Source organism: Geotrypetes seraphini, chromosome 5, assembly GCF_902459505.1.
Source record: "Geotrypetes seraphini chromosome 5, aGeoSer1.1, whole genome shotgun sequence".
In the NCBI taxonomy this organism is placed as follows: Eukaryota; Metazoa; Chordata; class Amphibia; order Gymnophiona; family Dermophiidae; genus Geotrypetes; species Geotrypetes seraphini.
Genome location: NC_047088.1, coordinates 89,335,107 through 89,407,195, shown reverse-complemented (window position 1 = coordinate 89,407,195; position 72,089 = coordinate 89,335,107). Strand labels below are relative to the sequence as shown.

Here is a 72,089-nt window from a genome sequence, read left to right as displayed (position 1 = left end):
AAGTACCCACTTATAGTCAGGTTTTCAATATAGACACAATAAATATGCTTATATTAGGGCCCTCTTTTATTAAACCGTGATAGCAGTTTTTAGCGCCGGGAGTTGCGCTGAATGCTGCGCACGACTCCCGACACTCATAGAAACTCTATGAGCATCAGGAGATGCACGGAGCATTCAGTGCAGCTCCCGGTGCTATAAACTGCTAGCACAATTTAGTAAAAGGGGGTATTGATTTACATACACTGCCTCTATTATATACAAATTTCTTTTCGTGCATATTCATTGTGGCTATCCTGACAACCTATTTGGCAAGGGGGTACACCTGGACTGTGCACAGAAACACTGTTTTAGATCATGCTTTGTTTCCATTTCTAAAGAAGTAAGTAGGCTAAATTTTCCTTACAAAAATTTGTCCAGGAAAAACCATCTGCAGACATTTCTACTGATTTATATATTTTCCCCAAAAACCTATAACAGAACTAAAAAAACACAATCTTATTTTTCCTTATCTAGAGTGTCAGTTGGACTGTAGATAATTGAAGATTGTAGCTCTTTTTAAAAGTGCTAGTTTTCTGTAGAGCTTCAGATTGTCTGAAGCATATTTTAACTCTCTTTACAATGAGGGCTGCATTTAGGATAAGACATTTATAATTTTGGTCGATACCGCTTCTCATTAAAGAGTAGAAGTTTGTGTTATGTGTCAATTTAATTCAGAAATCCACACCATTGATTGTCAGCTTTCCATGAAAAGATAGATCACTTTGTAACTGTCCCAACAGTTCTGCCTTGTGACTAGATGTTGTAAAGTGGGTCTTTTCTGTAAAACCATCATTGCGAGCTCCTACATTTTTCACCTAATGTTGTCTGGCTTATCACAGCTTACTAAAAGGAGTTCTTAGGTTTGAAAATGATGAACTCATGTATTTTATCCCTCAATTTATGCCACCCATATGTAAAACTAAACATGTGTGTGCTTTTATCTGAATGCAGGGAGGGCAATTTTAAAATAGGATTTGGTGACAGAGACAAATGCAATGACAGAATTCAAAAGGAGGACAGTAAAGGGATGGGGATAGGACTTGTATACACTTCCCCCTCCCCATTCGCGGTTTCAGCAATCGCAATTTCACATATTCGTGATTTTTTGGGGAGGGGAAAAAAGAAAACCCCCCATAGTTTAGCCTCCCCCCCGGCGTCCCGGCCTTACCTGGTGGTCTAGCAGGCTTTCGGGGCAGGAGCGATTTTCCTACGCTCCTGCCCCATGTAGATCACCAATAGGAAATGGCTGTGGGGAGTTCCCGTCGTAGTCTCCATAGAGTTGGCGTTAGTATTTTCTGTGTAGCGCGGGATTAGTGTGCGCTAAAAACGCTAGAACAGCTTAGTAAAAGGAACTCTTAGACACGTCTTGAAGGAAAGTAGAAGGATTTTATAACTAATTCTGTGTTCGACTGGCAGCCAATGTGCATTGCACAAGAGGGGGGAAACATGGTAATATTTTTTAGCATTAAATATTAATTTTATTGCGGTGTTTTGCACAATTTGGAGGCACCTTAGTTATTTTTTATTATGCCTTTAAAGAGGGCGTTACAGTACTCGATACATGATATCACTAGAGAGTGAATTAGTGTGTTTAAAGAGGAAGTTTCAAGCAATTTGGCGAGAGATCTGATCATTCTTAGTCGATGAAAACAGTGCTGAACTATGGTACTGATGTGCATATGATAAGTAAATTTGCTGTCAATTGTGACCCCTAAACATTTTAAGGAGTCAACAATTTTAATGGGCAAGGTGTTAAATTTAAGAAAAGCCTGAATTGATAAGCCATCTTTGATAGGGAACATCATTAATTTGGACTTTTCCATATTAAGGGCCAACATATCTGAATCTAGCTAAGATTTGACTTTCTCTAGTTTCTGGTTTATGAGTGTTACTTCATCTGGGTTATTAAGATTAATTGGGTGAAGTAATTGAGCATTGTCCACGTATGCAAACATTGTAAAGCCGACGGATTGGCCTAGGGTTAAAAGGGGTGCCATGAAAAAGTTGAAAAGGAGGGGGGATAAGATGGAAACTTGAGGGATGCGTGTTTGTTTTAAAAGGGTTCTGAGGACGAATTGTTGAATACTACCTTGGATGATCTTTCAGTGAAGAAGGAGGAAAACCTGATCTGAGATTCCAATTTCTTGGAGGCTTGACAAAAAGCAGTTTATGGTCGACTGTATCAAAAGCAGAGGAGAGGTCCAGTGAGATGAACAAGACTGATTGGTGATGATCAAAGTGGTAAAGTATCTTTGAGGTCAGGTCTATAAGTGAAAGTTCTGTTGAATGAGGCTGGTGAAATCCTGTTTGGTTAGGGTGTAAAGCCTTGGTCTTGTCGATGAAGCTAGAAATTTGGTAGAAGATGATTTTTTCAAGTGAGTTTAGCTAAGAAAGGGATATTGACTATAGGCCGATAGTTAGAAATTTCTTGAGCAGTGGATTGACTGTGCAGGATTTATCTGTACTAGTCTGGCTTGTTTAGTTTAATAATGGGTGTATTGATGTTGTATGTAAGATGTACTGCAGTATGTAAGATGATGCCTTTTCCTAGGTACACTCTTGTGTGACGTGGATTGTTACTAAAAATCATGTTTTTCATACAGATAAGGGGGAGGGGGTGTCAAAAAATGATGGGCCCCGGGTGTCACGTATGCTAGGTACACCACTGGCTCTGAGCTCTATAATGTGATTGCATTACTTATTATAAAGAAATAATATGCACATTATTTGTTATAATTTTCTTTTTGTTTTCTCATTCTAATAGCTAGTCAGAAAAAGAATAATGGAAAAGAGAAATCACTCTGAAGTGACAGAATTCATCATTCTGGGGTTCTTTGAGTTTCCTGAGATACAGCTCCTCTTTTTTCTTATGTTTTTGATTATTTATCTGATGTCCTTGACAGGGAACCTTATTATTATAATCACAGTTTGCTCTGATCCCCATCTGCACAGTCCTATGTTCTTCTTCCTCATTAACTTGTCATTCCTTGAAATCTGTTATGTGACTGTCACAGTGCCTAAATTGTTGGCGGTGCTCATAGCACAGAATAAGACAATTTCTTTCATGCAGTGTATGATACAGATGTACCTGTTCTTAGTTTGCACAAATACAGAGATCAACCTACTCACTGCCATGGCCTATGATCGCTATGTTGCCATCTGCAAACCCTTGCATTACACCATCATCATGAACAAGAAAGTCTGCATAATTCTAGCCGTTGCTTCATGGACAATTGCATTTCTGAATCTAGTCCCTCATGTTACTATAATATCACAGTCATCTTTCTGTAGCTCCACTGAAATCAACCATTTCTTCTGTGACATCACAGCATTGATGATTCTGTCATGTTCAAAGACCAATGAAATTGAAACTATAAATTATATTGAAGGCCCACTTTTAAGTTTAACCCCACTCATATTAACAATTATATCATATGTGTACATTATTTCTGCTGTGTTAAAATTCCAGTCTGCTAAGGGACGACAAAAGGCCTTTTCTACCTGTTCCTCTCACCTCACAGTTGTTCTATTATTTTATGGGACCACTTTTGCTGTGTACGTGAGACTCAACAATGCTGACTCCATTCATCTTAATAAACTGCTTACTGTAGTGTATATAACTGCAATTCCACTGGTCAACCCCTTGATTTATAGTCTGAGAAATAAGGATCTTAAAGGAGCTTTATGCAAAGTAGCCAGAAGAGCTGAGAACTATTTTTCATCCAGAATTAATAAAACTCTGCACACTATTTGATCGCAATATCTCAACAATAAGTAAATAGTGTGGGAGGTGATTTTATAACATGGTACCTATATGAGATATCAAAAAGACTCATGCATGTGTATATTTACAAAGTTAACATAGGTGTTTATGGGGTTCATTTTCAAAAAAGAAAGGTGTCCCAAAAGTGACATAAAGATGTATGTGTTGATATTTTTCTCACCAAATCCTTCTACTTTGTTATTTTAAAAAGCTATTGTCTAGATGAATATCTATGCTGTTCACATTCAGTTTGTCTAAATCTCAAGAAGGCGAAATTTCCATGCAAATGCTTGGTCATATAAGAGAACAATAAATACATTTTTGTTGATCCATCGCAGTTGGAAATATTTTTGCAAGATAAATCTAAATCGGATAATTTACCCCAGATTAATTTAGAGGTTTGAAGAGAGGAGAGTTAAAAAGAAGTTGAACTAATATCCTGCCTGCAGATAAGGTGACTATGTACTTTATAAATTTTTCTTCTATATGTATTATTTACAGGTGCTCATCCACTGGGTAATAACAGTAGTCCTAATAATGTGGACTAGAAATAGTTAATGTATGATTTTATTGTTTTCTGGAACTGATTTGTATTTGCTTATAGTTTTTATTTGTTGTAATAAATGAATAATCTTATTTAAAAAATCACAAGAGTGAATATTAGAGGCATGGATGTGAGTGGTCTTATGATCTAGACATTTGTCTGGAAACAAAAAAATACTTGATCTAAAAGTTTTTAATAACAAACGTACTTTACCAATAAAAGAGATGCAATCAGTATAAGATCAATAATCTATGTAACACACGGCAAAACAAACAAACAAAAAAGTAGTGATGTGGATCAGACACAATCCGTTTTTCAGTTAGAAATAACCTTCTGGGGTCCAGTTCAAAGTATACCACTACATTTAAATATGCATTGAAGCATCCAAATATGTGTGTGTGTAATCATGAAGCACTGACAGCACACCATGACACAGTGAAAAACATTTTTCTGCCATAATGAAACAATTGGATGTGTGGGGCTAGATCTGTTTTAATAATGAATAAGTGTCAAAATTGTGCCCAAACTGACCAGATGATAACTAGATGGAAGTAGGCATGATCCCCCCTGCCCCACATTTACCCAGAAGTTTTGGGTAGTCCTTGTAGAACGTCAAGCAGATCTTTGGAATAGCCCAGTGATCAGTTCTTGGCAGTTAAGCTTTAATGTGAAGAAATGTAGGGTGACACATGTGGCGTGTAGAAATCCTAAGTTGCTGTGTGAGGTAGGAGATGAGTGGATAACATACATGGACCAGGAAATCCCTCACCCTATCTAATGAGTGAAGCAGCAATATGCAAAAAAGGAGTTATTCAGCTCACTGAGCAATAACTACAAAAATATCTTCAGTGTGCATTCCTTACTTTCTGTTACTGCATTTAACCTTTTCATTATCTTACAGATTCTACATTTGACAAACTATTTAATTGAATAGCGAGCTGATAACTAGCAATAATTGGGCCACCAACAGCCAATTTTTTGGAGTTAATTGGCTTCAATTAGTATTTGCATGTGATTTTGCTAAGAGTCATTCTTTAAAAATGCCTGCTCAAATCTTATAGCTAAGCGAATATTCAGTGCTAGCCAGTTAAGTTAACAGCGGACAAATAAGAACATAAGAACATAAGCAGTGCCACTGCCGGGTCAGACCAGAGGTCCATCCCGCCCAGCAGTCCGCCCCCGCGGCGGCCCAACAGGTCATGACCTGCCTTAATCACCAAATATAGGACTGCTATGTATGCGGGCCAATTTCCCCACAAAAATCATTCTAACTGGCCACCTTGGCAACCTTAACAACTATAGCAGCTTAAATGATAATCAATGCAAATTGCTTTATATACTGCTTTCACTTGCAATTAAAAATATACTACATTCCTAGAAAGACCACTCCAAGGTTGATTCAATCACTTGGTGGAATACCGTATGCTTAACGGCCAAATATGAAAAAATGATTGCAATTAGAAACAAGATGATTGTGAATTTTGACAAAATTTGGTTACCTTTACTCAATTATTGTACTTGATACTTTGATTGCTGCTTGCCTATATCTCCATTAGCATAGCTATACAGTACTTTATACCTTACTTACCGATCGCTTGACATTAATACCATTAGAATATTTCAATAGGGATATTGTTAATGTTTCACTAATGAATGTTTATCCTAACTAATATCCACAAAAACCTTCTTAGCAATATCTTATATCTTAGCAAAAACAAACCTATATTCTGATTTGATTACTTCATCGATTACTATATACCGTATTTTCACGCATATAACGTGCGCGTTATACATGATTTTACAAACCGTGCATAACCTTGCGCATTATACGTGTGAGCGCGTTTTACAACTTTTTTTTTCAATCCGATCGGCATCCCCCCTGCGAACCGACATCCTCCCCCCCCCGCTCGCGTCACCCCCCCCCTCCCCCGCAATCCTACATCTCCCCAGCACCAAACATCTCTTACCCGATTGGGCACCGGCACCAGCACCAATGCACAGGACGTGCCAGTGCCAGTGCCCGAAGATCCTCCCTCGTTGGTTTGGGCTGGGCTGGGCTGGGTGGTGCGGTGCAGGAGAGATCCTCCTTCTTCCTGCGCCGGGCTGGACTAGGCTTTGAGCATTTGCGCATGCTCAAAGCATCTCAGAGAGAGCGAGACCAGAAGGCTTTGAGCATGCACAAATGCTCAAAGCCTAGTCCAGCCCGGCGCAGGAAGAAGGAGGATCTCTCCTGCACCGCACCGCCCAGCCCAGCCCAAACCAATGAGGGAGGATCTTCGGGCATGGCACTGGCACGTCCTGTGCATTGGTGCTGGTGTCGGTGCCCAATCGGGTAAGAGATGTTTGGTTCTGGGGGGATGTAGGATCACGGGGAAGGGGGGGTGATGCGAGCGGGGGGGGGAGGATGCTGGTTCGCAGGGGGGATGCCGGATCGGATTGAAAAAAAAAGTTGTAAAACGCAGGTAAGCGAGCGGGGGGGGGGGGAAGGATGCCGGTTCGGAGTAGGCGGGAGGAGGTTTTAGTATGTGCGGTATACGCGTGTGCACGCTATATTAAATTTTTTTAATATAAATTTGTGTTCCCCGCGCGCTATATCTGTGTGCGCGTTTTACACGGGTGCGCGGTATATGGGTAAAAATATGGTACTTTGAGGGCTGAATGACTAGCTGACTATTTGGATATTAAATACGTCAATAAGTGTATACGTCAAATCTTATGAATAAGTGATACAGAACCAAGTTACTTGTTCTCTGTTATATTATTGTTTTTGGACTTATGTTTTATGTTGTATAAATGAAAACTTTTCAATAAAAATATTGAACACAAAAAACAAACAAACAAACAGACAGTTTCTACACTCAGGCCCTGATTCTGTATAGGACACCCGGGAGAGGTGTCCTATTCAGAATCGGGCCTACACTAAACCCCGATTCTGTAACCGGCGTCCATGTTACAGACGCTGGTTAGAGAATTGGGTTAGATTAGACACGGCCCGCTACACTTATCGCGGCAAGGGATCTCTCTGCCGCTATAAGTATAGCGGGCCGCGGCCCCCTGTCAGATTGCAGGCAGGAGGGTGCCCAAAACCTCATGCCAAAGATGCTCTTCCCTGACACTACCAACCGCCCCCCCCCCGACACTACTGATCTCCCTCCCACCCCGACACTACCGATCTGGCAGGAGGGTGCCCAAACCCTCCTGCCAGAAGATGCCCCCCCCCGACACTACCAATCGCTGGCAGGAGGGTGCCCAAACCCTCCTGCCAGAAGATGCCCCCCCGACACTACCGATCGCTGGCAGAAGGGTGCCCAAACCCTCCTGCCAGAAGATGCCCCCCCCGACAATATCGATCGCTGGCAGGAGGGTGCCCAATCCCTCCTGCCCGAAGACGCACCCTCCCCCCCCTGCGCTAACAGCCCCCAAACCTCCACCCCACCAAACTAACCTTTTCTTTTGGCCAGGCGGGTCTTGCCCGTCCAGCCGGCAGGCCCGCCTCGTCGAAATGAGGCGGGCCCGCCCCTTCCCGGCCCATCCCATCAAAGCCTAAGGCCTGATTGGCCCAGGCTCTAGAAGCCTGGACCAATCAGGCCTTAAGCAAAGCGGGTCCGCCCATCCCCACTTAATTTAAGGCCTGATTGGCCCAGGCTCTAGGTGCCTGGGCCAATCAGACCTTAGACTTAGTGGGGATGGGCGGACCCACTATGCCTAAGGCCTGATTGGTCCAGGCTTCTAGAGCCTGGGCCAATCAGGCCTTAGGCTTTGGCGGGATGGGCCGAGAAGGGGCGGGCCCGCCTCATTTCGACGAGGCGGGCCTGTCGGCTGGACGGGCAAGACCCGTCCGGCCAAAAGAAAAGGTTAGTTTGGTGGGGTGGAGGTTTAGGGCTGTTAGCGCGGGGGGGGAGGGTGCGTCTTCGGGCAGGAGGGATTGGGCACCCTCATGCCAGCGATCGATATTGTCGTGGGGGGGGCATCTTCTGGCAGGAGGGTTTGGGCACCCTCCTGTTAGCGATCGGTAGTGTCAGGAGGGAGGGGGGCATCTTCTGGCAGGAAGGTTTGGGCACCCTCCTGCCAATGATCAGACAGGCGGCCGTGGCCTGCTATACTTATAGCGGCAGAGAGATCCCTTGCCGCAATAAGTATAGCGGCCGCGTCTACTTACAATGTAGACCAGCATTTTGTTGGCCTACATTGTAAGCGTCTCTTCCTCTACTAGGGAGACGCGTAGGGCCGCCTAGGTTCGCCTAAGGCCCACCTAAGGCCCTTAAGCGAGCTTAGGCATCTTGCGGGCCTCCCTAGGCTCCCGGAGGTGCCTTCAATATAGGCGGCCTGCCTGGGGAGCATTTTTTAAAAAAACGTGCATCCCAATTGGCTGATTAGACAGCTGTAGGACGCCTACAGCTGCCTAAAATCGGGACGCACTTTGTAGAATCAGGGCCAGTATGTCTAACCTGGAAATGAATGCTGATTGTCTGATCCTTATCTTATTACAGCTGCCATCTACAGTTTCACATGTATGTATTGTGCCCATTATAATACTCGCCCTCAGGACATCCCCATCCCAACAGATAAAATACTGTATGCAAGAAAACCAGACATGGTGGTTAAAGAGAAAACTAAGAAAATGGCATTAATTATAGGATTGTCAGTCCCTGAGTAATCCTTCACTCATTTTGAGAGAGAAACCTTCAAGAACCATGAAATGTAGTCAGAGACAAAGCCAAAGTGGCAGAAAAATACAGAAATATATCCCATTGTCTTGGGAGCCATGGTTGATCTAAGAGAATTTCCAATCATACCTGGATATGTTGCTAATAGATTTTACATCTTTTGAACTCCAGAGTAAACTCATCTTTTGAACTCCAGAGGAAACTCTCTTTGGCAATATGCAAGTTTTATGATGTACAATAGCAGTAAATGTGAGACTGTGATCATATTCCACGTGACCTGACTTAGGGGTGAGGTTCATTTCTATCATAGTATGCACTAAAGTAACCCATTTGGAAAATTGCACCCAAGAGTAACCATGCATTCTGTCATCAAAAAATGCTGATATAATTCACTTTTCAGCTTGTTATACTTTTGTTCAAGATGTATACCTGGAAAATTCTTTTGGGATTTTATCTCATTGGCCCCAGAAATCTCTTAAATATCCCTGCCTGATCCAAGTCTTTACCATTAAGGAAGAAAGACTCTTTGTCACAAAATTAAGAGGCACAAGTAAGTATACCTTTCTGTGTCTATATTATGATTTGAAAATCATACAAACCAGCATTCAATTATATTGCGGAAATGTATGACCTAAAGCTCTATGCTCTTCAGTCATCCATTTCATTTCAAAATGCAGATGTATGGAGAGAAATAATTCAGCAATTTTAAGGAGATAATTGTATCTGTCTCAGAGTTGGTGCAAATTTGTGCAAGACTGTTTCAGGAGTATCTCAGGGAGTTTTATTTTGCCTTTATAAAGTAAGCATGAGATAGGTAAAGGTAAAGAGGATGGGACTTAATATTCTATCCTACTCTGGTTACAATCAAATTTTTTTTAGATATTTTGTACCTGGGGCAATGGAGGGCTTTAGTAACTTGTCTAGGCTCACAAGTCACTGCATTGACTACCAGGCTACTCCTCCAGTAGATATGATAATGTCCATGCATTTCAAGTGCTCTGGCTATATAGTCATTGAAAGTCATCCATAAAACTGCTATAGATACAGGACCATGTTGTTGTTTATGAAATGTATGAACCTTAGAATTACATTTAGAAATAGATTGTGCTGTGAGGGGCCTCTATAAAGTTCTCAGCTCAACTAATAAAGTGATTTTCCATTTTTTTTTGTTCTGTCAGAAAAATACAGAACAAAAATATGGAAAATTACTGGACTAAGTATATAGACCTCGATGGAGACTGACCCAACTTTGTTGGTAGTGTTGAAAACTTTTCGGTGGCAACTCATATTGTCCAATATTTTATCTATCTGGAAAGATTCAGATCATTATTCAGCTGAAATAGTAAAAAAAATTAAAAAAACACCAACTGCTATGGCTGAATTAAATGTAGATATTCAGTACTGCTACCTAGATAGTGACCACTCCTGAATAAGAGTATGAGTTCTCACAGAATGACCTCATCTATTTTTTTTAAAGTTCAAATATCCTGGCAGGAAAGATTCTGTAAATCTATTAACCCATGATATTCAGAAAATAGGTTGTATGGTGTATTGGTCAATGAATATATACCTAAGAGGGAAACTTTCAAAACTCTGTGGGCAGGTATTTTAGATCACTGTTTCTCAACTTGGTCCTGAAGTACCCACTTGCCAGTCAGGCTTTCAGGATATACACAATGAATATGCATACACTTGATTTGCATACACTGCTCTATTATATGCAAATTTCTTGCATGCGTATTCATTGTCGAAATCCTGAAAACCTCTCTGGCTAGGGGGTACTCCAGGACTGAGCTGAGAAACAGTTTTATATCATGCATTGTTTCCATTTTTTTTTTTTTTTTAAATTTAATATTTATTGATTTTTAATAATTGACAATAATTACAAGTCAATAAGCAAACATACACTGTAGTCTGAAATAGATCACATTCCAAAATTCTTAAAGAAAATCAAACTATACAAAGCATTGTTAGTCCACAATATATTTTGGAGGCGAAGTTAAGGAAAAAACTGAGATGAAACAATTAGGAAATTAATAAAAGACAATAATAAAGAGGCGATCTGACTGCTCTTGAACAATCTGCATTGAGCTAACTTGAAAACTAAGAAGCTCATGATGACTCTCTATCTGAGATAAACTTAGATAACTGTTGTGGTTCATAAAATACATATCTATTTCCTCCAAATATCATAACACACTTACAGGGATATCTTAGAACAAAGGTTGCCCCTAGTTGTACAGCCTGAGGTCTTAATACCAAAAATTGTTTTCTTCTTCTTCTCTGGGTTGGACGAGATACATCAGGATACATCCTAATTATGTTTGTCATAAACGGAACATCTTTATGCTTAAAAAACATCCTAAGCATCCAGTCCCTGTCCGAATCAATTGCAAACTGTACTATTAATGTGGCTGGGACCTGAATCTCAGTATCCGATCTCTCTAAAATCTGAGTCAAATCCAAACTATCAGCAGATAAATTCTGCTGATCTAAATTTGGATTTTGAGGTTTACTTCTCTTTAAAAGGTAATATATTTTTGAGAGAGGTGGATACGAGGTTTCTGGTACTTTCAAAATTTCTGACAGATATCTTTTAAACATAATAAGGGCAGTTGTAGATTGTACTTTTGGAAAATTAATAATCCGAAGATTATTCCTCCTAATAGAATTTTCCAGCATTTCTTGTTTAAAGTGCAAGCTAGCACTGTCCTTAACCCAAGTCAGGGCTTGTACTTCCAAAGTCTTTACTTTAATCTCAATGTCACTCATTTTGTTCTCCAGACTTGATACCTTATTTTTAAGTTCCAAATTTTCTGAGAGAACAGTAGTACAGCGTGAAGATAACTGTTGAATTTGACTCCCCAGAGAAGTTTGCATGTTTGATATGGCCTCCCATATGGATTCCATTGTAATTACCTTAGGCCTTTGCAAGGGGACAATCTCAGTTCCAATATGTCCTGTTGTGACCAAAGAATCAGTAACCACTTCAGAAATCTGAAAAAGTTCATGGGCTCCCAAAGTACCTGTAGCCTCCTGAGCAGTTGAAGAGAGTACATGAGCTTGCTGAGTTCTCTCAGCCGCTTCCTGGGATCCTAAGGGCTCCTCCTTCCCCCATACAGGGTTAGTCCTCCCACTCCGAGAGGACAGCAAGAGGGCATCCCGAGCCGGCACGTCGGCAAACGACTCCTCCGTTGCTGCGGGGCAGGAAGGCGGTCTACGCTCATCCGGAGAAAGAATGACTGCCTCAAAGGAGAGATCCCGCACCTCAGCTTGTGCAGTCTCTCCAGCCGAGGATACCTCCGGTTGTGGCGTTCGCGAGCCATGTTCCACGAAGGAATCCATCGGACCCAATGGTGTCGTTACTTCAACGGGAAAGACCCGAAGCTTAGATTTCCTTTTCACCATAGCTCACAGGAAAATTCCACCACGAGAACAACGGCGTCTCCGCAAACATTCAGATCGCCATCTTAGGTAAGCTCCTCGCCATCTTAGGTAAGCTCCTCGCCATCTTAGGTAAGCTCCTCATTGTTTCCATTTTTAAAGAAGTAAGTAGAGCTAAATTTTCCTTTAAAAAAATGCCCAGGAAAAAGCATCTGCAGACATTTGTACCTGCTTTTATATATTTTCCCCCAAAACCTATAATAAAGCAAAAAATCACAATCTTATTTTTCCTTAACTTGAGTGTCAGCTGGACTGTAGATAATTGAAGATTGGAGCCCTTTTTAATAGCGTTAGCTTTCAGTTAAGCTTCAGCATGCCTCAAGCACACTGTAACTGTTTATAATGAGGGCTGCATTTAGGATAAGGAGTTTTATAATTCTGATAGACACCGCTGCTCATTAAACAGTAGTAGTTTGTGTTATGAGTCAATTTAATTTTGATATCCACACTATTGATTGGCAGCTTTCCTTGAAAAAATAGATCACTGTGTAACTATCCCAACAGTTCCGCCTTGCGACTAGATGTTATAAAGTGGGCCTTTTATGTAAAACCATCATTGCGTGCTCCTATATCTCTCAACTAATGATGTCCAGCTTACTGCAGCTTGGTAAAAGGAGTTCTTAGGTTTGAAAATGATGAACTTATCTATTTTGTCGCTCAGTTTATGCCACCCATATGTAAAACTCCACATGAGCTATGTGTGTGCTTTTATCTGAATACAGGGAGGGCAATTTTAAAATAAGATTTGGTAGCAGAGAGAAAAGCAGTGACAGAATTCAAAAGGGGTCAGTAAAGGGATGGAGATGGGACTTGCCTACTATTATTTATGGTTACAAATTCAAGACGGTTTACATATATAGTTACTTATTTTTGCACCAAGGACAATGCAGAATTGGGTGACTTGACCAGGGTCACAGGGAACAGTGCTGGGATTGAACCTACAACCTCAGGGTACTGAGGCAGCAGCTCTATCACTAGGACCACAAAGGATCCCTATATAGCAAAAGGATGGCATAAAGCAAATCTTATTTTGCAATGGCACCTGGGCTCCCGGATTCCTTATGGAACATTAGTGTAACTTGGTATTGGCATGCATAGATCTAGTGTCATTATGTGCACTCAAATGCAGCAAAGTTATGCGTAACTTACAGTATTCTGTAAGTTCTATGCATAAAAAGGCAGCTCTGCCCATGCTAATCCTTTGTATCACCCGTGTGAATACCGCCATGACATTTACAAACTATGCCACATACCCATGACCTTACAGAGCAACACTTAGGTGTTTTGCTGTTACTTATTCACATAAATGTAATGTACACTTTTCCCAAAATGCAATTATTGGCGCTAGTTAGAATCAATTACCTCGCATGTAAATATACATTCAAGTTAAAATGGGGATGCAGAAATGAGCAGTCATGGGTAGGTCATGAATGAATCAGGGTGTTTCTTTAAGTTACACATGTAGTTATAGGTAGGTGTGAGCATTTGTGCCATGTTTTTGAGGGTGCATATGACTATGAGTAAATTTAGGCGTGATACCCGGTCATAAGCACTGTTTTAAGCTTGGTTTATAGAATAGCACTTTTCTCTGTGCCAATGTTTTAGTTGCCATATACGTATATAATTTACTCTCTATGCCAATCATTGGTCCAGAAAAACCTCCAATTTTAAATAAGAAATAACAGTTGAGGCATTCAACAATGGCAGCAAGGAAGAATCTGATGAAAAAAATACAATATCATGTTAAAAATCACAGTATCAAAAAACTCTAAATGCCAAAGATGGAGCTCTTAGCTGCACCCAGAGGACATTCTATGTCATATGAAATCTTCTATAGCTGAATATCCAGAAAATTAATTATTGCTCCTTTAAAGCAGAAACGCAGCAGTGTTTCATCCTTTAGTACTTGCTCAATCAAAATCTGTCAAACAAGCTTTCATTTCTGCTGGACTCTAAATTTCAATAAACATTAGGGTGTAGGGCCTAGTTATTAGCATGTGCTATTAGGAAGATGAGTTATTCATCACTATGGGGGGAATTTACCAATTTGAGCTACCATTTAAAAAGGTTATTTCACCACAAGCTGTGCTGTTTTAGCACAGGGTCTCATTGTATAAATGGCAACTGTGTAAAATAGTACGGATTAAGATGGAAGTTATCAAGGTGCAGTGAAAGGTGAGTATTTATGGCACTTTGGTGTAAGAGTCCCTCAGCCTGCCACTCCTATGGTAAATGAATATCCTGCTTTAAAGCCACCTCACAGGCAATGTCATTCAGTGGTCTGGGAGTTTGGCCCTAAACTCCACCGATCCAGGTTTCACCCACAAGCAAAGCCCCTCAATCCAACATCTCAGTCCAAGACCCTAACTCTGTTCCCATACATTTGACTGGCTTGGAGCTTTGATTAGGGGGTGGAGTCTTATGTTTGCAGTAGGGTGATTGATCAAGGGCTGGGGGCTGGATAGTAGGTGTTGAAGAGATTTATTGGGCTACTGGGGGTAGATTTGGAGAGTGAGAAGATGTCAATGAGGTTTGGGGACAATGATTGGGGGAGGGGCACCTGAATCACAGCCCTTTTAAGCTCTGGCTGAAAGCATCAGACTGTGGCTTTAAGTCCTGATGCTCCTCATGTTAAGCCTGGGCCAATTCCGGTTGGCTCAGGTGCCTAAGGCCCCTCCTGTGGGCGGGTCTTGAGGCGCCTGGGCCAATCAGGCATTTTGCGGCACTTGGTTATATCGCTATCATGGCAGGGGAGATGAGCCATATCTCCTGCCATAATCGTTGATGGGGGTGGGGGTGGATTCTGTAACCAGTGTTGTTTTTGACAGACACCGATTACAGAATCCAGCTTTTAGGCAAAAGACTGGCTCCTCCTTCGCCTAAAAACTCTTGTATTGGGTGTTTGGAACAGGCTTTTTTTGGGCTCATTATATGTGGTAAGTATAGACATAGCGGTGGTCTGGGCGTTTAAACAGCTGAACGTAGAGGCAGGCCATTATATAAAAAAAACTCCTTTAGGACTTTTTTTTTTTTGAGAATGGACATTTTCCCTGCTTCTACTTTCAATGTTTAGGGCCTTAGGCCAAAAGGGGACTTAGACATTTTTTTTTATTATTATGCCCCTCCACATGTTTTAAATGTTAAATGCTAACTATACTTAACATGGAAAAAATGGCTAATGCAAGATACATTAAAGTAAATGGGTGCTATTTATTGTTTTGGATTTGAGTATGTCATAAGCAGAGAATTTGCATGTAAGATTAAACTAGATAGCACGCTGACACTAATACATGCTAACTGGTTTATGCAGGCTTAATACAGGAACTCTTACTGCCTTATAAATAGGAGGTGGTAAGAGATCCTGTATTATTTTAGGTTGTTACATGCTAATGTTAACATTAGCACTGGACTGGAAAAAATGGAATCATGTTTTAAGGTTGCCATAGAAATGGCTGTAGTGTATGAAAATATACCAGGTACCCTATTATTAAGGCCATTTTCTACCACAGTTTAACAAAAGGGCCACAAAATCTTTTGTGAAACATGGTCAGATGGTTAGATTTTATGTTACCGTATAAAGATGCTTTACTATCTGCTTCATTCTTGGTGGATCCTTTGGTGTGGATTAAACTCTAGCTGCCATTCATAATCATGGATATGTTTTTTTAATACTCTTTTTATACAGGAAAGCTCTGAGCTACAGAATGTGATTGTATTACTTATTATAAAGAAATAATATTTACATTATATGCATTTGTTATAATTTCCTTTTTGTTTTCTCGTTCCAATAGCTAGTCAGAAAAAGAAAAATGGAAAACAGAAATCACTCTGAAGTGACAGAATTCATCATTCTGGGGTTCTTTGAGTTTCCTGAGATGCAGCTCCTCTATTTTTTTATGTTTCTGATTATTTATCTGATGTCCTTGACAGGGAACCTTCTTATTATAATCACAGTTTGCGCCAATCCCCATCTGCACAGTCCTATGTTCTTCTTCCTCATCAACTTGTCCTTCCTCGAAATCTGCTATGTGACTATCACAGTGCCTAAATTGTTGGCAGTGCTCATAGCACAAAATAAGACCATCTCTTTCATGCCATGTATGATACAGATGTACCTATTCCTAGTCTGCACAAATGCAGAGTTCAACCTTCTCACTGCTATGGCCTATGATCGCTATGTTGCCATCTGTAAACCTTTGCATTACACCATCATCATGAATAAGAAAGTTTGCATTATTTTAGCCATTGCTTCATGGACAATTGCATTTTTGAATCTAGTCCCTCAAGTTACTTTAATATCACATTCATCTTTCTGTAGTTCTAGTGAGATTAACCATTTCTTCTGTGACTTGACAGCATTGATGACCTTGTCATGTTCAGAGACTTCTGAAATTGAAACTATAAATTATATTGAAGGGCCAATTGTAGGTTCAATACCATTCACATTAACAATTATATCATATGTGTACATTATTTCTGCTGTGTTAAAATTCCAGTCTGCTAAGGGACGACAAAAGGCCTTTTCTACCTGTTCCTCTCACCTCACAGTTGTTCTATTATTTTATGGGACCACGTTTGGTGTTTACTTGAGAGTCAACAATGTTGACTCCTTTCATCTTAATAAACTGCTTACTGTAGTGTATATAACTGTAATTCCACTGCTCAACCCCTTGATTTATAGTCTGAGAAATAAGGATCTTAAAGAAGCTTTATGGAAAGCAACCAGAAGAGCTGAGAACTTTTTTTCATCCAGAATTAATAAAACTCTGCAATTGATGTAATTGATGTCAATATCTCAACAAAAGAATAAAAGGCGTGGTAGGTAATTTTATAGCATGGTTCCAATAAGAGATATCAAAAAGACTCCTGCAGTGGGTGTATTTTACAAAGTTAACATACGTAGTTGTCTATGGTGTTCATTTTCAGAAAAGAAAGGTGTCCCAAAATTGGCATAAAGGTGGTGAGTGTGGACATTATTCTCATCAAATCCTTCCAATTCGTTATTTTCAAAAGCTATTGTCTAGATGAATATCTATGCTGTTCATCTGCAGTTTGTCTAAATCTCAAAAAGGCATGCTAGAGGTGGTCTTATGACCTAGACATTTTTCTAGAAACAAAAAAATACTGTAGAAATGATGTTTTTGATGTAAAAGTTTTTAATAACAAATGTTCTTCACCAATAAAAGCAATGCAGTCAGTATAAGGCGAATCCATGTAGCACAACAAGAAACAAAAAAGGAGACCGCAGAACAGATGTACTTGATGCAGGCACTTTATTCAGTCAGTAAAATGTTACGTGATAATAATTGTAATCCACTTTTGCTTTAGGGAAATGGGGACCCAACATGGTGTTTCTATTAGATCATCTTTATCAAGTTTTCTTTTAAGGAAAAGTAAAGTGAAGGGCAACAAATGTACAGAAGAGTCTAGTGCCTTTTGAAAAGGAAAAGAGATTTTCACTGTAGTGAGTGTCTTCTCGTAGCAGTGCTGTAGACAGAGTGCTATGTAGCACACAGAAAAAAAATAGTGGTGTGGACCCGAAACAGGCTAGATCTGTTTTAACAATGAATAAGTGTCAAGAGTGTGCCCAAACTGACCACTAGATAAAAGTAGGTATGACCCCCCTCCACCACATTTCCACAAAGGTTCTGGATAGTCCTAGTAGAGCGACAAGCAAGTCTCTGGAATAGCCCGGTGGTCAGTTCTTGGCAGTTAAGCTTTAATGTGAAGAAATGTAGGGTGATGCATGTGGCGTGTAGAAATCCTAAGTTGCTGTGTGAGGTAGGCGATGAGAGGATGACGTACATGTACCAGGAAACCCCCCTTCCCCACTCCACCCATCTAATGAGTGAAGCTGCAATGTGAAAGAAAGAGGTTACTCAACTCACTGAGCAATAACTGCATAAACATCTTCAGTGTGCATTCTCACAGTCTGTTACTGGTTCAGTGTGTGGATTTAACCTTTTCATTATCTCACAGATTCTATATATGACACACTAATTGAATAACGAGCTGATTACTAGCAATAATTGGGCCACCAACAGCCAATTGTAGTTAATTAGCTCCAATTAGTATTTGCATGTGATTTTGTTAAGAACCATTCTATAAAGATGCCTGCTCAAATCTTTTAGCTAAGCGAATATTCAGTGCTAGCCGGTTAAGTTAATAGCGGGCAAATATAGGACAGCTATGTATACGGGCCAATTTCCCCACTAAACTTAGCCGACCAGCACTGAGTATTCAGTCTGCCAGCTAAGTCTCATGACTAGCAGCTAGTAAGGACCTTGTCCTATGCCTTAAGTAGTTCTGAGTAGGGCCAGCTTAGTTTACCTGGACAGGTACGAGTGAGCAAACATGAAATAAAAAAATTCAGCTATTACACTTTCTCACATTGCACCAGGATTTACTAGTTAGAAAAACTGTTGATAGATAAGGCCTAATCCAAGAGCAAGTGAGAATGTGGATTAGTAGCTATAAATGAAAAGTGGATAAGCTGGAATAAAATGATCAGAAATACAAAAAGTTTAAAAACAGGAATTTTAAGTTACCATATGGATTTGATATATGTCATGTGCTTGACGGATATAGGGAGGCAGGCTAGGACATTTTGTGATTGATGACTACCATATCAAATGTACCCCAGATGGAAAGCTTAAGTTTCTTATAGAGCTTCTTTGTATTAGAATGACCAGCCTGAACTAGGCCAATCATCAGGGAAATGTAGGCAGACAGGAGTTGGCTTTTGACCTGGTATCCACATACCAGGGGGCCCTAGGTTTGCCATGACTTGAGTTTGCTAAGGACAAATCTAAACCACATGTGTATCATGGTATGAATTGATCCAAAATTAAGTGTCAGAAAGTTAGGAAAAATTACATAATAGAAATTTTCTTAGGTAGCTATAGATTAGGAATATATGTTAACAACCAATATAGATTAGGAATATATGTTATTTTGATTTTCATATATCTGAAATCCTGAAGAGATCCTGATAAGGCAACAGATGGTGTTTGACCTCTGACCTTGAGCAACTTTTTTTCTACGTAGAATTTTGATGGGAGGGGTACCTGCTCTTTTCCATCTTTTCTTTGTGCAGTCTTAATGAGACAAAGATCTCAGAATAGAAAAGACACACTGATATTTACAGGAAGGGATGTAGAATCTGAGGAGTTTTGTAAGTATATTATAATATTGGTCTATGTATTTCTTCTTTTTATAAAATATGTAAGCTTAATGTGAGAATGTAACTTTTAGATATAAGAATGTAATTTGTGACACGCCTATATGAAGCTAGCCTTATATGGGAATAAATAATGTGAACCAATTAGACTGCAGATGGATTGTAACGAAGGAATGTCGTCATTTAGGATATATATGGACGTGTAACTGGTAAAACGTTGGAATTTTTTATGAGCAAGGCCAGCTTTTGGCTTCTGTAATAATTCTCTGATGCAAATGATACTCAATTGATTTGCTAATCAATTAATTGAGTACTCTTATGATCTAATATTGATATCTAATAAAAAATAAGATTTTGGATTTTATTAAAATATTTTGCATCATTATTTTTTTGTCATTTCATTTTACAACCCTAGAATAGTTATAAGTACGCGTGTGTGCAATTATCCTGATCACTAGCTAATAACTGCAAATATTCAGCGGAGATAACTGGCTATCTCCCACTGAAAATTAGCGGTTAGATGACCAAATGCTCTTTACGTAACCAGCCAGGAATGCTGAATATTGGGGAGAAAGGGTCAGATTCTCTTTATGGTGCCTAAAAAAGTGGTGGCGGCTGTTAATTTCAATGTGGAATTTAATTTTTTTAATGAACTTAATTGGCATGATTATTGGATCACACCATTAAAAGCTCATTAAAAAAATGATAATTAAAATTTATTTGAGTTCTGCACGAAACTTAACAGGATGCCTACCCATGCCTATATGTAGGCGCCGGTAGGTGCCTGCTGGCACCTGGTAGATCCTAACACCTAAGTAGGTGTGGTTAGGGGCGGAGTATAGGTGTTGGAAAGCATAGGCACTGCTAAATGCCTACAACGTAGGTGATAAAAACTCACCCTTACATTGCAGGCACCTACCGGCACTTAACTGCATTTAGGGACCAGTACGCATGATTCTATAAATGATTCTTAGATTTGATTGATATGTGGCAGATGCCATTTTACTAGAATCAAGCCTGAAATATTCATATAAACTATTGTATGTATTTTAAAGTAAGGTGAGAATTGAAATTGGTTTTGTAACAGCCATCAAAGCAGAAAATGGAACTTTTGAATCCAGTGAATTGAATACAGGTTATATGACATGCAGCCCCTGAAGTCTTCCATTGTGGCATTCAAACGGTTAGCTGAAATACTCTTCAAATCTTGTAAATGCATTAATTTAAATCATGACTACTTGCGTTAGTAATTGCAAACAATTTCTTAAATGTGTCAATCAGGTGTCTCATTTATGGAATTTGCTACTTTTGACAATCCAAAATAAAGTATGTTTGAAAATATATCCTTGAAGTGTTATCCCATATAATAAAACCCTAAGCGCGCATGCGCACTTAGGGTTTCGTGATCCCTGCGGCCGTGTTTTCTGATCCGTGGCCGGATTCTATTTTAGAATGCGGCAGCAGGGATCACTCTGGCCACTCCCCTGCTCCCGTCCTCACTCACCAACCACTGGAGGAAGCGCAGGCAAGCTCTCTCCCTGCCCGCCGCCCTGTCACTCCTCACACGTGCATGTTTTGGGGACGGGCACACCTTCTGTATCTGAGGCCCGGCGCACAGCTCCACCCATGCAACCACTCCTCCCCTCACTCACTAAGTGGCAGCATCTTCGCTCCGGGACCCGTTGACCCTACTATCTTTCCCTCCCATGTGACCCTCCCAGCGAGATGACCTTAACAACAAACCTCCCTCCAGAGCTGGCAGCCGCAGCACACTAAACAGGCTGCTTCGCGGCTTTCTCCTGCCGGTGAGTCCCTCTGCTGCGTCACTGATGATGTCATTAGTGATGCGGCAGAGGGACTCACTACCTCCTGCCAAGGAAAGCTCCCTAAACCATCCCCTAACTTTTACCCTGCCTCCTGAAAAAATAAATGCAGGAGGGAAGCCCACTCCCTCCTGCTACTGGATGCTCCTCCGGACCCTACCCCCACTCCCTGAACCCCCCTCCATACCTTTGGTAGGTGTTAGGAGCTGGAGGGAAGCATGGTCCCTCCAGCTCCGAGACCTGCCTATCAAAAATGATGGGCCTTCCCCTCCTCTGTGCACCATGTGATACATGGGGAGGCCATGATTGGTTCAGATGCCTAAAGCCCCTTTCTAAGGGGGGTGATAGAGGTGAGCCACAGCCTTGTTAAAGTAACAGGCTAGAGGGGCACAACAGTGGCCAGACTGAGACAACCCAACAGTCCATTGAGGCCAAAATCCTGTTTCCAACAGTGGCGAAACCAGCTTACAGCATATTGGGATTCAACTTTTCCTGATGTCTGCTTTTCATCACCTTGATATATTGATGAAATCTTTCCCCATGTTAATTTCTGACATCACCAAGATTGGGTGAGAAGAAGTCGAGTTGATAATGTAAGAAGTGCATTTTAAGTGACATTCTGGCATCCATTAGCTGATATGCTGTCAGCATGTTCTCCACAAGATCAGCATAATTCTCTGATCTATGATTACCAAGAAAATTCTGAACAACCGGTATGAATGCTTCCCATGCTGCTCATTCAGCTGGGTTCAGCTTCTATTTGAATGCATCATCAAGTATAAGTTCACGGATTTCGGGTCCAACAAAAACACCTTCTTTGATTTTGACATCACTTTTCTCGAAACCAAAGGAACTGCTTATGTGTTGAAATGCATCACCATTTCTGTCCATTGCCTTGTCAAAAATTTTCAGCAGACTCTTTTTTATGTGAAATGTTGGAAGCTAGATTTTCTCATGATGTACTAATGGAAGGTGCTTCAAATTGTATCAGCCAGGTCGGATTCATCTTGTTTTGGCCATTTTTCTGCCTGTAGTAGTTGGCATCATCACAACTGTTCCAAAGACACAATGAGGGGCATAATTAAAAAAAAAATGTCTAAGTCCCCTTTTGGCCTAAGGTCTTAAACGTTGAAAGTAGAAGCAGGGAAAATGTCCATTATAAAAAAAAAAACGTCCAAAAGGAGGGTATTTTTGATAATGGCCTGCCTCTACGTTCAGTTGCTTAAACACCCAGACCACCATTACGTCTAAACTTAAGCCATATAATCAACCTACAAAAAGCCTAAGTCCAAAACGCTCAAAACAAGGGCTTTTAGGTGAAGGAGGAGCCAGTCCTTCGCCTAAAAGCTGGATTCTGTAACCGGTGTCTGTCAAAACAACACCGGTTACAGAATCTCCCCCCTACAATGAATCGGGCAGGAGGGATCCCAAACCCTCCTGGCCTGTGGCACCCTGAACCCCTGACTACGTTTGGGGCAAGAGAGAGCCCAAGCCCTCTTGCCCTGGCGGCACCCCAAACTCCTGACTACATTCGGAGTAAGAGGGACCCCAAGCCCTCTTGCCTCAGCGACTCCCCGACAGCCAGTTTGGTCCATGTGCCTAAGGCCCCGCCCACAGGAGGGGCCTAAGACAACTGGACCGATTCCGGTTGGCCCAGGGGCCTCAAGCACCACCTGTGGGCGGGGTTTGAGCCATCTGGGCCAATCAGGCCCTAAGGCCAGCCATTCCAGAGATGGCTGGCCTGTTGGATGGACGAGCTTGGCACCTGTCCGTCCGACCAACAATTTTTAAGGTACGGGAGGGGTGTGGGGGATCGTGGGGTCAGCGGGGGCAATCGGTGGTCCGGGGGGCAGTCTTTGGGGTGTTGTGTCGAGGGCAGGAGGGCTTGGGATCTATCTTGCCCGTATTTTAGTGGGGGGTGGGGGTTAGGGGGTATCATCGGGCCAGGAAAGCTTGGGCTCCTTCCTGGCCGGATCATGGGGGGAGGGGGGTTGGAGATCACCGGACCAGGAAGGCTTGGGCTCCCTCCTGGCCCCATCAGACTCGGTGGGGGGAGGGGTTGGGGATCGCGGGGCAAGAGGGCTTGGGCTCCCTCTTGCCCCCGATGCTGTTGGGGAGTTGGTGAGGCAAGAGGACTTGGGCTCCCTCTTGCCCCGATGCTGTCAGGGAGTCAGCGGGGCAAGAGGGCTTGGGCTCCCACTTGCCCTGATGCTGTCGGGGGTCCGGGGTGTTGCCGGGCAGGAGGGTTTGGGCCCCCTCCTGCCCGATCGTAATAGCCGTGGGAGGGCTGATCGCTGCAGGAGAGATGGCTCATCTCTCCTACCAGCGATGGTGATCGCCTACCCCCCTCCAAACCGTGGCACTTCGGGGTGAGGATTGCCGGCAGGGGAGATGCCTGCCACAATGCTCACCCTGAAGTGCCGCAGTTTGGAGGGGTGTGGGTGATCATCATCGCAGTAGGAGAGATGAGCCATCTCTCCTGCAGCGAACATTGCAGAAGGGGGTAGGCAGATTGCTGGGGCCGCTGAGTTGCAGCGATCAGCTCAGCGGCCCCTTTTCGGCACTTATACCTGTTTTGACTTGATCTAAGTCAAAACATATAAGTGCTGACTAGGTAACCTGCCTAAAATTTTGGTTATACCTGCTGTACGCCTAGGTGTAGGTCGGCCCACCTCCCGCCCTCTGCCCGCCCTTTCACCTCCTCTAACAATGCCTCTTTTTGCTCTATGCGTTTAGAGGCAGGGGAAAGGCCTAAGTTGGTTTCAGATACTTCTAAAACCAGCTTTGATTATGGGTACTTGGACTGGAAGCCCTGAATATTGTGACATTTCCGCTCCCCGAGACGGTCATGTCCGAGGGAAACCCCAGCCTAAAACCTGTGCCCGAGACATCGAGAATGAACAGGCAGGGGATACCGAAAGCAGAGCTGCCTATCCTGAGCCATCTGAACTAGAGAGCTGCACGGGAACGGGGATGACGGGAATCCCGCGGGACCCACGGGGATCCCGCGGGTTCCCCCTTTGGGTCACGGGGATCCCGTGGGGACGCCCCCTAGGGTCGCGGGGATCCCGTGGGGACGCCTCTGAGGGTCGCGGGGTTCCTGCGGGGTTGGATCGCAGCGGGGTTGGTCGAGCCGCGAGGGTAGTCTCCTTCTCCTTACCTGCCCTGTCGCAGCACACATCCGAACGGAAATCTTCCCGATGTCAGCGCTGACGTCGGAGGGAGGGCTTAAGCAAAGCCCTCCCTTCCTCCGACGTCAGCGCTGACATCAGGAAGACTTCCGGTCGGCTGTGTGCGGCAGGGCAGGTAGGAAGAAGGCAATGGCGTACGAAAAAGGGGGGAGGGGGCGGACCGCCCCGGAGAATGTGCACAGCCGGTCAGATCCCCCGATCGACCGACAACAGGCCCGGCCGACAAATCTCCCTGCCCTGTAGCCGCGAATCTAAATTACCTCTTACAGCAGCTTCACTACTCCAGCTGCTGTAAGAAGGTAATTTAGATTCGCGGCTACAGGACAGGGAGATTTGTCCGACCGGGCCTGTTCTGTTGTCGGTCGGGTGCAAAAGCGCCACAAAGGTGGAGGCAGGGAGGGAGGAAAGGTGGAGTGGAGAAGAAAAAACGCTTAAGGGGGGAGAAGGCCGCTGAAAGTACTGGGAAAGACAAAGGGGTGGAAAAGAACGCTGAAAGGACATGGGGTAAACGGGAGAAAGGGGGGGGGGGAAGGACCCTGAAAGCACTGGGGAAGACAAAGGGGTGGAGAATGCCACTGAAAGGACATGGGGAAGACAGAGGGGGGAGAAGGCCGCTGAAAGGACATGGGGAAGGCAGAGAGGGGAGAAGGATGCTGCCTGACAGGACATGGGAAAGATGGTGGGGGAGAAGGACACTGAAAGGAAATGGGGAAGAGGGAATGGGAAGAAGACGCTGGCAGGGAAGAAGACAGAGGTGCCAGACTATGGGGGGAGCGGAGGGAAAAAGATGGGTGCCAGACCAATTTGGGAGGGGGGAGAAAGGGAGAGGCACAGTAACAGAGCAAATGGAAGACACAGAGAGAAGAGAGGCAGTGGATGGAAGGAATTGAATGAGAACATGAAGAAAGCAGAAACCAGGCAATAAAGGTAGGAAAAAAATTATTATTATTATTTTTTTTTGCTTAAGGATAAAGTAGTATATTAGTTGTGTTGATAAAAATTTATAAACATTAGAGGCTCTGGTAGAAACCCGTTTATAAAGTATGTATTCTTCCCAATTAATATTTCCAAATTAATAAAGTCTTTTTGCTTATTTTTAAATGGGTTTCTACCAGAGCCTTTAATTCAGTAGCATAATTAAATGAAATAACTATTTCTGTAGTTTATAGGGACAGGCGGGGACGTAGGGGATTCCTCACGGGGACGGGTGGGGACGGAGGGGATTCCTCGCGGGGACGGGTGGGGACGGAGGGATTCCTCGCGGGGACGGGTGGGGACGGGTGGGAGTCCTCACGGGGACGGGTGGGGACGGGTGGGACTTTGGCGGGGACGGGTGGAGACGGGTGGGATTTCTGTCCCCGCGCAACTCTCTAATCTGAACCTGATCAGGAGCCAGAATACAAGTTAGCTCCACGGCCCAGTAAAAACCCCAGCTACACTAAGAGGTTTAATCAGGCTCCCAATGGTATTCTGCCCAGCAACCTGGGAGGGAGCCCAAGAACACGAAAGCCAGGCACACACACACCTAGTACAGGGTGTGGCCCAAAGACTCTTAAGCAGCTCTCCAAGGCAGCAAGAGAGGCTGCACACGAGGACCTGGCAGAGAAGGTTCTCCGGGCCAGGCAAAGGTCAGACCTCGCTCAGGAACCCATGGAGTGTGAGGATTCCATTGCTCAGGAGCCAGCAGAGCAACTGGGTATTCCAGAAAATATGGACACGGATGAATGGACAATGCCTGAAGCTGACATCGAGGAAGCCATGGATGTGAGCTTGGCAGCTTCTCACTAAGTACTGCAGGTACCGAGCTGTATAAGAATATAGTGGTGAAGATTGATAGAAAACTATTTTTGTTTGGTGTGTAAAGCCAAGCTCAGAGCAGTGCTGCACCAGCTTGATTACGTTGTTGCACTCCAGCTGTGCAAAAGCCCAGAGAAACTGAAGAAAGTTTTCTGGCTTGTGAAGCAGTTTCCCTGTTAGCTATCTAAGTTCCAAGGACTCACAGAATTGGGGTAGGAGCCCCGAAGATCTGAGGGTTGGGATTCAGAGGGAGCTTGTTAAAGCTAAGTAATAAAAGGGGAGCCAGCAATTCTGTGGCACAACAGGGGGAGAGACTGAAAACTGATTATTGCTGGAATAATAAGAGCCTGCAGTAAGGCTTTATTTTTTTTTCTTTTCACGATTAAAGTTTGCTTTACAATGTGAAATGTAAGTGCCTGGTGAAGAATCCGGATTTTTGGATTGAAAGTCCAGGGCTCAAGAGTATTCTTGAGAACTTCTTATGGGACTAATTTTGTGTGCTCTTACAGAGACTGTGGTTCAGTGCAGGGTGAAGCACTGGAACCTTGATTGTGAACTTACCTAACATAAACCCTGCTGTTCTTTCACTGAACTGTTTGAAAGATAAAAATCTGTTTTTTTTTTCTCTTTGGAAAAAAGGAAGCTTGTACGCTAGTGCTTCTTTATATGATTTTTTGGTTTTCTAATCGTGTTTTGGATACAAATTAAACTTTGGACATTGTTTTGATTTGACTTGGCTCGCTGTACTTTATTGTAGCGAAGCCCAAAGTATTGGGACACCAGTGAGGTCTTCCACTTTGGGAGCCACGCCAGGGTAGTGCTGCCACCTGTCGGTGGTCTTTCTCTTGCTCCTAGAGACCCCGGCAGGCGACAATATGTATACCCTAGAGCACAGTTCTTCAACCGCCGGTCCGCGGACCGGTGCCGGTCCGCTGAAAATTCCTGCCGGTCCGCGCAGGACTGGCGAGATGAACGCTGTTAAATTTCCTGCCCTGGTGATGTTCGGGGAAATCTTCTGTTCCTCCCAGCCTCGGGCGATCAAGACAGGCTGCTGACGTCAGCCATTCCCTCCGAGTCTCGCCTATGCGGAAACAGGAAGTTGAAACAAAATAGGCGGGACTCAGAGAGGGAAGGTCCCGATGTCGGCAGCCTGTCTTGATCGCTGCCCCGACCGAGTCGCCGAAGAGGGCCGCGGGGAAGCTGCAATTAGAAGGGAGATGGTCAGCGTGTGCGGTGGGGGGCAGCGTGTGGATTGGGGCCATCAGCAGTGTCTGTGCTGAGATTCTGCCCACGTGCAGGATGCGGCGGATAGGGGCCTCCGGCTCGTCTTGGGCGGCAGGGCCTGCGGTGCAAAGCTGTTTTTGCCGGGGGGGGGGGGTCGCGAATGTGCAGGGAGCCTTCAACAGTGGCTGTCTCCTCTCCTAGCAGCTCTGTACTTACCAGGGCAGTGATTCACTTTGGCAACTTCCCCTTCCTCAGAGGCAGCAACGACCCAAGGCTGCCTAAGGAAATCACTGCTGCAGGCAAGTACTGAGAGCTGCTGGAAGGAGAGGAAGCCACTGTTGGAAGCTGCTGGATAAAGGGAGAGCTGCTACTGCACCTGGAGGTAGAAAGAGAGATGCTGCTGGGAGGGGAAGAGGGAAAGGGATGGGAAGAGAGCTACTGTTGGATAGGGAGGAGGAGGGAAGGGAGAAGGAAAAAAGGAAGGAAACAGCTGGCAGGGAGATTAGAGGAGGGAAATGGGAGAGACAGGAATGAGAAAGTAGAGAGAGATTGATGCTGGAAAGGGGGTCAGCAGAGAAATGAGAGAGGGATAAATATGCTAGATCTGGTGTAGGAGAGATAAAAATGAAGAAAGCAGTGAAGCTGGAATGAATGATGTAAAAAGGAGAGAGGAGGCACAGGCTGGATGGAAAGGAGAGAGGGGCATAGAAAGAAGTCATATACATATGGAAGGAGGAGAGGCCAGACAGTGGATGGAACGGGCAGACGCTGGAAGGAAGAGTGGAAAGAAGATGAAAGCAGAGACCACAAAAGGTAGAAAAAAATCATTTTATTTCTATTTTGTCATTACAATATATCAGATTTGAAATATATATCCTGCTAGAGACATAACTGGGGACTGCAAAGCCTAACACTATTCCTATCATGTGTGACTGCAGTATTCTGTTAGCATGATATTTCTGTGTAGCATTCTGTAATAATTTGGCTTGTTCAGTTTTCTTGATAGTAGAGGGGATATATGTGAAGGGGAGGGGAGACAGGGGTTTTGTTGGTCCTTGCTCTGAATATTTATATTTATAAAATGACAATTGTACAGAATATTGTTTCTTTTTATACTTTAATAAAATACGTTCAATATAAAATCATAACTGAGGCTTGTGCAGATGGGATCAGATGGTTTGTGGGGACCGAGCTTGCGGAGACGGGCGAAAATGTGTTTTTTTATTTCGGTCTTAGTAGTTTGCCGGTCCACAAAATAATTCTTTTATTTCTGCCGGTCCACGGGTGTAAAAAGGTTGAAGAACACTGCCCTAGAGGAAAGGAGGGACAGAGGAAATATGATTCAGACGTTCAAATACTTGAAGGGTATTAACGTAGAACAAAATCTTTTCCAGAGAAAGAAAAATGGTAAAACCAGAGGACATAATTTGAGGTTGAGGGGTAATAGATTCAAAGGCAATGTTAGGAAATTCTACTTTACAGATACGGTGGTGGATGCCTGGAATGCGCTCCCGAGAGAGGTGGTGGAGAGTAAAACTGTGACTGAGTTAAAGGAAGCATGGGATGAACACAGAGGATCTAGAATCAGAAAATAATATTAAAGATTGAACTAAGGCTAGTACTGGGCAGATTTGCATGGTCTGTGTCTGTGTATGGCTGTTTGGTGGGGGATGGGCTGGGGAGGGCTTCAGTGGCTGGGAGGGTATAGATGGGCTGGAGTAGGTTTTAAAGGGGATTTCGGCAGTTGGAACCCAAGCACAGTACCGGGTAGAGCTTTGGATTCTTGCCCAGAAATAGCTATGAAAAAAAAAAAAATTTAAATTTAAATTGAATCAGGTTGGGCAGACTGGATGGTCCATTCGGGTCTTTATCTGCTGTCATCTACTATGTTACTATGTTATGTTTTGATCGTCCAAGTACCCATTTAAGCAACTTTTTAGACGTTGTTTGTTTGTTTTTTATTATTTGCCCCAATAAGCACATATATTTGGTGTATCCCAGTTACAGACCAAAAGAAGTGACACAACTTAGACAAAAACAAGTACATCTGACGCATAACTTAAAAAAGGATTTGTTTACTTATTGTTAAAGTTTTATACTTTAATTTAAAGTGTTTCCAGGCTTAATTGCTTTCTGTACAAGTTGTAATGCTTGATATTTAAGTTAAAAATAAATAATAATAATAAAAACAGGATTTGATAGACGAAAACCGTTTTCAGGTTTAGAGTCAGCATGTACAGGTGATACAACTCCAGTAGCAAAATGCTTGTTGAATAGTGTTATAGAGGTGTCAGTCCTGAATGACTAATCTTTCACTCATTTTGAGAGAGAGACCCTCAAATACCAAGAAATAAGACCATAAGAATTGCCGCTGCTGGGTCAGACCAGTGGTCCATTGTGCCCAACACTCCGCTCCCACGGCGGCCCTTAGGTCAAAGACCAGTGCCCTAATTGGGTCTACCTTATCTGCGTATGTTCTGGTTCAGCAGGAACTTGTCTAACTTTGTCTTGAATCCCTGGAGGGTGTTTTCCCCTATAACAAGACAAAGACAAAATGTCAGAAAAATATAGAAATATATCCCATTGTTATGGGAGCCACAGTTGATCAAAGAGAATTTCCAATCATACCTGGATATGTTGCCAATAGATTTTACATCTTTTGAACTCCAGAGAAATCTCTCTTTGGCAAAATACAAGTATTATGATGAGCATTAGCAGCAAATGTGTCTGTGATCATACTCCACATGACCTGACTTAGGGGTGAGGTTCATTTCTGTCTTAGTGCGTCAAAGTAACCCATTTGGATAATTGCCCCAAGAGTAACCATGTTGACATAATTCACTTTTCAGCTTGTTATACTTTTGTTCAAGTTGTATACCTGGAAAATTCTTTTGGGATTTTATATCATTGTCCCCAGAAATCTCTTAAATATCTCTGCCAGATACAAGTCTTTGCCATTAAGAAGGAAAGACTCCTTGCCACAAAATTAAGAGGCAGAAGTAATGTAATGTAATGTAATTTATTTCTTATATACCGCTACATCCGTTAGGTTCTAAGCGGTTTACAGAAAATATACATTAAGATTAGAAATAAGAAAGGTACTTGAAAAATTCCCTTACTGTCCCGAAGGCTCACAATCTAACTAAAGTACTTGGAGGGTAATAGAGAAGTGAAAAGTAGAGTTAGAGGAAAAATAAAAATAAAATAAACATTTTAACAAGACAGCATTGATCTAAATATTTTGGAAGGTAGAAGAGAGGAGAGAAAGGAATAGAAGCAGAAGGGGGAGCCGTTGAACAGTAGAATTCTGGAGAAATTTAAATGATAGAAATAGAACAAAACAAAGACAAAACAAGTAAGTATACCTTTCTGTGTCTTTATTTTGATTCAAAATTCATACAAACCAGCATTCAGCTATACTGTAGAACTGTATGACCTAAAGCTCTGTGCTCTTCAATCATCCATTTCATCTCAAACTGAAGATGTATGGAGAGAAATAATTCTGCAGTCTTAAGGAGATAATTGTATCTGTCTCAGAGCTGGTGCAAATTTGTGCAAGAGTGTTTCAGGAGTATCTCAGTATTAATAAAATAGGCATGAAATAGGTAAAGGTAAAGAGGATTGGACTTGATATACTGTCTTACTCTGCTTACAATCAAATTGGAGGGTTTTAGTAGCTTAGCTAGGCTCACAACTCAGTGCATTAACTATTAGGCCACTCTTCTAGTAGCTGTGATAACGTCCAAGTGTTTCAAGTGCTCTCTGGTCATCATCAAAGGGCTACTGACTATACTGTCATTGAAAGTCATAAAACTGCTATAGATATAGGCAGTGGCGTACCTAGGGTATGTGGCACCCGGGGCCCATCAGTTTTTGACACCCCCCCCCCCCATGTAAAAAAATATTTTTTGTAATGACCATGAAACGGAATAAATGGTCAGAATAGAAACAGGCAGTGAAAATTTTCTTATATTCCAAACATAACATAACATAAATTATGTCTGAATTGTCATGACATCAGAAGTACATAAGGAGTAGTTGCAGGTGATGCTTGGGACAGTTCTGATTGTGTTAGTTCGGTTTTATGTGTTTTTTGAATAGAAGGGTTTTTATTTCTTTTTGAAGGTTTTGCAGTATGTGGTCGATGTCAATTGGTTATAGAGTTGGGGTCGAGTGTTGCACCTCGAATGGCTAGGAGGTTGTCGAACAGTTTTTTTCTTTTGACGTTTTTGGTTGGAGGGTGTGTGAATGGTGCGTGAGTTCTCCTATGTCTGTTTGAAGTGGATTGAATTATTTAGCTGAAGAAATTAGTTACCCCCTCATCCCACACACATTAATTCTCTTCCATTTTTGTTCCCATTATAAAAAACACTGATAAGTTCCCAGAAAAAAAATACATTAAAATAAGAAGTGAAAACAAAGGCCCCTACAGATGAGAACATAACATAAGAATAGCCTAACTGGGTCAGACCAATGGTCTATCATGCCCAGTAGCCCATTCTCATGGTAGCCAATCCAGGATACTAATACCTGGTCAAAACCCAAAGAGTAGCAACATTCCATGCTACCGATCCAGGGCAAGCAGACACTTCCCTCATGTCTTAATAACAGATTATGGACTTTTCCTCCAGGAATTTGTCCAAATCTTTCTTAAAACCAGCTACACTATCTGCTTTTACCATAACTTCTGGCCACTTCATTTTTAAGTTTAGATCTTTCCTTTCAAACAGAGACCTTGCTAGATGTCAAATACAGCACAAGGTAACTTCACATGGACTTAGCTGTGCAGGAAATGTGAATCTCCTCATACACCCACCATATAGTGCAAAAATGTGCAAAGGTCTGTTTTTTTCTTTCGATCACTACATAGCCTAATGCCACACAAGCAGCGCTGTTACAAACATATTCTGTAGGTCAATGCTAAGGATAACAAAGTTTCCTTCCTTGGACCAGAAGGAGATACTGATAAACCACTGGAAGAGATCCCAACACAACACCCAAAGACCCACTCAGTGTGTGAACCAGTTGAGTGGAGTGGACTAACTGGGGGGTGGAAATGGGCCCGGAGTTTGCTCAGCAGAATTTCCCAGACCACCTCTTCCTCTCAACACATTGACACGCTGCCACCACCACCACTAGAAACACCTCAGTGGGTAGGCCAGCTATGCTATAAACTTTATAAAACACATTATTATATTTTCTTATAAAGCACATATTTTAGCTGAACTCTCTGACATCCTCAGCCTTTCCATTCACAAAAATAGAAGGAAGAAAAGTTCCCATTTCCTGCTGTTTCATGTCCCCGGCCTATACAATATTTTTTTTCTGCAGACCCTTCAAAAGTCTGACCAAATCCTCGTTTCACTTGCATTATAAAATACTGAGGATGCCATCTCTCCCCAATCCCAGGTCCTAAAGTCTAAGACAGTAGCGCAAACTAATGCTGCCAGATTCAGGAAAAAAAATTTCGATTCGATTCAGCCTATTAAATTGGTTTTTCAATTCGATTTTCCTGCCCAGTTGGGTGATTTTTTTTCAAAACTCCTGGTGGGTTTTATAGCTTTTTCACCCCCTTTGGCTTCTCCTAACCACACTGGCGCTGTGGTGTAAATAAAATAAAGAAACAAAAAGGACTTTTCCTCTCTCTGTTAAATCCTAGCTCACGTTTGCAGTCCAACACCAGCTCTGTCAGGATACACATTTCAAATCTGACATATTATAATCACAAAACAGAAAATAAGATTAATTTTTCTACCTTTTGTTGTCTGGTTATATTTCAAATCTTGTTGGTCCAAGGCTCTGGTTTTCTTCTGATAACTTGCTTGCCAGGGTCTCCTTCTTTCTTCTTTCTGCGTGCTAACCATCCATCTGCCAATTCTGTCCTCCCTTTCCATTTCCCTTCCCTCCCCAGGAAGTCTGGTATCTTTCCTTTTTTTCATCTCCCTCCACAGATCCACCTTTTCTTAACTACCCTTTCATCCGGCATCTCTCCCTCCTTCCCCACCACCCCAGAGTCCACCATCTCTCCCTTTTTTTTTCCCAATTACCCTCCTATACAGTATCTCTATCCCTCCTCCACACCATCCCTTGTGTCCAATTTCTCTCCCTTTCAGTTCCTTCCCTCCCTAAATCCCATGGTCCATCATTTCTCTCCCTCTCCTCTATTTTCAGACCCATTATTTCTTCATCCTTCCCCCAAAGTTTGGCATATGCATGTCTCTTTGAACACCCCCTCCCTCCGTGTACTTCTAAACCAGGGCCCCCCCAAAGGCCTGTCCCCCCTTAAAGGTCTGCCTGTCCCCCCTTGAAGGCCTGCACCCCCCTTGAAGGCCTGTCCCACCCCCTTGTAGGCCTGTCCCCCCCTTGAAGGCCTGCACCCCCCCGAAGTCCTGCATCCCCCCTGAAGGCCTGTACCTCCCCTGAAGGCCTGTCCCACCCCCTTGTAGGCCTGCCCACCCCCTTGTAGACCTGTCCCCCCTTGTAGACCTGTCCCCCCTTGAAGGCCTGCCTGCCCCCCCATTGAAGGCCTGTCCTTCCCCCTTGAAGGTATGCATACCCCCCCGAAGGCCTGTCCCCCCCCCCTTGAAGGCCTGCCTGCCTGTTACCCCTCTCCCCCTTGAATGCCTGCCTGCCCACTCGCTCCACCCCGAAGGACCGCTCGTCCCCCTGGCCTCCCCGCACCACCTATGAAGCAGCACTACCTATGCTCCCGGCCTTGCCGTTCAGTCACCACCCCCGAAGGACCGCTCGCCCCACTGACCTTCCTGCACCACCTGTGAAGCAGCAAGCAGCAGGATCGCGAGGTCAGCTATCCCTGCGCTGCTTAGGCGCTGCTTCCTGCGCCGCATTCCCGCCCCTCCTCTGACATCAGAGGAGGGGGCGGGACCGCGGCGCAGGAAGCAGCGCCCAAGCAGCTCAGGGATAGCTGACCTCGCGATCCTGCTGCTTGCTGCTTCACAGGTGGTGCAGGAAGGTCAGTGGGGCGAGCGGTCCTTCGGGGGTGTGGGGGGACTGAACGGTCAGGCCGGGAGCACCCCTTCAGGGCTGGCACCCGGGGCGGACCTCCCCTCCTGCCCCCCCTTGGTACGCCACTGGATATAGGACCATGTGGTTGTTCAATTGCAAGAACATCTTTATGGAATATATGACCCTTAGAACTACATTTACAAACAGATTATCTAAAGCTTCATTAAAAAATGCTTTTTATTTCTAAATGTAGGATGGTGATTTAAATGTATATTTATGAATGAATGTGCTTTGAGGGGCCGCTGAAAAGTTCTCAGCCCAACCAAAAAAGTTGGGACAGTCTCAATCGAGGGCTATACACTTAGTCCAGTGATTTTCCTTTTTTTTTTTTTGTTCTGGCAGAAAAATACAGAAAAAAAAGTGGAAAATTGCTGGACTAAGGGGTCCTTTTACTAAGGCGTTCTAGCTGTTTTAGGGCACGCTAAATATTAAAATGTGCTAAACACTAACACGTCCATAGACTATAATGGACGGGTTAGCATTTAGTGTGCGCTAAAATGGCTAGCACGCCTTAGTATCAGGACCCCTAAGGGCTCCTTTTATCAAGGTGTGGTAGGCGGTTAACGTGCAGAATACCACGTGCGTTCAACTGCCTGCTGCGCTAGTCGCTAACGCCTCCATTGACGAGGCGTTAGTTTTTAGGCTTGCCGCGTGGGTTAGCGTGTGATGAAATGTCCGACGCGCTAACCCTCGTAGCGCGCCTTGATAAAAGGAGCCCTAAGTGTCTAGCCCTTGAATGAGACTGTTCCAACTTTGTTGGTAGGGCTGAAAACTTTGCGGCGGCCCCTCATATTGTCCAATATTTTCTATTATCTGTCTGGAAAGATTCAGATCATTATTCAGCTGAGGTAGTCAGCATTAAAAAAAACAAAAAACAACAAGAACAACCCAACACCAACTGCTATGGCTGAATTAAATGTAGATATTCAGTACTGCTACCTAGATAGTGACCGCTCCTGAATATGAGTATGAGTTGTCACAGATTGACCGCATTAATTTTTTTTTAATGTTCAGATATCCTGTGTGGAATAAGGGTGTAAAAAAATTAACAGAAAAGATTCTGTAAATCTATTAACCCATGATATTCAGAAAATAGGTTGTATGGTGTATTGGTCAATAAATATATGCCTAAGAGGGTTTTTTACTAAGGCGCGCTTTCTGATTTAGCGCACACTAAATATTAGTACGTGCTAAATGCTAATTCTTCCATAGAACATAATGGGGGTGTTAGCATGTAGAGCATGCTAAATCGGCTAGCTCACCTTAGGTATGTAGGCAGGAGTAAAACCTGCTTTTTTTTCAAGTTCTGAAGAAATAAGTAGGGCTAAATTTTGTTAAAAACAAAATGCCCAGGAAAAGGCTCATGCAGATATTTTTACCTGTTTTTACATATTTTTTTTTTTAAACTCAAACAATGCAAAAAAAACCCACAATCTTATTTTTTCTTTCGCAAAGCTGTGGGAAAAGTGGCCTTAGTGCGCTCAGGCCTTCTTTTACAAAGCCGATAACCACAACGGCCTACGTGGCTTTTAAAAGAGGGTGTCAGTTTATCAGTGGCTGGAAAAAGACTAATTTTGATGAATGGCTCTGTGCTCATATTTCTATTAGCAGATGGCCATTAACAAAAATTAGCATATGTGGACTTGCCATCACATATTTTTAGGTGGTAAAGTCTTATATACTACCTCTGCATGTTTTTTTAGCACCGACCATGGCGGTAACAGCTCCAATGCTCATTTAACTCCTATGAGCGTCTGAGTTGTTACTGTGGAAGTCGGAACTAAAAATTGCATTACTGTTTTGTAAAGGAGGGGGTTAATATAGAGCAATTCCGGTACACTAAGGATCTCTTACAAAGGCGCGCTACGCGTTTTAGTGCGGATTTAGAACATGCTAAATCAACATGTGTGCTAACCGCTAATGATTCATAGGATAACATGCATGCATTAGCGTTTAGCATGTGTTTAGCGCATGCTAAAAAGCTTAGCGAACCTTTGTAAAAGAGGGGGTAAATTATTAGCATATATATGTCCACTGTCTGTCCCAGTATTTTTTAGCTCATGGGTAGCATATGCGCATTTGAAATTTACCATGGGATACTTTATTTCATTTCATGAAATTTTATTGAAAAGTTTATTATAAACTTCATGAAGTATAGAACATAAAAGTAAGATAGCATATTTTAATAAATGAATAACAATATAGGAAGAGTTACAAGAAAATATGTGTAACAATATTAGAGCTACAGGTATGAAACACTGAATTCAAGATACAAGTAAATAGCGATCATTAGAAAATTGCATGAGAAGCTAAGTGTAAAATTAAAAATACGTTTCAATATAGAACTAATTACCTGGAGTGTCAGGTAGACTGTAAATAATTGGAGATTGGAACCCTTTTTTAAAAGCGTTAGCTTTCAGTACCGCTTCAGCATGTCCCAAGAATACTCTGGGAGTCACTTTAACTCTCTTTATGATGAGGGCTGCGTTTTGGATAAGGAGTTTATAATTTTGGTCGCATCGCTGCTCATTAAACAGAAGGAGTTTTTGTTATGAGTCAATTTAATTTTGAAATCCACACCATTGATCAACAGCTTTCCTTGAAAAAATAGATCACTGTGTAACTGTCCCAACAGTTCCGTCTTGTGACTAGAGGTTGTAAAGTGGGCCCTTTCGGTAAAACCATCATTGCAAGCTCCTATATCTCTCACCTAATGATGTCCGGCTTACTGCAGCTTAGTAAAAGAAGCTCTTAGCTTTGAAAATGATGAGCTCATCTATTTTCTCCCTCAATTTATGCCACCCATATGTCAAACTACACATGAGCTATGTGTGTGCTTTTATCTGAATTCAGTAAGGGCAATTTTAAAATGGGATTTGGTGGCAGGGACAAATGCAGAATTCAAAAAGGGGAAAAGGAATGGGGATAGGGATGAGATTGATCCTACAACCTCAGTGTACTGAGGCAACAGCTCTACCACTGGGACACAAAGGATTCCTATATTACAAAATGATGGAATAAAGCAAATCTTATTTTGCAATGGCACCTTCGCACCCGGATTCCACAACAGTCTTTCATTCTATAGTACTTGCTTAATTGAAAGCTGTCAAACATGCTTGCACTTCTGCAGGACTCTAAATTTCAATAAGCGTTAGGGTGTAGGGTGTAGTTATCAGCATGTGCTACTATGAAAATGAGTTATTTTACCAATGTGAGCTACCATTTAAGATAGGTTATTTCATCACAAGCTGTGCTGTTTTAGCACAGGGTCTCATTGTATAAAATGGCATCTGTGCAAAAATAGCATGAGTTAGGTTGGAAATTGTCAAGATGTAGAGAAAGGTGAACATTTATGGCACTTTGCTTTACTGTGAGCTTCAGCAATTTATGGTGTAACAGTCCCTCAGGCTGCTGACTACCATGGCTGCTTTCGAGTCACCTCACAGGTAACGTTATTCCAGTGGCCTGGGAGCATTGGCCCTAAACACCACTGATTCAAGTTCCAAACCGAGAGCAAAGTAGAGCAATTGATCAAGGGGGGCTGGATAGGGAGCATTGAGGGGATTCATTGGGCTGTTGAGGGTAGATTGGGGGAGTGAGAAGATGTTCTTGGGGTTTGGGGGGGAGGGACACCTGGATCAAACCTCTTTTAAGCCCTGGCTGTGAGCATCAGGCTGTGACTTTGAGTCTTGATGCTCCTCAAGCAGTATAATAACCCCATATTCCTATGGGTGTTTTTAGTGTTTAGCGTTTGCCAACTGTTAGCTCATGGTAGCATGTGCTAACATGGTTAGCGGTTGTTGACGAATTCCCCCCTTAAAGAAGAACACCAGATTCATCTGGTGTGATATAACATTAGCTGAGCTGATGTCACCAGCTGGTAATATTTATTGAATGATGGGGGGAGGGGGGACAGAGGGTAAGGGGAATATATGAGGTGTTATCAAGGGTCTGTAGAATAAGGATTGACAATTTTATAAGAGGAAGTAAGAAAGGGTTAATAGACAGAGCTTGTAAGAAAGAAAAATGATTAGGGAGGTTTCTAAGGTGATGGGGTGGAGCAGTCACGTGATTGGTTGGATGTTGTGGAAGGCTGGAGTGAACTCTGTGATGAAAGGGGAACAGTAGAGTAGTCTCTTCAGGAAAAGATTATTCTCATCAGAGTATATTAATTCTTACTAAAAATATTCTTTTTCATTGTGATTTTAATGTTAGGAAGTTTGGTTTATTTTGAGTAAGGGAATTTTTTACCTTGTTAACCTTCTCTGTGTCTGTGTTTTAGTCAGGGCAGACTATTTGTCTGCCAGGTGCTGGATTTGTTGCCTGATTAAGCAGAGACTGCAATGGAGAGGAGCAGTTTGGGCTCTTCTGTGGAGGTTTAACAGCCTGGCAGCACAAAAGTCCCCTGTGAGGAGCAGCAGTTAGCATTGGGCTGCCATTTGGTGAGTTGTCTGCATGACCATGGGTAGAGTGGGCTGGCTGTGAGGGAGATGGGATGTGAAAGGTGTTTGCTCACTAATGTACAGTGTGTCAGAGAGGGACTTACCTGTTGGGGTTATTTTGTGTGACACAGAGAGGTCTTTCTGTTGAGGTGTAATTTTGCCAGGTTGTTTCTTAGTAGGCTAGTTTAGGGGAGCTGGCAGGTGGTTGGTCTTTAGTTCATGAGGATAGTGACTGGCTGCTCTGTGTGCCACACGGTTGGGCACTTATGGAAAGGTTTGAGGATTTGATGTGAAATTTTGGTGTTAGAGGTAAGGAGGGAGTTGGGAGGTGCTGATGCTGCATTCAGGTGTTTGTTTTTTACAGCTAGGCAGAGGTGTGGATTTGTGGCCTTCGTGGATTTGGTGTCTGGGGGCTGAGAAGCACTGGTAGCTGCCTTTGCAATAGTTGTGTGCTCAGCGGCTGCATGACTGTACGGCGTCACTATTTTCGCAGCATTGTGATTTAAAATTTTGTTTGGAGTGTCAATAGGGGCCATTATCCTAATTTTTCTTTTGTGCTGTGGCCTTTCTGGATCTCTTGTATCTTCCTGTGACTGGCATTCTTTCTGTGTCGATTCAGCTTGGTGTCAGCTGTCCTGATTTGTTAGCTTAGCTGGAGATGACCTGTTCTTGGTGTTTCAGGTCCATTCATATTATGTACTTGTGGGTTGTTGTTTTTTCTGGGTTTGTGGTGTGTGTTTATGTTAGGGGGAAATAGATTTCTTGGTGTCTGTCTCTGTGGAAAGGGGGGCATTGTAATAAAAATGAGGGTTTGGTTTATTTGTGCTGGAGAAATTAAAGGGGAAAGTTTTTATGGTGTTAGTGGGGAATCATCTAGGTAAGTAGTGAGCAAACTTGAACAAAGTTATTGTGTATGTCATGTATAGGAACTACTGAGTGGAGTGCAGAGAAAAGGGTGGATGTGAATTGCTTGTTCACTCTTTCCAAAAATATTAGGACTAGGGGGTGTGCAATGAAGCTATTAAGTACTAGATTTACAACAAACCAGAGAAATATGTCTTCACACAACATGTGATTAATCTATGGAATTCATTGCTGGAGAATGAGGTGAAATCAGTTAGCTTAGCGGGGTTTAAAAAAGGTTTGGATACTTTTCTAAAAGAGAAGTACATAGGGCCTTATTGAGATGGCTTGGGGACATCCTCTACTTATTCCTATGATAGGCAGCATAATTTCTGTTTTATTACTAGGGCATGGAATTTGGATTATAGGATCTCACTAGGTTCTTGGGTCCTGGGTTAGCTACTGTTGGAAACAGGATACTGTTCTTGCTGGACTTTTGGTTTGTCCCAGTATCACAATTCTTATGTTCTTATGAGGTGCAATGCATCAGAGGCACTATTGGATAGAGTTAAAGGGGGGGTTAGTCGAGTAGTCTGGAAAGTGAAGATGGAGATGGAAGGATAAATAGCTGCCACAGTAATGATGGGGTACAAGACATTTTTAGATTTATTAGGGATAGGAAGACATGCAAAAGTGATATTGTGGAACCCAAGGGGGCAATAAGTAGCAGCTGATAAAAAGATAGCTGACTTCTTCACTAATATTTTCTGTTCTGGGTTCACAGCTTAAGTATTTGGGGAGGAGGGTGTACAAACACCTCATGTGACTGGGGCAGGAGGTGTAATAAACCCTGATTGATTTTCAGTGGCTTGGGTTTGTGAGGGTTCGTTAGAACTACGGGTGGATACTGCGAGGTACATCCAAGGGTAATGCAGGAATTTGGGGGTAGTTCTGGTGATTCTGCTGACTGACCTTCTCACTGCTTCTTTAGAGTCGGGAGTGGGTAATGCAGGAATAGAGCAGAGAGGATGTGGTTTCTCTCCACAACAAATGGAAAAAAGGCAGCACTAGGGATATACAGGCAGGTAAGTTTGACTTTTTGGTAAGTATCTCAATAGAAACACTTTTACAACAGAGCTTGGGAATTCACTAGAGATGGGTTTGGATAAGGGGAGTGTGGTGAATATGGTGTATTTGATTTTAGTAATTTTACCATTTTCATAGGCATATCATACTCAGTGTTCTCGGTATGGGGGGCTCCACTGATGGTCTGGTGCAGGAACAAGTTGGTCAGTAAAGTGTCAGTGGGTTGTGGTCCCAGGAGATGGCTATGCCAAGGGGGGATCTTATCAGTAGTGTGTTTGAAGATTTGTTATTGGGCTTGTTCTTTTCACAATTTTGTAAGTGGGATTGTTGTAGGGTTGTAAGTAAGATTTGCCTTTTTGTGGAGGAGGCCAAAACAGTAATGGACCAGACAGTCCTGATGGTGTGCCTAACAAGGATGGGCTTAAGTTTGTAGAATGGCTTCCTATTGTGCAGCTCAGATTTCATGCTCGCATGGTGTGATTATGGGGTGAAGACCTTGGTGTACGAATGAGAAGTGGGGTTTAGTGTGATTATATGTGATGAGCTTCAGGAGGCAACCAGGTTATAATAGTGCTAGCAAAAGCTAGACAGATGTTTGGGTGCATGGGGATCAGTATGGCCAGCAGGACAATGGAAGTTTGCTGCCCCTCTAAAAATTTTGGTAAGACCTCCTTGTGAATTTTGTGTACATTTAAGTTCAGTTCAAAGGAAAGCTACTACAAGGGTTGATGGTCTATGTCCTATAGGCATATGGGAACTGAGTTCATGATCTCCATCTGTATACTTTGAGGAAGGGCATGAGAAGGGATATAATAGTGATGTTTAAATACCTATGTGGCCTAACTATACATGAGACAGCAAATCCAGAGTAAGAGGGCAAGGGATGCAGAGCAGCAGTGCTGGGCTCTGCAGTACTGTATGGCACTATGTTGTTACAGAAGGTGAGGTAGATGCATGAAATAGTTTCTGAATTGGGGAAGGCATTGGATAGGCACATGGACTCTCTGGGAGAGAGGAGAAGTTAATTGTTGCTGTGGAGGGGTATACTGGCTGGACATTTTTGTAATCCGCTTTGAACTGAAAGGTAATGGCGGAATAGAAATCTGTAATGTTATTTAATGTAATTTAATTTTGGTCTTTATCTGTCCTTATGTTTTTTTTTCTAGGTGGCTTTGCTTATGTCCTCAGACTGGGTTACGAGGAACTGCAAGGCGCTGGCTTGGTGCTGGGAGCCAAACTGCTTTGTTTGACTCATTTTCTGCAATTTTTGGGTGCCAGAGGTGTGTTACTCTTTTCTCATATGGAGCAGCCGAATGTTCTATTAGTTCTGTATGGTTTGTTTGTAGGATGATTTTGGAAGATGGTTCATTGGACATTTGCTGGTGAGGGAATTTTATGGAAGTTATGAAATTGGTACTGAAATTGGTTGTGGGTGTGTGTGATCCAGTGTCCATGTGCAGGGTTTACTTGTTTATTTGTTTTTTGAATGAGAGTTTGGTGACATTTGTTTACAGTATTGCCTGATGTGTGCACTTCATGATTTGTAGTGGTGCTCTGGCGATTAGCCTTTTTGTGGCACTTATCAGCTTATCGAGTGGGTGAGCTGGCACCTTCTCAACCTGCTATTGTGTTCAAGGGGTAGCTGTTTGAAGATGTTGGGTTGACTGCAGGTTAAATGCAATTGCCTATTCCCTGGTCACCTGCTTGGAAGGATCAAGAATTTGGATTCTTTTGTACGTGTGTGTGGAGTAACGGGAATGTGCAGTATCTTGTGTACCATTCTAGTGGGCTGGGGAGGATTGTCTTAGCTGTTTCTGAGTCCAGTGGGGCATGGACTATAGATTTTATGGTTAGGTGTATGGAGCATTTGTTGGGAATGACTCTTGCTAATCCTTTTCCAGCAAATACAATTTCCTAATCTCCTATTCTGTTTCACTTCTGATTCTTTTGATGGGTTGTGACATTTGTTCAGCAAAAGGAGAGGATTTCATACTGCCCCTGAGGCGGGATCTGTTGTCTTCTGTCTGTGTTTTCCCTAATGCCCCCATCCCTTTTGTTTTGTTTGGTCCTCTATTGAGTGTGTAAGGAGGACTGGGACATGGTTGCTATTGAGTGGTTGCATAAATGGGTTTAATACTAAGCTTTTGGAGTTACGGATAGCTTTTGGGGGTTTAGAGTGGTTTCTCATGAGTTTGTTGCAGCTGTTTTCCCTAGACATTATTGTCCTGATGCTGTCTACTTTTCAGGCATAGGTTTGGCCAATTTTATTGGGGTACTCTTTAGGATTTGTTGGAGACTTGTTTTAAAGATGTTGGCCGCAGCTTATGAGGTGGGGGAGCGATGACAAGCTCGAGGCTGTCACCGCTTGTGGCGGAAAATGGGGTTTGGCCCAGTTGGATCTGGGAGATGAGCAGTTAATAAATAAATAAATGTAACACTCGTATGCGATACTACTGCGAGGGGAAGCATGGCCTTGCGTCACCGTGGATCATGTTTGGAGGAGGGGAAGCATGACCTTGCGTCACCGTGGATCATGTTTGGGGGAGGGGAAGCATAACCTTGCATCACCGTGGGTCATGTTTGGGGGGAGGGGAGGGGAAGCATGGCCTTGCGTCACCGTGGGCCATGTTTGGGGGAATGTTATAAATTTAAAGACTTAACGGGAGCTAGTTTCGACACCGAATAGCTCCCTGGGGATGTGTGAAATATGCATTGGGGGTTTGTTGGTTTTTGGACACAGATTGTATTGTAAGTGAAGATAATAGATAGATAATAAAGCTGCGGCCAAATATTTATTCCAATAAAACTGAGTTGTGTGATTATTGATTGATGGTGATTAGCTTTCAGTTGCAGGTGACGGGAATGTGAATGCTAATGTTATGACAGCCCACATTGATCACTTCCTCTCAAACATATTTTAATAAATATTGGGGGGTATTTTACTAAGGCGAGCTAGCCGATTTAGCGCGCATTAAATATTAGCACGTGCTGAATGCTAACACGTCCATAGAATATAATGGCGTGAGCTAAATCGGCTAGCGCACCTTAGTAAAAGAGGGAGATTATTTATAGGCGTTCATGAATAATTAATTACACAATCACAAAAATCAGAAAATAAGGAAACCCTAAATATAAATGAAATATAGGCAGGAAAATTGTTTTCCTTTCATAAAAAACATGTGAAACTATGTAGTTTAACCTCTGCTCAAGTTATAAATGTTTTGTGTCTATATCATCTTTCTGCCAAGAACCATAATAAAACAGAAATGTTTAATTTTGTATCCCAATGCCATTGCATGTTGCACTGTTGGTTTTGCTGTCAAACACCCCTAATACAAGTCTTATGTTCCATGATCCATGATTTTTTTCAATATTCTCTTAGCTTTACCAATGAAAAGTAAGTTGCAAATGCAAAATTCCACATAGATTGATGGATCATGTCACTGAGTTGGCCAATGACTCTTGGCAACGTGCACAGTGAGGAATCCCTCCTGTGGTGTTTCATGGCAAGGAACAGGAGTGGTTTGCCATTGCCTTCTCTTGTGCAGCAAGCATGTCCCAGGAATAGGCTACTGATCAGTGCAGTGGACTGTCGTGATGGGGTTCCAGGACCATATTCCACTCTTAACTAGTATGCTTGTAATAGAATGTTTGAGCCCTCCACAAACCACTAAATACCTGCAGTACTTACGAGGAGTCACTGAAAAGTTCTCAGTCCAACCAACAAAATTGGCGCAGTCTCCAACAAGAGCTGTACACGTTCCACTTTATCCATTCCGTGGGAAAAATATGGAACAAAAAAAGTGAAAATCTCTGTCTAGCCCTTGATGGAGACTGCTCCAACTTTGCTGGTTGGGCTGAGAACTTTGCAACGGCCCCTCGTGCATAGGTGATAGTTGTAGGTTTGAGGGCTATTGCAACGGTGCACACTGGAGTACAGTTGCTGTTTTTTTGCCCCTGGAAGACTCACAATACAATGTAAAGGGGACTGCTAGAATGTCTGTATGACCAGTGTTATAAGAATACTGGCTCATAAAACATCCCAATGGAATTTTTATACATTTTCCCAAGGACATTTTTATTTGAAAATGGTATTTAAAGAAAGACACATGGCACAAACAAGTCTAGAAAATGGCAATTTTCATAACAAAAGATAGATATTTTTGTTTGAAAATCACCATGTTCACCATTCTATTTTTGGAATTTTTTATTTTATTTTTTTTACAAAATATCACATTAGACTTAGATGTCATATTAGAAATGTCCCTCAATTTTTTTTTGTCCCCCTTTATGAAGTCTCATTATTTTTCTTAACAGCGGCTGCAGCAGTAAAAGCTCTGATGCTCATAGGAATTCTATACGAGTCACAGCTTTTACTGCCTTGGCTGGCAATAAAAAACCCCAAAAAATGGGGGGGGGGGCGCCTTAAATCTCAATTTGAACTGAAAGGCTGACAATGAAAACTTATTACATTGAACATGCTCTGTTCTGCCTATTAAATCTTACATGGTTTACAAAATTATTTATTTATTTTAAGTTTACATTTACGATACTAATTATTTTTTAAACATTTGTTTTTAATTAATTATATGTATTCCTAATATATAAAATATATTAGGAATACATATAATTCCTAATATATAAATTCCTAATATATGAATTCCTAATATATAAAATATATATATATATATATATATATATATATATATATGAATTCCTATAGGAATATATATATATATTTATACCATAGGCACAACATCACATTGCACCCATCAACTGAAATGTGTCTTGCCCAGCGACTCTAGCTGGGCCACCATTGTTCTTGTGGGATAGCCATTCAAGCTGCCCTGCCTTCTCCCCATCCCGTTCAAGGAGGGGTCCTCCACCTGTTGGTTGTTGAAGTCATGTCACATGGCCTCCCCGCTGTCCAAGCCAGGAGACAAGCAAGCCTCTGAGTGCTTACCTCACTTGTTTCTGTAAAGCTATACGTCGCCACATCTTTGCTATCAACAACTGTAATGGAGTGTTCTTTCTTATCTGTAAGCTGTGGCTATGACCCCACTAGGATTATTTCCGCCACAACCCGAGATAGTGAAACCTCGCTTATCTCGGGTCCCTACCAAGCATACGGCTGCGGTCCCCCCACAGGTTGGCCTTGAAAGCAAGTAATATTCACACTCACAAGTACACCCTTTGGCGTCTACCCTTTGTCCATACCCTACCTCCATATAAGGGCGCTTGAGAGTGCCCCAATGGCCTGAGCCCTTCATTTCAGAGACGCTCGCTCTTACCTCCCAGACGCTCATGAGTATGGGACTCAACCTCTTATCTTTTAGTGGGCTCTTGTCGGTGAAAATAACCGAGTGAGCTGGTACAAGCACCAAGTCTCAAGATCTCAAGGTAATGAGGTATCAAGCAACTACAGGTGGTAAATGATGTAGCTGATGACTAAAGAGAAACCATGTGAAGTAAAGAGAAAAAAAAAAACAGTTAATACATGATGTATGCTGCAAGTGATGTCCTTTAGCGGTCAAATCAGCTAGTGAGATCACACCGTATGAGTGCTTCATTGACCCCTCACATCAGAGATGCTACTGAGTAATGATCAAGGAAGCTAGGGCCGATAGCAGCTGGCAGAGCTGGGCCCAATTCCTGCACTATTCCAGAGTGACAGTGACCGTGAACAGACAAGAGAAAGTTGACATTCATACAGAGTTGCTCAAATGCTGCTGTCGAGCGACCTAACATGCTGCGATCTCAAAAACTGGCTAAAGAGGAATTGATACCATTTTGACATGGTCCCTTCCCGGTTTTAATGAGTCGTGGAGGACGAAACTAACACTGTTAAGACACATGAAGTATGTTACCGAGATGCTCCCCCAAGTATGCGACCATGAGTCCAACGTCCTAAGACCCATGACCGAACCTGTGCTTAAGTTGCCACTGCATAGAGGAGGAGCAAGTGTCCCCCGGTAGTACACAAAGGACCAGCAACATAGTGTTCTCAGGCAGCCTAGTCCCAGGTGTCAGGAGGGTATAATGGCATGTAATTTAGACTACGCTGAACTCCTCCCCTCTTCCTCCTCCCCTCCTCCCCCCCCCCCCGATTAGAAGCCCTGGCCCTTGAAGGATGTCTCTGGAATACCCCTGGACATCATCGAATTACCTTGACATCAAGGAATAGAATAAACATGGAAAGTTCCTTCTATCTCCCCTAACACCAAGCTCCCCCGAAGTCTTACCAAAGTCAACTGCCCATGTGAGCTTGATGATAGCATGATACCTGTGTCACCAGAGAGGGTGCCAAGCTTAACTGTGTTTTGGCGATGAGTTTCGTTCCATTTAGAGGCCTAATGGAAGTGTAAGTCACAAGATGGCCCTTAGTCTCATGGCTACCCTGACGTGGACGAGTCCTGCAAAGAGGAAGAATGAATTGCTAATGACAGGCATTTGACTCATGGTGAACCTAACCGGAAGGGATCTGACCTTCTCCAGCATGAAAACCAAACTGGTCCATAGGTGTGCAATAGAGCAATAGAAAGAAGGACCGAATGCTGATCCAATGAGTTGGTAATGTCGTACCTTCTACTCCAACAAATTAGGATGCTCCACAACTAGTAGCAAAAGGACTTCTCAAATTAATTAACCTAAACACAGAAACAAACCCAGCAGATCGGTACTGTAATCCCTTTAAAAACCCTAACTGGTACCAATTTTCCAAGCCAAAATTCTACAAACACTACCGTGACGAAACAGCCTCCATTGTGGGCTACCTCCTTCGAGTGCTCAGTTTGTGAACCACTAGTCCTACAATTTGACTTAAGCAACCCTAGTAGACCACAACATACTACTAAGCTAGCTAGATGCCATGTGACAAAGTCTGCTCCCATCATGGACCAACTCCTGAGGCTTTCACGAGGCTCCTCCCTATCACCTACCCTGTTCCACCTATTTGCCTACACTAGGCCGTGGACTATCCAAACTAAATCGCCCCACGTACCTATGCTGATGACATCACTTTTGACCGAAACCAGACCCTTCATTTCATCCGTCATCGATCGAGTGGACGAAAATTTTGAACTAAACAAACCCCGATACTAAAATATTTATTGTCACCCCAATGAACCAATACAAGGAACTATCCATTCGCTTACCAGGGAGAAAGTTTCCTATTAGCCCCCACTATAAAATCCCAGTAGTGGCCTTAAATGAGCAACTGACATGGACACCCACCTGACAGCTCAGTAATGTGCTTTTTCTGCTATGGAAATTACATACCATAACCATACTTCGATTTATACTATTAGCTCGTGTTATTTACACTATTAGTATAATTACTATTAGTACAATTACTAGTCCTAAGCTCACTTGATTACTGCAACATAATCTGATCTTACCGAAGTTAAGCTCCTACCAAAGTTAGGAACCAACTAAAACACCACCATGCAACTGACTTTGACCAAGAACAACACTCTAAGTGACTTACTCTTTAACCATGTGTCATACCGATTATTCCGAAGATCACTTAAACATAAGAACATAAGAACATAAGTGTTGCCTCTGCCGGGTCAGACCAGGGGTCCATCGTGCCCGGCAGTCCGCTCCCGCGGCGGCCCCCCAGGTCCACGACCTGAAAGTGTTCCCTACCTAACCTAAAATATCCATACCCTATTCGCTCAATGTACGGTAAACCTCTATCTGTACCCTGTTATCCCCTTTGCTTCCAGGAAGTCATCCAGTCCCTTTTTGAACCCCAGAATTGTACTCTGTCTTATTACCTCTCCGGGAAGCGCGTTCCAGGTGTCCACCACCCTCTGAGTGAAGAAGAACCGCCTTGCATTCGTTGTGAATCTGTCTCCTCTCAGTTTTTCTGAATGACCTCTTGTTTTAGTTGTCCCTGCTAGTCTAAAGAATCTGTCCCTCTCCACCTAAACCCGTTTGATAAATTAGTTTCACTTCCAAATAGTGTTCCGTTGTCTTCGTCATGTTCCTGAGGATTGACTTGGTTCCCTCAATTGTGATGCCATGATCGTCCTATGCGGTACACAATCCCCAATGCCACTGGAGGCTATGCTGTGCAACTGTACTCCAGGGCATGCTCTTCCTTTGCGTGGAACCCTTGCCATGCGCCAACCTGTATGGGTGTTATCAGCTGGCGCCCTTCCGGACAAGATATTAAGTAATATCTAACAATAATGACGGCTTGCTAACATACCTGCATACAAGGACATGTCTATTATGGAAATGTTCACTCCCGCTTGAATGTGAATATCAGTGTGGTGCAGTGGCCCCAAGCCCCAGCACCCGAAGGCTGAAGGTCCAAACCCATGTTGCTCCCCATGCCCCCTGGCACCCTGTCCCCTTTGCCCCATCAGACAAGCCGGTACAAACAGGGTAATTGCCTGAGTACCTGAATAAACCCATGTACACAGCTCTGAGCTCACCTGTGAGAACGGTATGGAAAATTAAATAAATAGATAAATAATTAACTGTACCTGAAATCCCCATACTAATTCACCCACATAACTAGCGATCAGCCCACACAATATATTAATGCATTTGTATCACTTGTGTAGGCAGATGTAACCCCCAAACTACAGGGCGAGTATTGAAGCTAAAATTATTCCTAGCCACATAGGTGCCAGGGAGAAAAAGTGCATTCACCCAGTGAGCAGTGCCTTCACTACACACGTAAGGCTGCCCGAAACCACCCGGGGGGGAAACACCGAAAATAGAAACAGAACCGCCCAATGGCCCATTTGGGTAGGTGGAAGAAGTGCCTTTTACCAATCAGCTGCTGCAGCTCTAAACCCGTGTGCGAGTGGGAAGGGCATCCAAACCCACCAGTGTCCCCCAGGGGAACATAGCAGCATGCTGGCAGATATATGCCAAATAGCCAATCTGGACAACCCCCCCATGCCTAATAGAAACATGATGGAGGATAACGGCCCAATGTCCCCTCTATCCTGCCCTTCGCAGTAACCATTATCTCTTTCTTTCTCTGCGAGATCCTATGTGCTTAATCAAACTTGACGGCATATAAGGCCAAATGGCTGCTCTAATCTGCCCGTCCACCGTAACCCTTATCTTGCCTTCTGAATGGAACGGTCACTGCTTGCAAAGAAGCACCAAAATGTATAGCTACGATGTGACCCCCCCGTATGAAATTAGTAACCCCTACTGAGTGTGACTGCCCTTCAGCCAATTAAGTATTCGTCATTTTTCCAAATTGTAAAGCATCCTTACTTTGCCCACCCTGACGGCCAAATGACCCCACCTGGGTGTAAAGGCTGCAGCTCCCCCAAACTGCAATTGGGAATCAGCTCTAATTCAAAACATAGGAAAATGGACTCCTGCTCTCAACTCCCTAAGTGACTACCAACAACAAATGAGCCTGCCTGGCCATGTGGAGGCCCAAAATGGCCGCTAAACTATAATGCCATGTGAGTGAAAACCAGCACAACATTTCTCCAAGCTAGCCACGTAGTGGTTTGGGACAAAGGCAAACTGCATAATTGTTGTCCCTCCTAACCTGGGCAGACAGTGACCAACCGTCTCCTTCAAAGCAAGACCAACCAGCATGTCCTCTTCCTCTTGGCATCCCCCTGCACTTCCATAACTGTGAGCAGCCGGCCTAGCTACACAGCAACTCCCCTAACTGCTCAGCGGTGGAAAGGACCATGGCAGCAGTGGATGATTGCATCTACCCATGCACCAAGCGCAGAAGCACCAAAGCCCCGAGACAGCCGCCCCAAGGACCCTGTAAAACTGCCTCACATGCCGCTATGCAATCCACCAACCCCGAAGGCCACCAGAAGCCTCACAGTCGTCCCTAGCCCAAAGCAGCACGAGCTCGGTCGCCACGTGGTCCAACACAAAATCAGGATCCCCCAACTGTCGCGCGAGAGTCATGCCTGGCTGACCTGCTCTGCCACACACCGGACCACACTGCATTCCGCTGGCCTCCCATGAAAGGCCCCACCGGCATGAGCCGACCCTTTTGCCAGCCTCCAATACAGGAGACCATCTTGCCAAGAACGCACTCGGCGTGCGCGACCAAAGGATCGCAGCCTGCCCAACCTTCCCATCAGGCTGTCCGATTGGTCTCGTGGCAGCCTGTCGGATCCCCATCTCACGGCGGTCCTCTGTACTCGCAAGACTTTGGGTGGACAGAACTTCCCCTGCCTACCTAGCATGCCTCACTTGCCGGGGGCCGGCAAGGGGGGGGGGCACTGGAATGCTCCTCTACACTTTCAGAGCACGGTGACATACCGGAACCATAGGATTCACAGAACAACCTACTTAAGTCTCTGGCGTGCGTCCCCTCAGCCTTCTCCTCCTTCCCCGCTGGCCCCCAGACCTTCCCTCTGCTCACCTCACTCCCCTACAACTATCTCACTACACCATGCAGGGCCTACCTGAAGCAGCACTGGACCGCACCCGCCATGTGGAAGCAGGGATTGGCTGAAGATACCGATACAGGGGAACGCCCGGACACCCTCTCCACTGCCTACCTGCCTCGGGCTAACTTCCAACGGTGATATTCAAACCCAGCCAGCCCAGCGCAAGGTAAGGCAAGCAGGCAGTGGGGTATCAACACGCTGCGACACTCCTATGGCGAGAGCCGAACAGCAGCTTCCGCAACAGTTTGGGTTGCCTCCCTTCGCTCACTCCACCCCCCTGTGCCTAAGTCCCTGATCCTGATTGGTCCCTGACCCTAATTGACCCCCCCTTCCTGGCCCTATTTCTCTCTATTCCGATTTCCCCTTCTTCCCCCTCTCAACCCCCTTTCCCTCCCCCCCAGGCAACGGCCTCGGCCATTTTGTTGCCGCTGCCCCCTATACGGTGGGTGGGACGCTTGTCCTTTTTCCACCACAGCTTAGCAAAAGGGCCCCAATGACTTTTGTGAAACGTATTCATGTTGGATTTTATGTTACTGTATGAAGATGTTTTAATATCTACTTCATTCTTGGTGGATCCTTTGGTGTGAAGTGACTAAACCCTAGCTGCTGTTCATAAGTATACAGTAGATACTTTTTTTTAAATACTCTTGTTATACAGGAAAACTCTGAACTATAGAATTTGGTTGTATTTTATATTATAAAAGAAATAATATGCACATTAGATGATTTTGTTATAATTTTGTTTTTGTTTATTCATTCCAATAGCTGGTCAGAAAAAAAAATGGAAAAGAAAAATCACTCTGAAGTGACAGAATTCATCATTCTGGGTTTCTTTGAGTTTCCTGAGATGCAGTTTCTCCTTTTCCTTGTATTTTTGATTATTTATCTGATGTGTTTGACAGGAAACCTTCTTATTATATTCACAGTTTGCTATGATTCCCAGCTGCACAGCCCCATGTTCTTCTTCCTTATCAATTTGTCCTTCCTCGAAATCTGTTTTGTGACTGTCACGGTACCTAAATTGTTAGCAGTGCTCATAGCACAGAATAACTCCATCTCTTTCACTCAGTGTATGATACAGATGTATCTGTTTATGGTCTTCACAGCTACTGAGGCCTACCTCCTCACTGCCATGGCCCATGATCGTTATGTTGCCATTTGCAAACCTTTGCATTACACTATCATCATGAACAAGAAAGTCTGCTTTATTCTAGCCACTGCTTCATGGACAAATGCATTTCTGAATCTAGTTCCTCAAGTTACTTTAATATCACAGTCATCTTTCTGTAGCTCCACTGAGATCAACCATTTCTTCTGGGACATAACAGCATTGATGATTCTGTCATGTTCATGGACCTTTGAAATTCAAACTGTAACTTATATTGAAGGCCTACTTCTGGGTTTAACCACACTCACATTAACAGCTATATCATATGTGTATATTATTTCTGCTGTCCTAAAATTCCAGTCTGATAAGGGAAGACAAAAAGCCTTTTCTACCTGTTCCTCTCACCTCGCAGTTGTTTTATTATTTTATGGGACCTCTTTTTGTGTGTACATAAGACCTCAGTCTGCTTACTCCATGGACCTTAACAAACTGCTTACTGTAGTATATATAACTGCAATCCCACTGCTCAACCCCTTGATTTATAGTCTGAGAAATAAGGAACTTATAGGAGCTTTATGGAAAGTAACCAGAAGAGCTGAGAACTAGAGAATGACACGGGGGAAAAATTTGTCCCCGTCTCCGCCCCATCCCCATGAGCTCATCCCCATCCCATCTCCACGAGCTCGGTTCCCGTTCCTGGCCCGTCCCCGTGAGCTTGGGCCCCGTCATCGCAACCCATCTGATCCCATGCCTCGAATAGTTTTATACTGAACTTATTTTATTAAAGTATCAAAAGAAACAATATTCTGTACAATTGCCATTTGTCATTGGTTGCCTGTGGAAGCTCAGTTATTGTTCAAGCTGGGCTGTTTTTTTTACAAGGTTTTATTGGTGCAGCCCCTACTTATCTGGCTAATAGTTTTTCCATAGCTATGTACAAATGCATGCTCTGTTTAATTTCCCTTTGTAAAAGGTTGTAAAAGCAAGAAATTCTTAAATTACTCTTTAGCATCTCAGGCAGCTTCTCATGAAAAAGAATTTCAATCATTGTTGCTCACAACTTTTTCTTATAGACATTTCAGAAAACAGCTAAAAACTTATTTTTTCTCCAAATACCTGACTAGCTGACTCATTCAAATATACGATTATGTTTAATGTTTATAATCTTTTGTAAACCGTGTAGAACTTTTTGGTAATGCGGTCTATAAATACAATGTTATGTTATGTTATGTTATAAATCAAAGTTCTGGATGCCGAACTAAAGAAAGAGATCTTCAGCTGGCAGGGCTTTGTTTATAAATGTTTATCAACACAACTAATATACTACTTTATCCTAAAGCAAAAAAAAAAAAAAGAAATATAAATTTTGTTTCTACCTTTGTTGTCTGGTTTATACTTTCCTCATTTAATTCCTTCCATCCACTGTCTGCCTTCTTTCTGCCTCTTTCATATGCTCTGTTACTGTGCCTCTCCCTTGCATCTCTCCCTCTCCCCTCTCCCCTTTGGTCTTGCATCTACCTTCTTCCTTCCACTCCCCCATAGTCTGGCATCTCTGTCTTCTTCTCTTACATCTTTCCTTCCCTCCACAAGGTGTTTTTTAGCATCTCTATCCTCCTTTCCTCCCCTCATATCTGGTATCTGTCTCTCAAATCCATCATGTGCCTTTTTTTTTCTTTATCCCCTCCTTTCATCCAGTTCCCTTCAGTGTCTGTTCCACTCTCTCCTACCCACTTTCCTTCAGCATCTTCTCTCTTCTCTCCCAACTCTCTCTTCCCCATTTCCCTTCAGCATCTTCTCCCAACTTTTTCTTCCCTATTTCCATCTTCTCCCTACTCTCTCTTCCACATTTCCCTTCAGCATCTTCTCTTCACTCTTTTTTCCCCATTTCCCTTAAGCATCTTCTCCCCACTGTTTCTTCATTTCCATCTTCTCCTCACTGTTTCTTCCCCATTTCTGTCTTCTCCCCACTCTCTCTTCCCCATTCCCTTCAGTGTCTTCTCCCCACTCTTTCATCCCCATTTTCATCTTCTCACAACATAACATTGTGCTTATTAACCGTGTAGCCATAAGTTCAACGCAGTGTACAAACGATTATTAACAATAAACAAAATCTGGAAAATAGAATAGATTAATTAGCCAAATTCGTAGAAAATATATTCTAAAATGTTTATAAGGATGAATTGTAAGCAACAATGATCAAAATTCTTTATCGTGGGAAGCTGCCTGAAACACTAAAGTGTGATTAAGAAATTTCTTAATTTTGCAACCCTGTACAGAAGGGAAACTAAACAAAGCATGGGTTTTTCTACTGTGTTTATATGAAGCTATAGAAAATCTATTGACCAAGTATAAAGGGGCTGTGCCATGTAAAGCCTTATAGCAAAAGCAACCCAGCTTGAACAATACCCGAGCCTCCTTAGGCAACCAATGCAACTCACAATAAAACGACTTGATATGGTCATACTTCTTTAAACCGTAAATCAATTCCCTCTCTCCATTTCCCTTCAGCGTCTTCTCCTCACTCTTTCTTCCCCATTTCCATCTTCATCCCATTCTTTCTTCCCCATTTCCCTTCAGCGTCTTCTCCCAACTCTTTCTTCCCCATTTATGTCTTCTCCCCACTCTCTCTTCTCCATTTCTCTTCAGCATCTTCTCCCCACTCTTTCTTCCCCATTTCTGTATTCTCCCCACTGTCTCTTTCCCATTTCCGTCTTCTCCTCAATCTCTCTTCCCCATTTCCCTTCAGTGTTTTTTCCTCTCCACCCCCCTTCACCACCCTTCGCAGCCCTCTCCCTCCTGCTCACTGCAATCTGAGCATATCCCTCCCTCCATTCTTTCTCTTTATCTTCGTGGCAAATTTTTAATTTTCTTTCTACAAACAGTCGAAGCTGCGTGTGTTTGCCGGAAAGTGCTACTCTGCCGTAACTGGAAACTGGAAGTTGCATCACAGGAGGACTTTACGGCAGCCACATGCAACTTCAAGGCTCCGGCTGTTTGAAGACAGAAAATTAAAAATCACCTGAAGTAAAGGGGAAGGGAGGGAAGGAGATGGCCAGACGGCGGTGATCATTAGGAAGGAGGGAGGGGGCTGCTAGACTGCATGATCGGTGACTGTGTGCATTCCCTCCTTTAACTGCAGAGACAAAGCCACTCATTGCTCCATGGAGCGGTGAATGACCTTCTTCCCATACTCATGGTGACCATTTTTTCCCATCCTTTTGGCGTGATGCCCGTGTCTAGCCACGGGTAACAGCCACCGTGTAATTCTCTACTGAAAACTATTCTTCATCCAAAATTCATAAAACTTTTCACACCATATTTGATGGCAATATCTCAACAATAAGTAAATAACATGGGATTAATTTTATAAAATGTGATATCAAAAAGACTCCTGCAGTGTGCACATTTTACAAAGGTAACATAGGTGCCTATGGGGCTCATTTTAAAAAAAGAAAGGTGTCCCAAAAGTGACATAAAGGAGGGGGGGGTGAATGTTTTTCTTACCAAATCCTTCTAATTTGTTATTTTCAAAAATTATTTTCTAGATGAATATCTATGCTGTTCAACTGAAGTTTGTCTAAATCTCAAGAGGTCATGTTAGAGGCATGGTGTAGGTGGGATTATGACATAGACATTTTTCTGCCATAATAAAACATTAAAAATATGTCCAGGGGACATTTGTACGTTCGGGGTTAGACCTGTTTTAACCATGAATAAGTGCTAAGAATGTGCACTGGAGGGAAGTAGGTATTGCCCCCCCAATACATTTCCCCAGATATTCTGGGTAGTCCTAGTAGAGCAGCAAGCAGGTCTCTGGAGTAGCCCAGTGGTCAGTTCTTGGCAGTTAAGCTTTAATGTGAAACAATATAGGTTGATGCACTTGGGGTGTAGAAATCCTAAATTGCTGTGTGAGATAGGAGCTGAAAGGATGATATACTTAGACCAAGAAAACCCCCACATCTAATGAGTGAAGCAGCAATGTGAAGAAAAGGGTTTCTCAGCTCACTGAATGGTAACAGCAAAAATGTCTTCAGTTTGTGTTCCTTACATTACATTACTGCTTCAATAGATGGATACTGCTTTTCATTATCTCTTAGATTCTATATATGGCTCACTATTTAATTAACAAGTAGATAACTAGCAATAATTGGGCCACCAACAGCCAATTGTTGTACTTAATTAGCTCCAATTACTATTTGCATATGATTTTGCTAAGAGCCATTCTATAAAGATGCATGCTCAAATATTTTAGCAAAGCGAATATTCATTGCTTGATTGAAAAGTTAATAGAAGGCAAATATAGGGCTGCTATATATGTGGGCCAATTTCCCCACTAAACCTAGCCAGTCAGCATTGAATATTCATGTCTAGTCACATGACACAGCCGGTTAGCAGCTAACTCCAAATATTCAGCGGAGATAACTGGCTATCACCCTTTGAATATTTGTGGTTAGCTGCCTAAATGCTTTTTACGTAACTGCCCTGGAGTGCTGAATATTGGGGAGAAAGGGCCAGATTTTCTATATGATGCCTAAAAAAAATAGCAAAGGCTGTTAAGTCGCATGTGGAACTTAATTTTTTAATGAGCTTAATTGGCATAATTATTGGTTCAAAGTATTAAAAGTTCATTAAAAATTATAATTAAAATTAATTTGAGTTCTGTGCAGAACTCAACGGGATGCCTACTCATCTTACATATAGAAACATAGAAACATGATGTCAAATAGAGGCCAAATGGCCCATCCAGTAGGTGCCTAACAGTGCTTAATGCCTAAGTAGGTGTGATTACGGGCAGAGTGTCTGCATGGAAAGGCTTAGGCACTGCTAGGTTCCTAAAATATATGTGATAAAAACCCATACTTACATTGTAGGCACCTCTAGCACTCACTCCAACCACCACCTAACTGCATTTAGCGACCAGTAGGTGCAAATTTCTAAATGAAACCTAAGCAAGTGTGGTTGGAGTGGATTGTAGGTATGGAAAGGCCTAGGCGCCTACAATGTAGGTGGTAAAAACCCATGTTTACATTGCAGGCGCCTCCAGCACTCGCTCCTAATTGCTATTTGCATTTAGGGACCAGTAGGCGTGATTCACTAAATGACGCTTAGATTTGATTGACATGCGGCAGATACCCAGTGTACTAGGTGCCTGCTGTTCTAGGTGCCATTTGTAGAATCAGGCCGAAAATGTTTATGTAGACTATGATATGTATTTTAAAGTTAAGTGAGAATTGAAGTTGATTTTATTACAGCTATCAAAGCAGGAAATAGAACTTTTACATCCAGGAAATTGAAAACAGGTTATATGACATGTGACCACTGAAGTCTTCCATTGTGGCCTTTAAACAGCTGAAATACTCTTCAAATCCTGTAAATGCATTAATTTCAGTCTTGATCATTTGATATAGTAACTGCAAACAATCTCTTAAATGTTTTACTCAGGTATCCCATTTATGCAATTTGCTACTTTTGACAATCCAAAATAAACTAGGGGCTCCTTTTACTAAGGTGCACTAACGTTTTTAGCGCACACACAAGATTAGCACGCGCTATAGTGCACGCTAGCTGAAAAATTACCGCCTGCTTAAAAGGAGGCGGTAGCAGCTAGCGTGTGCTTAAACCGCTAGCACGCCTTTATAAAAGGAGCCTAAGCATATAACATATATCCTTGAAGTGTTATAGAATCAATATTAGTAAAATTTTTAATGTTTAATAGGAAGTCTGAACAAATAGATCAAGGTATTTTACAAAATTAATAATATATGTAAGTTTGAAATCTTTTGGTAGCCCTCAGAGCTTTCTTGTGTTTACCATACTACTATTTATCATTTCTATATCGCTGCTAGATGTACACAGCAGAGTACATTGAAATATTCAAGAGACAGTTCCTTCTCAGTAGAGCTTACAATCTAATCAGACAAACAGGACAAGTAAGTGGGTTAGGGAGTTTCTCAGGCATGGGTGCTTTACAAGTGAGTGGGGATTAGGAGTTAAAAGCAATATATGATTTAGGGGGGAATTCATTAATGTGTGCCACTGTCAAGAAGGGCTACTCCACCACAAGTTGCACTATTTAAACACAAGATCCCATTGGATAAAATGGGCCCCTTTGCTACAACAGCACAACTCGTGGCAAAATGACTCATCTCAACAGTAGTACACTGACAAATTCCCTCCTCATTATCATGATTTTATAATAGTGTTAGTTTTGCACATCTCACATCAGCAAAGAAACTCAATTCTGTGCTAGGATATATGGAGTATTACCTCAGTCTCTCAAACTTATTTCTCACGCTCATCACAGTAGTTGCATTGTATCAACAGCAGCTTCTTCATAGAAGGGTCATTTTATTAAGGTGTGCTAACCGATTTAGCGTGTGCTATAGATTAGCACCCGCTAAATGCTAAGATGGTCATAGGAATATAATGGATGTCTTACATTTAGCATGCGCTAATCTTTAGCACACGCTAAATCAGTTAGACACCTTATTAAAAGGACCCCGGATTTAAGAAGATGTAACATGTACTGTACAGATGTGTTTGCAAATTACTTTTGATTTAATGTAATTTACAAGTGCACCTATCAAGCCTGTTGTTCCCAGTACAGTGGAAATTAGTTTGCATCTGTCTGCCATCTTTTCTTGGTCTCTGACTGCATTTCTTGATACTTAGAGATCTTCTCTTCCTCCTCATGATTCACAGAATAATTAAAGAATTCATTGTAGATTAAAAAATTGAAGATACGGGCTGGATATGCATATGGGATGCCTTCAAAGCCTACATCAGAAGCATTGTAATTTCCTTTCAGGCTAGTAAAAAGAAAATTCTTCTTAAGGAAATAAGAACATAAGAACATAAGCAGTGCCTCTGCCGGGTCAGACCACAGGTCCATCCTGCCCAGCAGTCCGCTCCCGCGGTGGCCAAAAACAGGTCAAGGCCTGTCTGAATCATCAGAAGGGGCTCCCCTGCCACCTTGGTTTCCCATTTAAGTTCTGCCCTCCTATCGAAGTCCTAGCCCTCCGGTCTTGCACATGCACGACCAGGTTGGTTTACTCAGTACCCCACGATCCCTCTATCCCTCAGGAATCCATCCAATCCCTGCTTGAATCCCTGTACCATACTCTGCCTGATCACTTCCTCCGGTAGCGCATTCCAAGTGTCCACGACCCTTTGGGTGAAAAAGAACTTCCTTGCATTTGTTTTGAACCTGTCTCCCATGATTGTGAATCACATATCAAAAATTTAGAAACTCTCCATCGGTCAAACCCTGACAATATACACATACTGAAACAACTATGAAATTTGTGACTTGAGTACAATTATTATTACGTTCGAAAATCCTTGACAGTCGGTAGCAGAAATGTGAGTAATACTCTGTTCAGCCAGTAGGAAAAGGTTTGTAGTATAACTAATGATTTATCTCTATTTACAGATGGCTTGATGCTTCAACACTGGCCCTGAAGCAGCGGATAAAAAATAAATCCGGCGAAACGCTGGCCGAGCGTCGGCATTTTGTAGAACAAATTGTGACTAAGATAAGTAATGGCATTTTTCAGAACAAACTTTGACTAAGATAAGTAATTAGCTGTCAATCTTTTTCTAATCAATGGAGAAGTGCATTTCTGGTGACTTTTGAAAAGTGGTGAAAGATACTTTAAGATATATAAAATTTAAAAAATTAAGAATGCTAAATTAAATTTGAAATTGAAAAAAATAATTAAGCAAAAATAATAAATAACTCAGGTTTTTGGCCGATGACTGGAGCATGGAGCATTGAAAACAACGCTGACTATCTCAGTCTACAATAAGACTGTGCATAGGCTCCAATTCTGAGGCCTTTTTTCCTGAGTAGAAAAGAGATGATACAGTAATGTAGAAACAGTATATGAACTTTCCTGATGAGTGAATCTAGCATATTGTGCTATATTGAGTCATAAAGCTGGCCATTTGGTTTTCATGCAATCAGCTAATTACTACTGTGAAAATAATAGAAGTGGGCATTTATTGGCTAAATATTTGAAAGTCTAAGAGGAAATGCTTAATATACACACAATTAAGGATCAAATGGGACTTGTGACCTCAGATAGTAAAGAAATTCTGCATAATTTTCAAATGTTTTATGAGCAACTGTACTCTCTGAGTCTGCCTCTCATAAGACTACTGGAGTGCTAGATGCTAACTCACCTCATCCAATCCCTATTCAAATACCTATTCATGCCTATTACTATAGATTACATCACTCGCACAGTTATAGACATGGCTAAAAAGAAATCCCCTGGACAAGACAGACTTACCATATCTATTATCATTTTACAACTTTTTACTGTCCTCACAATCGATCTCTGAATCATTCACTGAAGCTAATATAATAGTTCTACCCAAACCGAGTAAAGATCCATTACTGATTTCAAATTAGTGGCCATTATCCCTAATTAATCTGGATGGGCAAATATGTGACAAAATTTTAGTATATAGACTGTAGCATGTTCTACCTAAATTAATAGGACCAAAATAGATTCATGACTGGTCAACATTATACAATATGCTAGCCAATCTACTTCTCCTTTCATAGCATTTGCACTCAACACCGAAAAAGCCTTCAATCATGTAGAGTGGGAATACATGTTTCAAGTTCTGGTTTGGTTTGGATTTGATACTAAATTTATTAATTTGATCAAGAAACTATATACTGCTCCCAACACCTCTGTTAGAATTAATGGCTTATTATCAAAATCATTTCATCCCACCAGAGGTATGAGTGTACACTTTCCCCATTACTGTTCAATCTTGCACTGGAACCTGTAACAATCCCAAGATCACAGGTATAATATGTGGTCAGGAAGAGGTATAAATGTCAGTATACACAGATGGTGTGTTAATTTATACGATTCCCACATCATTCCCACATTTAATGGCAACTATTACTGACTATTTCAGCTATTCTGGATATAAACTAAACTAATCTAAAACATAATTAATGCCCTTAAATAAATTTGTTCTGAAATCAGATATCAATAACTATAACTTTCAAAGAACCCAATGAACCGCTGATAAGATTAAATATCTAGGGATATACTTTGGTCCCTCAATTGACCTAATTATTGATTATAATACATCTTCACAAATGTTAACAGTCTAGTTGCAAGATGGTCTCCATTGAAGCTCTCTTGGTAGGGAAGACTAGAATCGATCAAAATTATGATTGTGCCTAAAATATTCTCTGAATATCGTACCAGTTCTATTCCCCAATTTTTTTATAGAAATTATATATCATATTGTCCAAATTTCTATGGAATAATAAAGTGTTGAGAATTGCATTGAAGAAACTGAAACAAAACAGACAAGATGGTGAAGTAAATTTCCCCAACTTTATTGATTATCATTATGTGTTTTTGCTATGCCAAGGCTCCAGATGGCTGTTACATGAAAATGAACCTATTATATCCAATACATGGTTGAGATTTGAAAAAGAATATAGAAGACTACCTACTTTGCAATATTTACCGTTTATATCTAGATCCAACAATTCAATAAATAAAGATCATATACTCATGGCCATGCAAATTACTTTTATGGAACTAGAACAACCACTTAAAAATCAATGGAGCGGAACTTTATATGCACCAGTATGGTAGAATAAGTCTATCAAGATACAAGGTCATATTATGACTGGAAAGTATGGCAGAAAGCTGGAATATGGCAACTCAATCAGCTATATTATGGTATTACATAGATCCCTTAAGATCCCTTATATAATCAATATAGACTTCTTCCTTCCTGTTATTATAAATGGCTTCAGTTGAAACATTCTATACAACATCATCTGAGCTCTTCTATATGGAGTGCTGACAGCCCTGACATATTAGACCTCTGTTCTAAAATTTCTCTCAAGAAAAAAGAAGCTTCCAATTGATATACATTCTTAAAGGAACAGAAGTCCACTAGTCCTACTAAAGTGGAGGAGGCTTGGAATGCTGATTTTGAAACTTCTACTGATGGAATCATCTGGCAAAAAATGTGGATAACTACATCAAAGGTGTGTTGACTCAATTCTCCAATCCTCTTTTTTATTGCTCCACATAGCTTATTGGATTCCTCTCAAACTCTCAAAATTAAGAGCAGTCTCAGAAGAATCTTGCTGGTCATATAGAACTTCAACTGGATCATTATGCCATATGCTATATGACTGTCCACTATTAGTAGATTATTGGAGTAAAATATGGAATAGTATCTCTTCTGCATTAGAGATCTCTGTACTGCTATCACATTCTGTCCTTATAACTTGTACAACAAACTCTCAACTATATAATGATAAAGCATGATTATTGCACTTATTGTTATTTATTGCAATTACAATTGTATTATCTAATTCTTGTCTGCTGCCGATATACGACCTGGTGGAATACAGTGTGTTTGCAGCCAAATCTGAGCATATACCAGCTGAACATAAGAATGCTATCAAATCCTTTGAAAAACTGTGGACATGTTGGATATGTCATTCTTCTCTAATTAACATATCTAAAGTATTGCTGATATCATATTTGTTGGTCATAATATCAATAATTATTTCAAGCTACTTTATTTTATAACTTAATCTTCTTGTAGAGGTAACTGTTAACTGATAACAATTTCCTTGATACCCATGACCTTATTGTTATTTTTAGGTTTTATTGACCTTGACTGTATCTTTTTGATTATTGCCTACTTGTATGGTCAATAATACTGCATGTTATAAAACCTAATTAAAACTTATTGAACTTAAAAAAAATTCCAATCACACCTGGATATGTTGCCAATACATTTTACATCTTTTAAATTCCAGAGGAAAGCTCTCTTTGGCAAAATGCAAGTTTTATAATGAACATTAGCAATAAATTTGAGAGACTGTGATCATACTCCACATGACCTGACTTAGGGCTCCTTTTACCAAGCTGCGATAGCATTTTTAGCACGTATAGAATTTTAGCGCACGCTAAACCCACGCTACGCGGATAGAACTAACACCAGCTCAATGCTGACGTTAGCGACTAGCGTGTGCAGCAATTTAGCGGGCATTAAGTGTGCGCTAAAACCAATATCACAGCTTAGTAAAAGGAGCCCTTAGGGGTGAGGTCCATTCCTGTTATAGTATGCACTAAACTGAGCCATATACTCAGATATCAGCTCCTCAATCATTCACTCAGGTACTTTGCTACAGACATCCTCTACCTACTCACTCTGGACCCGATGCTCAAAAGCTTGCAAGTAAGACTGGTTGTAGCCTGTCTTACTTGTAAGGCAGCTCAGCCTCCGATGCTCAAAAGAGTTCTCGGGGGCTTCTTCCAATCGCGGTAGCATCCACCACGAACTGTATGCAAATGCATTAAAAGGAACTCATTAGTATTATAATGAGCACTCCTTGTAATACACAGAAGGGAATGCCCACCTCTTACTGGGCAAAGTTTTCTGGCAGTTCTGGAGCTGACTGGTAGCTGTTTGTGTATCTGCTCTGTGAGTGAATGTCCCACAACTATGGTCAGAACGTATCTGTTAGGCACAGAAAACACACTCACACAATAGACACACAACTGTGTCCATATTGTATATAGAATTTTTTTAAAAAAACAACATAGTTCATGGTTGCTGACTTTTTTTTTTCTTTATATTGCTTCCTGGCCTTTGAATATATGCTTATGAAATATGTTCACTTTTGTGCAAATGGCCACTGTATTTTTGTTGTTTATGTATGTTCTGAAATATAATAAAGATTATTGAACTAAAAAAAAACCCCACACAAAAATAAATTGTTCTCGGAGCACTGGTGATTGAGAACTGTACTAGGCCTGTGCAGAAGAGCTGTGCCTACCATTTAGCTCCTGTGAGCAGGTGCCAGGTACATTCCCTCCCTCTTTTATCAAGCTATATACCACAAATAGTGTGCATGTGATTTTCAAGCTATATCGCTGAGCATGCCCCAAAAAATCAAAATCACTCCCAACCAATATTTTTTACCGGTTTGTCAGAGCTTTGTGCATCCTGCCCTCAGTATTTGCCACCAATAATCCCCAATCAGCTTCCTCCTACCAATTATCCCTCTCTCTCCACTAAGTCACTAAGTCTCCATTTCCACTAATTACTTCTCCAGTTCCTCATTAACTCATTAAGCTCCTTTGCTAATATCAATACCTCTGTCCACTGACTCACAATCATATACATCTAAACCACATGTTTATCAGTAAAACACCTCTTTGTAAAACAATTACATCAGGTATTTTCCAGTTTGTTATGACTTTGTTCATGATGAACATCTAAAGCCTAGAAATTCTTTGGGGATTTTATCTCATAGGTCCCAGAAATCTCTTAAATGCATCTGCCTGATTCAAGCCTTTGCTGTCAAGAAGAGACTCTGCCACTAAACTAAATAGAAAGAGTAAGTATACCTTTTTAAATTTATATTTTAATTAAAAATTCATATGAACCAGTAAACAGCTATAGAACAGTATGATTTAATGTTCTATGCAACTGTATGAGCTGAAAGCTGAAACCAGAGACTCAATTTTGTACCATTGAGTTTGAGCTGCTTTATCAACTCTTCCATGGTCCATTTCATCTTAAACAGAAGAGGCCTTCAGATGAATTATTTATAAGAACATAAGAATAGCCTTACTGGATCAGACCAATAGTCCATTAAAACCAGTAACCCATTCTCAGAGTAGCCAATCCAGGTCTCTAGTACCTGGCCAAAACCCAAAGAGTAGCAACATTCCATGCTACCGATCCAGGGCAAGCAGTGGCTTCTCCCATGACTTTCTCAGTAACAGACTATGGACTTTTCCTCCAGGAAATTGCTAAACCTTTCTTAAAACTAGCTATGCTATCCGCACTTACCACAACCTCTGGCAATGTGTTTCAGAGCTTAACAATTCTCTGAGTGAAAAAAATGTCCTCCTATTGGTTTTAAAAGTATTTCCCTGTAACTTCATCGAGTGTCCCCTAGTCTTTGTAATTTTGACGGAGTGAAAAATCGATGCACTGTTCTACTCCACTCAGGATTTTGTAGACTTCAATCATATCTCCCCTCACATGTCTCTTTTCCAAGTTGAAGAGCTCTAACTTTATTTAGTCTTTCCTTATATGAGAGAAGTTCTATCCCCTTTATCATCTTGATCACTCTTCTTTGAACCTTTTCTGATGCCACTATATCTTTTGTGAGATAAGGAGACCAGAATTTAACACAATACTTCAGATCAGCTGTATTAAAAGGGGCATTTTTAAATCATTTTCTGTTTGTAAAGAATGATTTGCATGCAGAGAATGACATAAAATTGCACAGGTATGTATTTGCATAAAAAGTAAGCACACAGAAACAGCACCTATTTATACTCAATATATAGGTAGACATTCTCAGACTTCACAACTTCGATGAAATTAATGTTAAAGAAGCAGTACCTAAGACAAAGAAAACTCCCACAAAAAGCTCCATAAATAGATATGGAAGCAGACACGTGGCTTCAATTGAATTTTTTTTTTTTTAGTTCAAAAATTTTTATTGAGTTTAATAGATGAAGTACAATAAATGTTAACAAAGCAAGAAACATGCATGCCGTACAAATGCAAAGATTCACAAAATATTATCTATATAATATAATACAGCAGGCAGACCTATGCCTATCTATAAGGAGGAAAGTAGCAGCACGACATGCAGCCAAAAGTACATGTAATATCCAAAAACACAGAGCACAGAGAGACATCGGAGCCATACACCTATAGGAACACTGGGAGTGAGCCATAAAGTAAGAGCCAGGTTTAGATGATGATATCCATGTTTCAGCACATGAACTGAATGTCATCAGCCTATGTTGCAATAGGAATTAACCGGACTCCATATTTTAATGTAGGAACTCATGGCCTTATGTTTTTCTGCAATAACACTTTCATATTTTACTGTAAGGCATAGCGTATTCCACCATGTGTTGTAATTCACCTTAGACATGTCTTTCCAGCAATGTAATATATTTTTAAGGGCTAGAAATATCAATATGTTGAGCAGTCGCGCATTGTGATCAGACAGTGCATGTGGGAGGCCATGATGACCTAGTACAATAATACGCAAACTTAGAGGTTCTGACATGTTTAAGATTTTAGAAATAGTTTCCCATACTTTATTCCAATAACCTACTAAGTGTGCACAATAATAGATCATATGCGTTAAGGTGCCCTCCTGCAAATTACAAGACCAACACATGAGATAAAGACCGGTTGAGATTTTCGCTACCTTAATTGGGGTCCAGTGAGTTCTATGCAACAGAAAGAACATAGATTGAAGAATGCTGGCAGATCGAGAGGATTTAAACAAATTTTTTCAGACAGCCTGCCATGTTTCATCCTCTAATACTAGTCCCAAGTCTCCATGCCATGCATTCATCACCTTTGACAGGGAATAAATCGAAGACTTTCTCAATAGGATATACCATCTCGAGGCGACTCCTTTTTTATTTTTATTAATTAACGATGATTGAGAAATCAATGTCGGAGTAGTTCCCAATTTCCTCACATCCGGATAAAGAGCGGTCAAGCAGTGTCTCAGCTGTATCCAACGGTATTGTTGATGAGAGGGCAAGTGGTAACGAGTGTGAAGGTCTTCAAAGGACATCCATTGGGAGTTCTTTATTAAATCTTGAAGAGACCAAATGCCACAATTCTGCCACAACTTCCAATCAAGTGATCTGTCCTGTATCTTGATATGATCGTTATGCCACAGCAAAATACGACGGGATTCATGCCATTTAATTTCAAACTTCGTGCTTCAATTGAATTATATCTGCAGCTGTAGTTTAGACATTGGAAATAAATAGTGGAGAGGTAAATATTAAGTCATTGGTAGTGAGCATTTTCATGACTGCTTCCAGCATTATTCCTGGATATTCAATAGTGCACCATGTCTGGATTTCAGCATTGAATGTTTAGTTTATGCAGAGCTGGCTAACACATAGGCAATTAGGTCAATATTCAAAATTTAACCAGCCATGGGTTGCCCATAAAGATAAGATTCCGACTGACTTTTATTGCTATTTAACTGGTCAGAAATGGTGCTGACAGGTTCAATAGCACAGTTGGCTAAATTTGAATATTCAGCTTGAGGAAACCAGTTATCTCTGTTGAATATTCACAGCTAGTAGCCAAAATATATCGCGCTATATCGTATCACAACTGCCAATTTTCAACACTGACCGCCAAGTTTAGTGGTTACCGGAAATGGCCCAGCATTGAATATCTGTGATCAGTGCTGACCACAGGAGTTAGCTGGTCTGAATATCAGCTGGACCACTACTACTACTACTATTTATCAGTTATATAGTGCTGAAAGCAAACTGTATTTGAGTATTGACCAGGGAGTTTTTGGCATTGCAGACTGCATGGGTCAAGCAGATTTGAATGGAATGATGTTTAAGTGAGCTCATAATTTCAAATGAAAAATTGAATGCCTCATTTTGATTAATTTGAGGGCTTTAGAGCATTTCAAAGAAGGTTGTTTTTTCTACAATTAGCAGAGAACACAAAGCACTGTAATTTAAAATAATTGCAGAATCATGTTTTTATTTGGTTTGGTGGGAGGCTTTTATACTGGGGACTTGAAGTATTCTCAGAGCAGCTCTTTAGGTGGAGCAAGAGCAGCAGTACAATGAACAGATGTATTTATACAGTGTGCACATACATACACATAATCTCACCTGCACCAGAGCAAGTGCAAATGTCTGTATGAGAATTTGTATGCTGTTGGGAATTGTTTTGATGTTAGTTTATTTATTGTATTTCCTTTCTCTCTTTGATAATATATAATATTGTGAACTGCTCAGAAGGCACTATATCACAAATTAAATAAAGATAAAGGCTTATTTTATAAAGACACCAGAGATGCTTATTTTACATTTATGATATAGGAACATTTTTTGACACGTTCATACATGCTTTGTTGTAAAATCAAGCCCACAGTGTATTTATAGAAGAATGCATGGAGATATTTTTTATGAGAAGGAAAGAAGAAATTAATTCAACATCTTCCTGAAAAACGAGAAACCAATTTTGGAATTGGACAGTGAAGGATGTTGTAGTTTTTGCTGATTGTGTCGTACATGCTCATTTTCTTTAACACCTGGATAGATATGAATATTCACCCAGATGTTAAAGAAATCACAGTGTGGTAATGTCTCTGCCTATATGGAATTAATGTTACTTTTATATATGCTTTAAGATCCTCACCATAAAGAGCTGGTTGACTATACCATCATTGAAAGCAATTTATTGTTTTCCTGTCACAGGACTAGCCTTAAGGATCACCTTATCCATAGATCTAAAGATATCTAAAGTTATGCAGAAAAATAAATAGTTTTATTTTTATTCTCAAATTTTTATTTTCATGTATATGAAATTATTTGATTCTATATTTATGGGTAAGATATGAGGGTGGTTTGAAAAGTTTGGTAAAAAGCAAGTAAAACAATGTAGTTTCCATCAAGGGCTACACACACTTAAGGCTCCTTTCACTAAGCTGCGCTAGCGGTTTTAGTGCGTGCTTAGCACACGCTAAATTTCTGCGTGCACTAGACGCTAGCACCATCATTGAGCTGGCATTAGTTTTTACGTGTAGCGTGGGGATTAGTGCGCGCTAGTCTTCAGCGCACACTAAAAACGCTAGTGCACCCTAGTAAAAAGAGCACTTACTCTAGCAAATTTCCGGTTTTTTCATAAGCTATTTTTCTTGAAATACAAAAAAACTGCTATGTTCAAAATGCCTATAATATTACCACTACTAGTATTAATTATTTCTATAGCACTACCAGATGTAAGCAGTGCTGTACAGTCACAAAGAAGACAGTCCCTGCTCAAAAGAGCTTACAATATAAACACCTGATGCTGTCATAGAACATGGGTTTAAAACAGTCGGGGGGGGGGGGGGGGGTGTCTTCCGGAGAGAGCTAGCAGAGCTCTGGGAAACCTGCCAGTCAAGATATTTTTTACCACTTGGAGGAGGAGCTTATAACAAGCATAGAGCAAATGGCAAGGTCTGTGTCTACCTAGTCCCCCTCCAGGCTCACTCAGAAATTGAGCTCAGGCTAGGCTAATAGTTCAGTCAGCGTGCCTTTATGTAACCTGGACGTGACTGAAGCACGTCTAGATAAAAACATCCCCATTTTGATCATTCCATTTTAACTTTTGAGTTCAATCATTTTTATTGACATTTTAAAGCATATAACAATCAAGCAGGAATGACCAACAATCACTTTTGGATATTATAATTTTAGGCCTCCTCTAGGCCCACACCAGCAACAAAGCCCCTTGCTATTTGGATGCACTGCAGTGTAAAACAATTTAATTCTGCCTTTCCAAAATCACAATTTAGATGTTTTTGACAGATGGATTTTCTTTTATGCCCTTTTGAGACATCCATCTAGTTTTAAAATGAAAGCCAGAGGGAATTATGTGTCTTTGCAGTCCCTTTACTAAAAAGTCCTAGTGCAAAACACATTAAAACTGTTGTTTTTTTTTTAAGTTTGCTTCGATGTGTTCTTATCTTGCTTTCTTTGCTTTTTAAAAATATTTTATTGGAGAATGTGTGGCATGGGCGAGGAATGGACATGAAAGTGCTATTTAGCTAGTGCTCTTTGATTAGCACTTATACTGTAAGTGGATAACATGGACTTAAAAGTGGGTATATTTAGCACCTCCTAAGTAAGAGGGTCACTGAAAAGTTCTCAGTCCAACCAACAATCCAACAGTCCAACCATCCTAGTGGCCATCTGAGTCGATCCAGCGGATGGCCACTAGGATGGTCTCCGGACTCAAGGGTCACTCATACGAAGAAAGACTGGGCAAGTTGCAGCTCTACACTCTAGAGGAGCGTAGGGAAAGGGGTGACATGATTGAGATGTTTAAGTACATCACAGGTCGTGTCGAAGTGGAAAACGATTTATTTTTTCCCAAGGGACCCTCGGTCACAAGGGGGCATCCGCTCAAACACAGAGGAGGGAAATTTAATGGCGACACCAGGAAGTATTTTTTCACAGAAAGGGTGGTAGATCACTGGAACAGACTTCCAGTGCAGGTGGTCGAGGCCACCAATGTGCTCGACTTTAAGAATAAATGGGACATCCACGTGGGATCCCTACGAGAGTTAAGAAACTAGGTCATCAGCATTCAGACCTAATGGGGTGAGTAAGTGGGGTGGGCAGACTTGATGGGCTGTGGCCCTTTTCTGCCGTCATCTTTCTATGTTTCTAACAAAGTTAAGGCAGTCTCCATCAAGAGTTATACACTTAGGGCTCCTTTTACGAAGGCAAGTTAGGCCTTAACAAGCGGAATAGTGTGCACAAAAATGCCACACGCGCTAGCTGCTACTGTCTCCTCTTGAGCAGGTGATAGTTTTTCGGCTGGTGTGCACTATAGCGCGTGCTAATCCAGTGCATGTGCTAAAAACACTAGCGCACCTTTGTAAAAGGAGCCCTTAGGGCTAGATTCGCGAAACTGCCCAATCGGGACCGATCTGTGCCCGATCTAGGCAGGTCCGATGATTTCTTCAAAGTTGAATTTCAGATGGGGATGATCGAAGGAATGCCCCATCTGCCTGCGCGGATCGCTCTATAGCGATCCCAGCACATGCGCAGACCATCTGTAAATGGTCTGCACATACACGAGACCTCCAGGCCCGGCAGATGGGTTTTTTTTTTTCTTTTTTAAACTTTTATGGAGCCCGTGGATTTAACCTGCTTAAGCCTGCGGGCTACAACCACAGACTTGCACTGCGGGGACAGGTGGGAGAGTCGGGACAGGCAGAAGAGTTGAACAATGGGAGAGTCGGGGCTGCAGGAGAAAAGACAGCTCCTTAGCCAAGGGATGCAGGCGATCATGGCAGGCAGGAGATCCAGGGCAGTGGGAGAGTCAGGGCAGATGGAGAGTCAGGGTTACAGGAGGCATTCAAGGCAGGCAGATGATCAGGGCAGCGGGAGAGTCGGGGCTGCAGGAGGCATTCGGGGCAGCAGGAGATTGGGGCTGACAGGGAAGAAAGCAGGGCAGCAGAAGGCATGGTAGTCGGAAAGGACTTGAACAACTGGTCCTCAGCAGTCGCTTGTTTGTGATAGGTCAGCCCAGTCAGTGTTGAAGGGTTTTGGTTAGTGGATCGCATCCCTGCCTATTTTGCTTGCTGTTGCCCTCATTTGCATGCGTGGATTGGAGGATGGTTGGCAGAGAGGTAAGTGAATTGGGCAGGAGGGAAATCAGGTCGCAAACCGATCGGGTTGCTTTGTGAATCTAGCACTTAGTCCAACAATTTTCCACTTTTTTGTTCTATATTTTTCTGATGGCATGAAAAAAGTAGAAAATCACTGTACTAACTATATAGCCCTCAATGAGAGTGCCCCAACTTGGTTGGTTGGTATGAGAACTTTTCAGCAACCCCTTGAAGTATATTTTACCTGAAAAAAAAACAAACTATTGTAAATATTAGCCCACAACTTGAAAAAATGGAAAAAACAG

At 42.0% G+C, this 72,089-nt stretch overlaps 3 protein-coding genes across 3 annotated transcripts; all 3 read left to right on the top strand.

Annotated features, from left to right (window-relative positions):
• The first annotated feature begins 2,821 nt into the window (after positions 1 to 2,821).
• On the top strand, positions 2,822 to 3,793 carry LOC117360345 (olfactory receptor 5V1-like). Its single transcript, XM_033944042.1, has one exon. The coding sequence runs from the start codon at positions 2,822 to 2,824 to the stop codon at positions 3,791 to 3,793; it is 972 nt and encodes a 323-aa protein (XP_033799933.1).
• A 12,473-nt stretch (positions 3,794 to 16,266) lies between these two features.
• On the top strand, positions 16,267 to 17,238 carry LOC117360344 (olfactory receptor 5V1-like). Its single transcript, XM_033944041.1, has one exon. It carries the CDS (start codon positions 16,267 to 16,269, stop codon positions 17,236 to 17,238), a length of 972 nt encoding a protein of 323 aa, XP_033799932.1.
• A 9,063-nt stretch (positions 17,239 to 26,301) lies between these two features.
• LOC117360343 (olfactory receptor 1G1-like) lies at positions 26,302 to 53,186 on the top strand. Its single transcript, XM_033944039.1, has 3 exons — positions 26,302 to 26,415; positions 46,406 to 46,469; positions 52,375 to 53,186. Exons 1-3 carry the CDS (start codon positions 26,302 to 26,304, stop codon positions 53,184 to 53,186), a joined length of 990 nt encoding a protein of 329 aa, XP_033799930.1.
• Positions 53,187 to 72,089: the final 18,903 nt, after the last annotated feature.

Bases quoted from the DNA above. Each gene is read 5' to 3' on its own strand.
- LOC117360345 (XM_033944042.1), top strand. From the start codon at position 2,822: ATGGAAAAGAGAAATCACTCTGAAGTGACAGAATTCATCATTCTGGGG.
- LOC117360344 (XM_033944041.1), top strand. From the start codon at position 16,267: ATGGAAAACAGAAATCACTCTGAAGTGACAGAATTCATCATTCTGGGG.
- LOC117360343 (XM_033944039.1), top strand. From the start codon at position 26,302: ATGGAGTGTGAGGATTCCATTGCTCAGGAGCCAGCAGAGCAACTGGGT. The intron at 26,416-46,405 runs GTGAGCTTGGCA...CTTATCTTTTAG, and splicing joins ACATCGAGGAAGCCATGGAT to TGGGCTCTTGTCGGTGAAAA. The intron at 46,470-52,374 runs GTAATGAGGTAT...TGTGTTTGACAG, and splicing joins CCAAGTCTCAAGATCTCAAG to GAAACCTTCTTATTATATTC.